Source organism: Maniola jurtina, chromosome 28, assembly GCF_905333055.1.
Source record: "Maniola jurtina chromosome 28, ilManJurt1.1, whole genome shotgun sequence".
Taxonomy (NCBI): Eukaryota; Metazoa; Arthropoda; class Insecta; order Lepidoptera; family Nymphalidae; genus Maniola; species Maniola jurtina.
The window spans coordinates 5,727,651-5,781,731 of NC_060056.1; the positions used below are offsets into that span (position 1 = coordinate 5,727,651).

The window sequence follows — 54,081 nt, forward strand, 5'->3', positions numbered from 1 at the left end:
ATAACTTGGCGATATATTCTGATAATTAATTATTAAAGCACGTGTCAGTATCTTATAGTTATATTTAGCACTAAGTAAGTATAGTATTTGAGCAGGTAAACATGATAGGTTGCAAGTCTCTGGCCTATCAATGGTTTTTATGATTCTTTTTCGATGTGCCAACAGGAATGGTTTTCTTGCTTTCTCTTTCAGTTTTATATAGATAACACTCTATTTTAAACATAGATATTTTCAGGATACTCCCTAAACTTGAGAAGATTTTATAAGCTGGCAGCCTTGTGCTACAACTGCGTCCCCCTGTCAATGTCACTTAAGTGCCAAGAGAGCTTTGTCCTGCTTTGTCGGACTACTTTACTCTTACTCACAGAGTATCTCCATCTTTCTCTTACTCTTTGTTGCTCTATGATACTAATCCTAATCCTATATGTTATTGGTCTGTGTCCTAATCCATAATCTATGGTTAATCATGATAACGTACTGTGATTCGCATTTTTATCGAAAATTAAATGTTTTCTCTGTTAATACAATGGTTTAGAGTGAATATTTAGCAGCAATAAATTCCCGTGCTAGTGAGAAACAATTCGTGTATAATAATTAGATTGTACAGTAATTTATAAATTAAGAAAACGTGTGTGTATTTTAATCTCATCTTAATCAATTGTTTAGAATGGTTCTGCTTGTAAATACCGCTTAGAGATAAGGTATTTTAAAAGGTAAGTCGATTCGTCGCAAATGTTCATATAACTTGTAATTTTACGTATGGATAACTTAAAAAAACCTATGATTTGTATGGCACTGATAAGTCACTAGATTATAATGCGGTTTTGATCACTGTATAAGTGAAACATTTATCATCCTAGACGATTTTAGTTAAATGACGAGGTTAGTCATACATATCTTTGATTTAGCATGCTAATTGAAAATTTAGTTTTAGTAATTGACTTGTATGTCTGCGGCCCAGATGGGAGCGGTTATGATGCCATACTCTCCATGCCGCTTGGCACCTTGTTAGAAAACGTCCGCAAGTCTTCCTTCAAATCCATACTAATATTATAGATGCGAAAGTGTGTCTGTCTGTCTGTCTATCTCTGGTACAGGGATAACTTATATCCCGGGGACGGACATAGGCTACTTTTTATTCCGAAAAATGAAAGAGTTCCTAAAGATTCCTAAAGACCCATCCATTTAACCGATTTGTATGAAAAGTACCGAAGTAGCTGGCGTCCCTGTAATCGAAATAGGCAACTTTTAATCCCGGAAAATCGAACAGTTCCCACGGGATCTATAAAAACCTAAATCCACGCAGATGAACTCGCGGGCATCCTCTAGATTCTTGTAAATATTAAAAGTTTGTTTTTCACGCTGGCCACCTGAACCACAGACTAAGAGGTTATGATTGTAGCAATAGTAATAATAAAGTTTTTTTATTGAACCCAGAATGTTTTACTGTTTATTTTACTGTTAAAGCAAGTGATATTAAATGACTTACTTAAAATACACATAGCTCTGAAAAGTTATTGGCCTGGAATCAAACCCTGAATCATCACTTCTGACATCTTAACTACTGGACTTTCATCTATACTAATAAATAAAATTTGATGTGTCTGTCTGTTAGAACGGGCTAATCTTCGGAATGGCTAAACCAATTTTGACCGGACTTTCACAGACAAGTAGAGGATTAACCAAGGAGTAACATAGGCTACTTTCTTAACTGACTTTGAAAAATGGAGCAGTTGTGTTTTTCTATTTATGTATACTGATATCTCCGAGATTTCTAAACCGATTTGCGTAGTATTTTTTTTAATCGATAAAGGAACTTTGCGACGTTGTTCCATTAAAAATTTGGATTTCAACTCTTCAATCCTGATGCTACAGGGGATCTGACCAAACCATGTGGGCTAAGCTGCGGGCTTTATCTAATTGTTTACTATAACAGTATACTTATTAGCTTTTTGCTAAATACATTTTTGACGTGACAACGTCTTATAATTGGATAGAGCCGGCTGCACGCACGAAAAAACATGACTCATGCGGCGTTACCTCGCTCTGAGGCGTTCCATGTAAGGCTTGAAGTGCAAGCGAGAGCGCGGAACGAGCGACAAAGAAGCACAATCGGCCTTTGTTGTCACGTTCAACTATCGTCAGTAAACCGACTTTACAGACAACCAATTTTTTTGTTGATTTATTTTAGTAATGGAGTCTTCGTGCACACGATTTACTGCAGCGGAGGGTGGAGCCAGACTGGCAGCATGCGCTGGCTCCAAAAATATTCTAGTGACGGAGCACACTGCCTTTATATCCACTAGTGTGCTCATTGAGCATGCTTATAAGATACGGGGGTAAGTGCATATAACATACTTTCATCCCCTATTTCAACCCCTTACCTTACAGCCTTTTTTAACCCCTGATCCAAAATAAGGGGTGTTATAAGTTCGATGTGTGTATCTGTCCGTGGCATCGTAACTCTTAAACTAATGAACCGGTTTTAATTTAGTTTTTTTATGTTTGAAAGGTGGATGGAGAGTGTTCTTAGCTATAATCCAAGAAAATCGGTTCAGCCGTTTGAAAGTTATCAGCTCTTTTCTAGTTACTGTACCCTTCACTTGTCGGGGGTGTTATAAATTTTTAATTTACACTTGTTTCGCTTTAAGAAGTAGCCTATGTCCTTTCTCAGGCTGTAGACTATCTCTGTACAAAACATTTCAATCAGTTCAGTAGCTTAAGCGTGATTATATAACATAAACAGACATTCGCATTTATAATATTAGTAACATTTCCTGTCATTTGTTTTTTTTAAAAAGAATATTAGCCATGTTAAATGACTAATATTCCCCTTATATATAGATTATTCCCCTTATATATATAGATTATTGTACTGTGTGTTGCCATAAAATTAAATTAAATCTTTCCAGCCCCCTATCGTCAGGTAGCCAACGTTCAGTGTACATCACCCGGCCATCCCGCATAGAATGTGTCTCCCATGAATTGACCATACTCACTGATCTGTCGGTGATCAAAGCGCATGGGTTTGACGATGTTGCTGAATGGAGACAGGAGCTGGAAGTCAAAGAGGTATGGTTTCATTAACACCCTTTTAGCATCATCTTTTAGGGTTTTGTACCTCAAAAAGAAAAAGGAACCATCACATCACATCATTTCCATCGAGGATCACATTGTTGTCTGTCTGTATCGTGTCTGTCAATCATAATCAAAACCAATGGGGTACTTCCCTTTGATCTAGTATCATGAAATTTTGCAGGCAGCAAAGTCTTATAGCACAATTAAAGGAAAAATCTCAAAACCATGAAATTGATGGTTATGTAAAAAAAAAAATTAAATGTGTACACAAACAAGTAGTTAGTTTACTAAATTACATCCTAGATGGCGCTGTCCGTAATTGCCTTGCAGTGATGCTCATAAAATTGTTATATTTTGTACAATGGTACTGAACCCTTCATGTGCGAGTCAGACTCACACTTGACTGGTTATTGTGTTAGGCGAATCTAAAAATTCTTTTGGAACCATAATTTTCACAAAAACAAATACACAGCTCTACAAAAGGTTTCTGTATTCTATGCAGACAGACTATGAAAAACTTCACCTTTAAAATGAAGCCACATCATCACTTTCCATCAGGTGTGATTGTGGTCAAGCATGTTCTATATTGAATAATGAAAAACAAGAGTGATTCACTTTTGGAATTTATTTGTACAAAAATGTCTACAATTTCAGGTCCTAGTGTGTACTTCTGAGGTGTTACAGAGAATTCTGAAAGAGCAGATTATAAAAATACCCAATATTAATGTTCTGATCATAGACAGCTCCCATCTCATTTTTAAAGATGAAAATCTACAATATGTAAGTTATACACTTTTCTTTTATTATACAACTGGCTTATGCCCACAATTGGGAAGGCCTATGTCCAGCAGTGGACGCAAATAGGCTGATTGATGCCCACGATTTCTTTCGCGTGGATTTAGGTTTTTAAAAATCCTATGGGGACTGTTTGATTTGGCGTCTCGCACTTAAATCAATAAGAAGAACTGAAGTAACCGACATATCCCAACGGGTTGAAAAACTGACGTTACTAGAGGCGGGGCACATAGTAAGCTATGTGCCCCGCCTCTAGCAACATCAGTTTCTAGGCAACAGCATTGACATTAGCTTTGGGGCAACATAGGGTCCCAAAGTGCTGGGATGACAATAGAATGACTGCAATTCAAAATTTCAAAATTCAAAATTCAAAATATTTTTATTCAATTAGACTTTTACAAGTTCTTTTGAATCGTCAAAAGCATCTACCACTGGTTCGGAATGCCTTTCCTACCGAGAAGAACCAGCAAGAAACTCGGCGGTTGCTCTTTTCAAAGATTTGATATACGATATTATGCCATGTATAAAAGCAATTGAAGTCCCGCGCATTGCTGGAGCGAATTGTAGGTCAAATCCACGCTCTGCGCGCAATGGGAAGTGTACAATTACAAACTAATAAAAATTTAACATTTTATTTATTTCAGATCATGAAACTATATAAGCAATGTGACGGTATTAAACCTAGAATATTGGCCCTTACTTACCCACTATTTACGGCTCCTAAAGACATCAATGAACAGATAGACAAAAATATAGACCATGAAAAAGATACAGATAAAATGAATGAAGAAAATGGTGTAGAAAAAGAGATAAAAGATGAAGTTAGTGAGTTCAATGATTCAAAAGATGACATCGATGAAGGCATAGATGTGAAAGATAACAGTTATGATGAAGATAATGATTCAAAAGATACTGATAGTGAAAAGCAACAGACAAAAGATAGTGCTGATAGAGAAGATTCAAAAGATAAGATAAAGATACAAAAACAACTTATAAAAGATATAAAAGAAACTCTTCCTGAAGATGATAATAAAGCGATAGATAAAATAACTGAAATTCAAGACACAGAAGATAAAAGTTATGTTGAAAAAGATACTGACTGTAAACGAATATCAAAGGATATTGAAAATCCTGCAATGACAAATCAAAATTATGAGGAAATCAATGAAAAAGACAATAAAGACACCGAACCAAAAAATACTGATGAAAAGATAGATGAAAATACTGAAAAAGTGATAGATTCATCAATTGATATTGATGAAAGTATAGATAAAGATGATAATGTTATAGATGACATAAAAATAGAAATAGATAACATGGACGATTTCAATCTATATGAGAAATTGGAATGGAAGATAGAAGAGTTAGAAAAAGAATTGTGTTGTGATATGGATTTGGCTGAAGATATTGATGGTGGGAAGCGGTAAGTGAACCTCTGACCTTATACCTGCGCAGTCGGCGCTTTATTGATCTTCTAGAATAATATAGGTGTTTTGAAGAGCTTGGGGGGGGGGGGGGGGGTTCCTGGTAGGTATGGTAGGTTAATCAAGGGTCAACAATTTTTTAGTCTATTTATTCAGCGTGCATTAATGTCGTCGGTGTCGACTGCTGTTGATTTCTGAAAAACAAAATAATGCTTTCAATATATTTATTAATAGCTGATGCCCGCGACTTCGTCCGCGTAGATGTAGGTTTTTTAAAACTCCCGTGGGAACTCTTTGATTTTCCGGGATAAAAGTAGCCTATGTGCTAATCCAGGGTATAATCTATCTCCATTCTAAATTTCAGCCCAATCCGTCCAGTAGTTTTTGCGTGAAGGAGTAACACACACACACATACAAACTTTCTCCTTTATAATATTTCAATTTCAATTTCAAAGCCTTTATTCACTCCTTATCTTATCTTAATTCTAATTATTTACATATTATTTTTTAAGTTATTTACATTTTATATCTAGTATTAATTTAATGTTAGTAAGTATTTCTCTATTAGTATTTTTGATTGCTATGGTGAGCGTATGAAGTGTGTGTGTGTGTGTGTTTGTATGTGTGTGTGTGTATCTGAATGTATACTTGTGTGTATGTGAATACGAGTGTTTGTTAGTAAGTTAGTAAAACTTAGTATATTTTATTTAATATTATATTCTTCTTTCTTAGATAAGGATCCCTCTTGGGTATAGGCCTCCTCCAGCTGGTGCCATTTTTTTCTGTCTTTGGCACTTTCAAGCCAATTTATTCCTGCTATTTGTACAATATCGTTCGACCAGCGCGCCTTCGGTCTACCAATTTTTCTTTTGCCTGCTGGACCTGGCCAAGTAGAGATTTTTCCTGTCCATCTTTCATCTGTAAATCTCGATACATGACCAGCCCACTTCCATTTCAGTTTTAAGGCATGTTTCAATGCGTCTGTAAGTTTTGTCTTCTTTCGTATGTCTTCACTTCTCACTTTATGTATTTTTCGCAGATTAAGTATGCTCCTTTCCATCGCCCTTTGGCAAGTTACTATTTTTCTTTTGATGCTCTTTGTGTGGACCCATGTTTGGCTGGCGTAGGTGAGGCATGGTAGGATGCATGTATCTATGACTGCTCTTTTAAGATGTACTGGGTAAGCTCCTTTCATTATTTCTTTTTGTGCCCAGTACTTGTTCCAGCTTATGTTAATCCGTCTGTCTACTTCCTCTTCTGCACTTGTAATGCTGAAGGAGACTTGTTTGCCAAGATATAGATAGGAGCGTACGTATTCTAGTTCAATGTTGTTCAAAAGTATTCTATTTTGTGAACTGTTTGTCATTATCTTGGTTTTACTTAAATTCATTTCTAGTCCTACTTTTCTACTTTCTATATCTAAGGTTCTTATCATTTTTTCTAGTTTCCTACTGTGGTCTGCAAAGATCGCGATGTCATCTGCAAACCTTAGGTGACTAAGATATTTGCCGGATATATTGATGCCTTCTTTTCTCCAGTCTAGATTGCTGATTACGTTTTCAAGGACTGCAATAAACAGTTTTGGAGATATTGGATCACCTTGTCTAACACCTCTTGATATATTTATTTCTTCCCCGCAGAATTCTAGTTTCACCTTGCTTTTGCTATTCATGTATATGTTCTTCAATATATTTATATATTGTTTGTTTATTTTACACTTAGTTAGCGCCTTCCAGATGGAAATATGTGATATGCTGTCAAATGCCTTTGTGTAATCTATGAAGGCGATGTAAAGCGGTTTTTGAAATTCTCTGTATTTTTCAATAGTCTGCTCCATTACATGAATATGGTCAATAGTACTGAACCCTGAGCGGAAACCGGCTTGCTCTACAGATTGAAAGCTGTCAATTTGTGGACCGATCCTGCTTGAAAGGATGGATGTGAATAGTTTATAGATGCTTGACAAAAGACTAATCGGTCGGTAGTTTGATATATCGAGAGGGTTACCCTTTTTGTAAAGGAGAATGATTTCAGAAGAGGTCCATTGTGAAGGTACTTGTCCTGTGTTTATTATCATATTGAACAGTAATGTTAAGGGAGAAGTAAGCTGGCGCGCTGCGATTTTTATTAATTCATTTTGTATATTGTCCGGTCCTGCGCTTTTTTCATTCTTAAGAGATTTAATGTGGTCTAATGTTTCAATTTCGTTTATTGGCATCACTTCATCCATTTCTTCTTCTTCTTCGTGAACATCTTCGATTTCATGACTCGTGTAACTTTTGTCTTCTGGTCGTTTCGAGTACAACTCTTTATAAAATTGTGTAGCACAATCCATCAGGTCAGTCCTGGTTTTTACTTCCTTTGAACCTGAGTTCAGAGCTTGGATCCAGTTCTTGTGAGTTTTTAATTCCTTTTGGGCTCTTTTATAACTTCTATATTTAACCAAGTTTTTTTCAATGATGTTTCTCCTGTAAGCCTCATAGTCATTTCTTATTGCTCTGTTTGTACTTTTGAATATATCACTTAATTCTTTTCTCGTATTTTTATCCTTGTGTTTAATAAGTAAAAGGTCTGTGCGTCTTTTTATAAGCGCCTTTGTTTCTTGTTTTAAAATATCTTTTCTCTTTTTGTTTTGTTTTGTTTTGGGATCTAGACTTGTTTTGATTGCTTTTTCTATGGAATCGTAGTAGGACTGTACGTTTATATTTTCCTCTGTATCCTCTGTATCTGTGTGTTGTTGTTGTGTATTGTATTCTATTTCTTTTATAAGAGCTGTTAAATTTCTTAGATAAGTTTCGACTGCAGATTCGCTATTTGGGATCACAAGAGACTCTTTGAAAGTTTTTCTACATTTTTTTGTATTTTTTATTTCAAATGTTGCTCTAACTAACCTGTGATCTGACGGAAATTCAATGTTAGTTAGTACTTCAATATTTCTTACATGCTTTATAAGATTGGTCAGTATGAAATCTATTTCGTTTCTTATCTTTCCATCAGGTGATATCCAGGTCCATCTACGGTTTTCTTTTTTATTAAAATAAGTGTTGACTATGGAGAGTTTATGTTCGAAGGCATATGATATGAGTAGTTCTCCTCTTTTGCTTCTTGACCCGTAGCCGTAGTTACCCATTATTATCTTTTCGTTATGTTTAGGTTGTCCAATTTTGGCATTAAAATCACCTAAAACAATGACATTTTTATCTGCTGCCTCATGTGCTTTATTTAAGGTTTCGTAGAATCCAACAATATCTTCTTCATTAGAGTTTTCTGTTGGGGCATATGCTTGGATGATTGAGACAGGTGTTCTATCGAAACTTAGCCGTAGCATTGCTACTCTGTCCGAGAATCCGGTAAAACTAATGATGTTATCTTTGTGTTTTTTCTTGACTAAAAAACCTACCCCATGGTGCCCTGCTTTTTCACCCTTATAGTAGAATATGTGGTCAAGGTGTTCTTCTATATTACAGCCTTCTCGTCTGACTTCAGCTAGGCCTAAAATGTCGAATTTAATTTTTTGTAATGCTTGTTGTAGTTCTATATATCTTTCTACAGACGCAAGTGACCTTACGTTGTAGGTGCAAATTTTTAAAGATAGTTTTCGTAACGATTTTGTATTTGCTTGGGAGCAGTTTTTATTTATTTTATTATGTATAGCTGGAGGGTTTTGGTCGTACTCCTCCTCGGTGACCAGCCGTGTTGGAGGAGGGAGAGGGTTCCTTTGTCGTAATTGCTATTCATCTTTCTCTATCATTTGAAGGCTTGCACTTGGCTCTGGAGAGAAGAAAGCTTCATCACGCGTAGACTTCGGTGTTTGCTTAGGAGTCCAATATGATGATAGGGTGTTCTTTTTCTGTAAATGTGTTGGATTACCTTCACTCGTTTTTTTAGTATGTTTGTTTTGCTTATCGGGGGGTGTTATAGATAAGTTGCGTTTGTTGCGAGATTTTCCTTGTTCGCGGTTTTCTTTCTGTGGGAGGATAATAAGTTTGTCGTATTTGATATATGCTATGTTTCCTTTTTCTTTTTCTACTTTTACTTTTTCTTGTAATTCCTTTCTTATTTCTAGAACTTTAGGTGGATAATCTTCTTTGATATAATAGTTAGTCTTCTCTAGCAACTTTTTATTTTTTAAAATTTCAATTTTCTTACCGAGTGTGGTTAGTGTTATCATAACTGGTCTAGTTTTACTACTTTTTTTACCCTTTCTGCCCATGAATTCAATTTCTGAAGCTGTGCAATTTACTTTCATGTTCAAATTAAATATTTCCAGTATTATTTTTAAAAGGTCTTGGTAGCTGCGTTCTTTTTCTTCTACGCCAAAAATTATGATATTTCTGGTTCTTATTTGTTTTTCGAGAAAGTCTAGTCGGCGTTCCTGTGTTTGGACTGTTATTTCCAGTGCTTGTAACTGTTCTTGTACGTGATCAAATTTTTCATCTATTTTCTTCAGTAGAGTTGTTTCACTATTTTTAACACTGTCTTTCGTCTCGTTGATATCGTTTTGAATAGCCTTGAGCAAGCGTTTTATGTCTTCCATGACTGGTGAGAATATTTTATTAGGTATACCCTTTATAAGTCAACTAAGTAATTTTTTTTTTTTATTTTTTTTTTATTTTTTTTTTTTATTATTATTATTATAATTTTTTTTTTTTTTTTTTTTTTTTTTTATTTTTTTTACAATATTCTCACCGATCTGATAATTTTGAAAAACTTTTATAAATCACGGACCGGGGATCGAACCAGCGGCGTATGTCGATTTTAGTTGGAGATGATCCGATCGTTCGACCGCTGAGCCACAGTTGTTGGTAGCTTGACGATGAAATTTTAATATGCTATTTGTCCGCTTTGTTTAACTGCGTTGCCCGTTAATGCGTCACTGTTTTTATTTTTGTGCCACCCTCAAAAGAAGATGTTGTATGTTTCTACTAATTTGAATTGATTTGCGAAATGTTTAACACTTTTAAATCCACTTTTATGAACTATTTCTTCCTTAAATCAGTTTATAGTACGTGTAGGGCATTAATTGAGTATTATTTCTTGGTTTATCATCACTTCCACTCAGTTTTTTTGTGTATGTTGAAGTCCTATCGGGTGGCACTAAAACACGGAAACTTTCACACTTCCTGGAACTATATAGTTTTACAAACGTTTCCACTCATGAGTTGCACAAGGATTTACATATGTAACACATTAAGAACAGCTAAATTGCGTTAATTGTATATTTAAAATACTTTTTACGAGGAGCTAACGTTTCACTGTTCACTGCAGCGCCCTCTCTTTTATAATATTAGTGTGATTAAATACCTTGTTATTTTCAGGCTCTCAGCGACTTTGACGAAGCCCAAGGAATTAATAGTTGAGTGTAACCCTAAACTGCCACCAGAAGACTTACCCAAGACTTACACAGAGCTGGAAGATTATATGAGGAGCACTGTTAATGCTGCGTTAGACTTTATTGATGAACACAGGTAAAGTATTTAATTCTAAGACAACAATAATCTATATAAAACGCAAAGCTGACTGACTGACTGACTGATCTAGATCCAGAAAGGATTTTTGAAAATTCAGACCCTAAAGGATTCAAATAGGGGGTTGCGTAATCCATGCGGATGAAGTCACGGGCATAAGCATATAAAACGCTTAGAAAGGATTTTTGAAAATTCAGTCCCTAAAAGGGTAAATCAGGGGCTTGGAATTTGTGTAGACCGCGCGGACGAAGACGCGGGCTAAAGCTAGTCCATACTAATATTATAAATGCGAAAGTGTGTCTGTCTGTCTGTCTGCTACCTTTTCACGGCCCAACAGTTAAACCGATTTTGACGAAATTTGGTACAAGGTTAGCTTATATCCCAAGGATGGACTTTTTATCCCGGAAAATCAAAGAGTTCCCACGGGATTCTTAAATATCCATCCGCTTAACCAATTTGCATAAAATTTGGAACCAAGGCCGCTTGCGTCCCTGCAATTGACATTGGCAACTTTTGATCCGGGAAAATCAAATAGTTCCCACGGGAATTTTATAAAACCTACATCCACGCGGACGAAGTCGCGGGCGTCAGCTAGTAATTAATAAGTAAGGATTGTTCACAGGTATGATCCTACGGAGATATATGGCGACGACATGTACGAGGAGTTTGCCAACATCCCAGACCCTACGGCAGAACCTAAGCATATTTTGAAGGAGTTCCTGTATGTTTTGGATCAGTTGGGTAAGTAACTCAATACTTATTTATTAGAAAAAAAAAAAACCAAAAAACCTAAGGAAAAATCCCACAAGTCAATGAAAACGTAAAGAAGCTAAGAAAAAAAATTGTGAAGTGCAAGTCATACTCGCACAGAAAGGGTTCCGTACCATTGTACAAGGAATAAAACTTTTAAAATTGTATGGCGGCCATTTTGAAATTTCAACATTCCGTTAAAATTTCAACTGTCTACCTATTACAGTTCTCGGGATACAGCCCGCGGACAGACAGACGGACGGACAGTGGAGGCTTTTTTTTAAAAATAATAAAATAGCGAGCAAACGAGCAGGCGGGTCAGGTCACCTGATGTTAAGTGATTACCGCCGCCCATGAACATTTAGTAATAGGGTGCCATTAGCACGGGTACAGAACCCTAGAAAACGCATTCAGATAGATTTTTTAAAGACCCATTATTCTATTTTTAGGTCCATATGCAGCGGATAAGGCAGCCTTTTCACTTCTAATAAAACTAGAAAAACTCAAAATCAAAGTTCCATACGAAAGACATTTTCTGCTACTATGTCTATGTACGACTGTGTTCGTTAAAATAAGATGTTACACTGAAATCCTGTTCTCTAGATATGCCTCAGACTGGGACAAAATAACTGCATTTTCTACGCCCAAAGTTCTAAGACTAGCAGAAATACTAGAACAATTCCAACCACCTGAAAATTTGAAGGAAACTGAAGCGAAAAATTTAGTTGATAGTACGAGAAATAACAATGATAATACTATAAATAGTAATCAGAACATAAAAGTTGTACCAACCGGTGTAAATATTAATGATAATAAACATATACTTGATAATTGTGAAAATGTTGATAAGAAAAATGTAAGTAATCAAACAGTTGATACTGATAAAGAAATGAAAAGATCCAAAACGGATGAACTATTGAGTGCTATAGAAAAATGTGATTTTGTATCACTAGGGAACAAAATCGAGGATCGTGTTAACATATATGAGGCTAACTTGAAAGATTTAGATGATTTTGATAATACAATCCAATCAAATACTGAAATTAAAATAAATGAAGTTGATAATCAAGTTATTGACAGCAAAAGTAATGAAAGTATTGATCATGAGAATATTGATGCTGCAAATGTTTGTAGTAAAGATGAAAACAGTAAAAATACTGTTGCTTGCAGTTTTGATAATGTCATGGATAGTGGCGGTACTAAAATTGATAGGGGAGATAAAAATACTTTTGATCATAGTGCTGGAAATGTGAATCTAATGGATAGTGTTCTAAAAGATAGTGTTATAAATAAGAGTGGAAATAATGTTAATAGTGATAAAAATACATTTGGTAGTCCTTACAGAGACGTTAAATATAATACTGATGGTGTTAACAAAGATATTGATAGTGTTAAAAAAAATTGTGGAAGTGTAAATGATAGTGACAGAAGTATAGTTGATAGCAACAAGTTAGGGGTTGGGAAACGCCCAGGACACCGGAGTAGGGGTAGGGGTCGGCCACAAAGGGGTAATGTGAACAAAATGCAACAGTCACAGCAAAATCCGGATGCTTTGTGCGGGATTATATTTGTGAAGGCGGCGCTTATGGCGAAGATTATGTTCATGATGATTGTGGTGAGTGTTGTTACTCAAAGTCAAAGTCAAAATCATTTATTCAAAGTAGGTACAATTGTACTCTTTTTGATGGTCGAAGTTGTTAAATTTGTACGATATAGTGGTGATAATTAATTACGTAACTTAAAACTAAAGCTATGAGGGTTCCAAACGCGCCCAAGTCTGAGAAGAGCCCACACAAACTCAGCCGGGTATTCTTTTTTTATTATTATCACCACTTTACAAAGACACTTTACTAGATGGCGCTGCATGTTTTTAGATCGCGATTTATTTATTTTACTATAGGTAGAGCGCGAATAGGTTCCTGCGGTAGTGGAGTGGAGCATCAAAATCGGCTCAGTAGTTTAGGCGCTACGGTGGAACGCACATAAATACAAACCTGTAAACATACATACATGAAGGGCTACAATTCCTTGTATAGTATAGTATGGCATATTATTGTAAGTTGGACACTTGAAAAGAGCAACCGCCGAGTTTCTTGCTGGTTCTTCTCGGTAGGAAGGGCATTCCGAACCAGTGGTAGATTATTTTGACGATTCAAAAGCACTTGTAAATGTTTATTTGAATAAAAACATATTCTATTCTATTCATACATACATAATGCATTTGCTAAAATCATAACCCTTCCTTTTGGCTTTGCTTTAGTCGGGTAAAAATTGAAATTATATTGAAATATGCTTTATTGTACACCATCATATAAAAACACAAAAGTAAAATATCACACGACAAAAATAGTAGTACAATTTGGCGACCTTTTCGCTTTGAAGTTAAACAGTTTCTAAAGTTGGATTTCTTTAGGACATGTCTCGATGTCGTCTGTCTCTGTCACACCTATGCGCTCAATACTGCGCGTCAGAGGGAGAGGGGAGGGACTGCCAGAAAGAGGGCAAGAAACAAGAGGAGGTTTTGAAAAAGTAAGTGTTAAATATTTATGATACAAGTAGACGCGCGCCCTGGCTTCGCACGGGTAGCTTATTTAATTTTTCGTAAGGATCTCTAATTCTTTTGAGAGTAAAATATAGCCTATTCACTCAGGAATAATCTAGCTTTCTACTGGTAAAAGAATTTTCAAAATCGGGTCAGTAGTTCCAGAGATTACTTCCTACAAACGAACTCACAATATAATATTTAAATGTACAAGTAGCTCTTTCATATGATACCCTACTTGGTATAGTTATCTAATTTTGAAAATTAAAAATACTAATTATTTGTTCATGACCACAATTTAACTATTTTTTTGTGATGTGACCACAAATTCACGGTTTTCAAATTTTTCCCCTTATGTGTACTGATTCTAGGGCAATGGAAATGGTTTCTTTTCCTGTACATTCTAAAATAGATATGTTTATTTTTATGTGCAATTATAGTTTTTGATTTATCGTGCAAAATGTCGGAAAATATACCTGAGTACGGAACCCTCGCTGTGCGAGTCTTACTCGCACTTGGTCGGGTTTCCTTTTGAGATACGGAACCCTAAAAAGAGTCGTTTTGTTTGTATTATATTTATTGCGCAGGTTTCGTATGCACGAATGCAACCTTTTGCTCGCGACGTCGGTTTTGGAAGAGGGCATCGATTTGCCGAGATGTAATCTCGTTGTGAGATGGGATGTACCACCATCGTAAGTATATTATACATGCTTACGTACTGTTAGGCCTAGCCTAGGCCACATTGAATTTCACACACACTGAATTGCTATTTCTAAATTGACATCCATACTATATCACACTAATATTATAAAGCCGAAAGTTTGTATGTGTGTGTGTGTGTGTGTGTGTGTGTGTGTATGTTTGTTACTCCTTCACGCAAAAACTACCAGACGGATTTGGCTGAAATTTGGAATGGAGATAGATAATATCCTGGATTAGCACATAGGCTACTTTTTATCCCGGAAAATCAAAGAGTTTCCACGGGATTTCGAAAAACCTAAATCCACGCGGGCGAAGCCGCGAGCATCGGCTAGTAACATTATATATGCGAAAATGTGTCTGTCTGTTTGCTAGCTTTTCACGGCCCGACAGTTTATTTTGATGAAATTTGGTACAGAGTTAGCTTACATCCCGGGGAAGCACATAGGGTACTTTTTATCCCGAAAAATCCAACAGTTCCCACAGGATTCTTAAAGGCCCATCAGTTTAACCGATTTATGTGAAATAAGGTACAGAGATAGCTTGTGTCCCAGAAATTAACACAGGCAACTTTTTATCCCGGGAAATCAAAGAGTTCCCACGGGATTTAAAAAAAAACTTAAATCCGCGCAGACATCATCTAGTTACTCTTTGCGACTTGGTACTATCCAACATTAGCTGCTCCTTTCAGCGAAGGTTGCCTAGTAGAGATTACTCTAAGCAATAAGGCCGCCTTTGCACACAATTGTTTTTTCTGTTTTTCTTCTTTCTGTGTTGTGTTCTTTTTGTGTGCAATAAAGACTTTCTATCTATCTATCTATCTAGTTATTATATAAGTTTCATGTAAATTTTTCCAGCTATCGCTCACACGGGCTCTGCAGGAGCCGCGCCAGAGCCCCCCGGGCTTCGGTCGCCTTACTCGCCTCAACGGAGTCCCAGAGCGAAGCCCTATTACACAATCTGGCTGTTTATAAGGAGCTTGACCAGGTTTGACATGTTTAAAGATAATTGTTTTACAAGTTAGGACTGCAATCTCACCTGATGATAAGTGATGCAGTCTTAGATGGTAGCAAGCTAACTTGGAAGAGATGTGGTGATTTTAATTACACTCGTCATAGGTCTCTAGTTTCTAAAAGGCATTGTACTGAAATACTAAATCGCTTGGCCGCACGGCTTTGCCGGTAGGGTGGTAACTAGTCACGGCCGTAGCCTCCCACCAGACCAGACCAGAGACAATTTAAAAATTCTAAATTCCCAAATTCACATCCAATTAAACTAAAGACTATATGCCTCATTGGTGGTTAAAGTTGCGTAATTCTAGCAAAATAAACATTTCGTTATTACGGTTACCGTTAATATTTGACTGGCTATAAAATTTAGATGGGTGATAGGTCAGGGTTTGTTAATTGTAGTTTTTTCTGCTGGTTTTCAATTAGCTAACTTTATTGTTAATTTTAGTTAAAGTTAATTTTTCACTTCACAGATAATAACTAGAAAATGTGGCTGTGGGATTCAATTTGAACCACCCCTGGAGGAAGAGAATCATGCAGACTCCCTAGCGTTTATTGTTAAACCATATACACCAGTAACTTTAACTCAAAATGGTACAACCACAACTCAAAATGGTACTTCTAATAATATTAGTCATGGTAACTCCGAAATGTTTGGTAAAAATGATGAAAATAGTGAAAATATACATGAAAATGTTAAAAAAGTTAGCATAAAAGATCATAGAAATGAAACCGATAGTAATCTACATGGTAAAAAGATAGATATTGGAGTTACCTGTACCAGTTTTGATGAAACAAATAGAGAAATTAATGAAAACTTGAATGAAATAAGTGTAAGTAATCTATCCAATAGAAATACATTTGCTGTAATAACAGATAAGGTTAGTGATAAAAACCAATATGTAGAAACAGTCATTGGGTTGGAAGGTAGCAGCAACTCATATAGAAACGCTAAACCCAATGTTATAGATAGTAATATTTTAGCTAATAATGAAATTTTAAAAACATTAACAAACATACCTCAAAATGAAAACAATGTTGCTAATAGGTTAAGTAAAATTGACGAAGACATTTTAAATGTAACTGAATTGAATAAAGATGAGTTAACTACCAAAGACCGTAACTCTAATCGAAATATTTTTAGTGAACATGGTGTAAATATTGATCCTAGTGTAAATAATGAAAATGTAAATATTGACATTAATGTAAATAGTGGAAATGATTTTCGAAGACATGAAATTGATGAAAATAATGAAATTATTGATGAAAATCATAGAAATAATGACGATTTGAATGCTATGAACCAGAATATGAGCATTTTAAACGAATTTAATGAAAATGTAAACAATGAAAATGAAATTATTGAAAAATGTACAGTAGAAATTAATAGCCCGATAATTGAAAATGAATTTGATGAAATTGATAATAGGGTACGAGATGAAAATGGAACAAATAGCCATGAAAATGAAAACAATGAAATAATTGATGAAAATCAAAGAAATAACGACGGGATTGATGCAATCAAACAGAATATGAATATTTCAAATGAATTTAATGATAATGTAAATAATGACAATGAAAATAATGAAAAATGTATAGCAGAAATCAATAGCCCTATGACAATTGAAAATAGTAACAAGGATAGACAAGAGAAAATCAATAAAAATCATGAAGAAATTAAAGAAATAGTTAATGTGAATAAACTGCATGAAGAAAATTTTGATATAGAAACTAAAAATAGTGAAAAAATAGTTGAAGAAACTAATCTAAGTAACAAAAATCTAGGTCTTACAGAAGATGACAGTTATTCTAGTAAAGAAATTACTTTAGCTGATAAAAATCTAGATTTTAGAGCTCTTGATGTATTAGACATAGATAAAGATTTGAATCATGAAAATCTAGTCTTGACAGAGGATAAAGAGAGAAATTGTATTGAGAGTAATGTGAAATATGAAGGTGTAAAGTTAGAGTATAAATTAAGTGATAGTAAAAAGGAAGAAAGCGTTGCAAGCGTGGATTTGAATTCGGCTATTGCACTAATTAATAGGTGAGCATATTTTTATCAGACTAGAACAAAGCCAATAGGAAGGATTATGATTTTAGCAGTCTATGTATGTATGTTTGTATCCAGATTCTGTGTGTTCCACCGTAGCGCCTAAACTACTGGGCCGATTTTGATGAATGAGGTGTCAATTGATACGTTACAAAACTCCGTTATATTAATTGCTATTAGGGTTCTAAAATCCGGGTGACATAGGCTATTATTAATTGCTATTAGGGTTCCGTACACGAAGAACGCTAGTGTATCCCTATTACTAAGCCTCAACACACAAATCCCAAAACCATTCGATGCAATTTTGAGTAGTGTTTTTTTCTTTTTCTCCATGTTTAGCAGTGGGGGGGGGGGGCGGTACATATCGCATGTTGCATGTTGTACTATACAGATTTGTCTGGTTTAGCGGATTATAGCGAATCAAGCTTGTATATCATGGACTTACGCAAAGTAACGCATGCTTCTATACAACATTTCTGTAAAATTTAAACGTACGAGCATAGTTCTTCATTATATCTACATTTCGAAATACCGGCCAGGTGCGAGTCAGACTCGCGCACCGAGGGTTCCGTACTCAGATATTTTTTACCCGACTGCGGCAAAGCCAAAAGGAAGGGTTATGATTTTAGCAGTCTATTTAGTTATGTTTGTATGTATGTATGTATGTGGGTATGTATGTTTGTATCCAGATTCTGTGTGGTCCACCGTAGCGCCTAAACTACTGGGCCGATTTTGATGAATAAGGTGTCAATCGATTCGTCGTAAAGGTCCGGGTGACATAGGCTACACTTTATACGAAAAAATTGACCTAACGGATGTTACATGAAAAAAAAAGGGGGGTCTCCAAAATTTTTTTTTTGCTATTGTATCGAGTGGGATGTCAAATGAAAGAGGAAAATATTCTGAGTTCATAAATGTAAATGTACTACAACATTAAAATATGCCAAGCGACAGAAAAACAATTTTACTATAATATTTCAACTTTGCTGCGATAGCCTAGTGGTTAGAAAGTCCGCCTCCTAATCGGAGGTCGGAGGTTCGATCCCGGGCACGCACCACTAACTTTTCAGTTATGTGCGTTTTAAGCAATTAAATATCACTTGCTTTAACGGTGAAGGAAAACATCGTGAGGAAACCTGCATGCCTGAGAGTTCTCCATGTTCTCAAAGGTGTGTGAAGTCTGCCAATCCGCATTGGGCCAGCATGGCGGACTATGGCCTAAACCCTTCTCATTCTGAGAGGAGACCCGTACTCAGTAGTGGGGCGGAAATGGGTCGATCATTCATTTCAACTTTATCTTGTCTAACATTTTGCACGATAAATCAAAAACAATAATCTCGGTGGTCTTGTAGGTACTGTGGTAAGCTTCCATCGGATACGTTCACCCGGCTCGCACCGCAATGGTGGATGGAGCAGGTTCGACTCCCGGACAGGGACGGCACGCTGTGCCCGGCCTACGTGTGCACTCTGCGACTGCCGCTCAACTGCCCCGTCAAATACAATATAGTTGTAAGTATTATAATATCAGTAGTACACAATACAGTACAATCTATAGTGGACCCCGTTCCCCGGTAATCCGACAAACGTTTTGCAGGGCAGTCAAATTTTCAAATTCAAATTCAAATTATTTTTATTCAATTAAACTTTTACAAGTGCTTTTGAATCGTCAAAATAATCTACCACTGGTTCGGAATGCTGTTCCTACCGAGAAGAACCAGCAAGAAACTCGGCGGTTGCTCTTGTAGCGGTTGCCACATTCGCAAGAAGATGTCGCTTCTATACTCAATCAATCAACAACGCTCGATACACGACCTACGGCCTAGATGGCAGCACGGGTAGCTTAATCGAAAAACTCAAGGAGAAACACGCAACTTTCAATCGCATTGACAGAGCGTTTACCAAATTGCACTATATATAGAAGTTTCGACGCACAACCGTCGGCCCAGCTGGCGCTACCGAGCACAACACCGCTCGGTTGGGAAATTTCCCTATTGCTACGGTCGAGCTCACAGCCAAATGTACAATTTACAATAATATGCCATACTGTATACAAGCAATTGCAGCGCCGTGTATTGCTGGACCGAATCAAATCCAATCTTTCTTGTCATTTACATAATCTTCGATTGTATAATAAGCTTTTTTCAGGAGCATACTTTTAATAGATTTTTTAAACTTGTGTAAAGGCAAGTCTAAAATTGATTGTGGAATTTTATTATAAAATATTACACTCATTCCCACAAACGACTTTCCCACTTTCCTGAGGCGGAGCGTAGGATATGCGAGCCTATTACGGTTTCTAGTTTGCCGGTCGGGGTCGAACTATCGAAGTTGTCGGAATGTAGAGTACTGTTTAAGACCCCCTTATCATTGGATCTGTAATTTGTCGGATTACGAGTACTTTGTAATCCGACACATTACAGATCCAATGATAAGATTCTATATGTTATACATACTTGGAAGTACATAATATCATACTTCATTATGTAGGTCAAGTTTAGTACATTCAATAATAATAGACTTGTCGGATTACAGGGGTGCCGGATTACTGGGGGTCCATTGTGTATAATGGGGGACATTTCAGCCTCATCGGGTGACAGAAAGGCTGGCTCATTTTTTGCGCAACGGATCAGCCTGGCTGTCCAGCGTGGAAATGCAGCCAGTATTCTTGGCACCATTCCACGCGGACATGATTTGTATAGCAATTAGATAAGGCTAGCTTTAATTTTTATTTTAATACTAGCCGATGCCCGCGACTTCGCCCGCGAGGATTTAGGTTTTAAAGATCCCGTAGGAACTGTTTGATTTTCTGGGATAAAAAGTTGCCTATGTCAATTACAGGGACGCAAGCTACTTCAGTACCAAATTTCATAAAAATCGGTTAAGCGGATTGGTCTTTAGGAATCTCGTGGGAACGCTTTGATTTTCCGGGATAAAAAGTAGCCTATGTCCGTCCCCGGGATATAAGCTGACCATGTACCAAATTTCGTCAGAATCGGTTACACTGTTGGGCCGTGAAAAGGTAGCAGACAGACAGACAGACATACTTTCGCATTTATAATATTACTATGGATTTTCGATAAAAAAAGTGATAACCTCACACATCTTTAGGGTCACCCCATGCCGACGCGCGTGCTAGCTCGCAGAATGGCGGCGCTACAAGCGTGCAGGATTCTGCATAAGTCGGGGGAGCTAGACAACCAGCTGATGCCTATAGGTAAATATGCTACAACTTTTTTTTCTTTTTAAAAAAAAAAGTAGAACCCAACCCCTCCAACTAAGCGTAAAGCTTGTGCTAGGAGTGGGTACGACAATAGTGCAACGGCTGGGGTTTGAACCGCTGACCTTTCGGAATTCAGTCCACTCCTATAACCGTTGAGCTATTGAGATTTTACACTATACAGGGTGTAACTGGACTGGAAGTGCCATGTTCACAACCTAAGCGTAAAGCTTTCGCGATTTGTGTATGCTCTCAGCGTACTGAAAGCAAATACAAATTACGAAACTGCACTTTCCGCCTACTACGCATACGCATATTCGTGGATCCGATATGGTATAATCCTCTGGGGGGAAAGCACCAATGCAGAGGATATCTTCATCCTGCAAAAAAAATGTATCCGCATCCTTGTCAACATAAAACCACGCGATAGCTGTAGACCGCACTTTCTAAACAAAAAAATCCTGACAGTACCTTCAATCTATATAATGGAGGCGGCTTTATTTGTTAGGAAGCATTACAATTTATACAAAACTGTGGAGAACACAAAGAAACACGAAAGAAGTACACGTTTGCAAAACAAACTAGCATACCCTACTTACAAGCTTAAAATCTCCTGCCGCGGCCCACTATACAGAACTACTAACATTTATAATAAAATCCCAAAATACATAACAGATGAAAATAACGATACGACCTTTAGGCGAAAACTCAAACAATAGCTCACACTAAATTGTTTTTATGACATAAATGAACTTTCCTCGTAACTAACTGCACCTACTTTTACGCATATGACCTCAATTCCACGATAAATTATGTACTCCAATGAATATTGTTACGATAGATGTATTCTGAGCAATGGATAAGAACATTTATTTATACGTGACATTGTATTTTTTAATTAATTACCTACCATTAAATTAACTCAAAATTGTTATTTACATTTCATAATTTTCATAATTGTTAACAATAGAATTGTAATTGTTTTAATCACCAATGTTATACTTTGCAGCGCCCTGACGGGGCTTCATGTTGTAATAATATTTTTTATGATGAAGACATGAATGCAAATAAAGAAAGAATAAAGAATAAAGAATAACCAGAACGCTAGCAAAAACTTTGCGTTATTTGACCGTGACCTATTTACGTAACGTTTGTTGACCTCTAGCGTCAGTCACATGTTTTATTTGAAATATATTGTGATTAAAAAAAATACAGGTTTTTTAAATGTATTTTTTTGGCGCTTTTTTTTTTATCTTATCAGTAATATCAGTACTGTCACCTGTCTTCGTTTTGGCTAGCGTTCTAGTTGCACCCTGTATTTAGGTGTTTTATTATGTATTCAGGTAAAGAAAACTTCAAGGCGGCGGAACTAGAAAACAACGTGGCTTGCAATGAGCCGCCCGATACTAGCGACTGCGCCAGACCTGGCACCACCAAACGAAGGCAGTACTACTTTAAACGGGTACGTTACGGGTACGGGTACGGGTACGGGTACGTTAGGGGATAGACAGCTATTATGACGTAGACATTTTGACATAGACAGATAGGAATTTTGAAAATTCAACCCCTAAGGGTAAGTAAAATAAACATTTGAAGTAGTTTACACAGATGATGTCGCGGGCATTAGCTAATATGCGATTGCAATATGATTATAAAATAAATAGGCTGGTTTTTGTGTTCTGCTGGTGTTTATTGGTGGTGGAACTGACTGGGAAGCGCTCTAAAGGGGCGCCGCGTGTATGTCGGCGGGCGCCGGCACAGACGAAACATATAGTTTCCATAACTTGTAAATAACTACAAACTTGACATTGGCTAATCAGTGTAAAGCCAGACGAGAGAGAGAAAAAAACTTTTTACAAACAAACTTACATTATGAACTTTACCTCTTTATAGTATTAGTATAGATATAGTAATACTATGAAAGCAATATGAAATAAGAAAAATAATGTCTTTTTCACAGACAGCCTGGGCATTTACGGACTGCCAAGCGATTATAGACGCTACCGACTCGGAAATAGAGGACAATCCTACGCTCGAAAACCCAATCACCGAAGAGACGGCCAAAGGTACGAAAATAATCTTTAAACATTTATTTTTTTTACTTTATGGACTAGCGCTTGTCTGAAATCAGACCTGCTGGCAAGTGGTGATGTAGACTGATATGGAGCGCGCTTGCCTAGAAGATGCCTATTCACTCTTGACTTGAAGGTACCCATATTAAAAGGTAGAGGGGAAAACTTATGCTGGAAGGGCGTTCCATATCCTAGCATGTCGAATAATTATAATCGAGTTGAATTAACATATGAAATAGTAGTTTCCTCTAATTTGCGAGGAAATAAACTAATTCAGATCAAAACCTTTTTCCACGCACATGCAAACTGTGGAATAAACTCCCTTCGTCAGTGTTCCCATTAGATTACAACATGGGGTTATTCAAGGGGCGGACCAACAAATTCCTGAAAGGCCGGCAGCGTATTGGCGGTTCCTCTGGTGCTGCAAATGTTCATGGGCGGCAGTAATCACTTAACATATGACCCTACACGTTTGTTCACTATTTTTATTAAAAAAAAAACAGCAATATTATAAGTTACATGTCCATGTACTGAGCCAACGATGGGCTGATGATGAGTCTTTGTTTTGTAGGTGGCAGCAACATTCTATACGCAATAGTGTCGCGTCTGTGGTGTGCGTTACCGGAGCGATACAACACGCGGGGCAGAAGACTGCACGCACCGCAAAACGCGCCACAAGCAATAGGCGTGCTCATGGCTAGGAGGGAACCCACACAGTGAGTGATTATAGGGTAGTGAATTAAGGACCCCTTCTCTCTTTGGCGACCTAAGGTACCGTTCCGTAGTGACAGAACAGGAAATAGCGCGCTTTAAAGTACTAGTGGTGCCATCTAGTTTACGGCAGATAAATTTATTTGCGAATGTCTAGAGCGATATAACAGTCAACTCGCGACAGAAAACTGCACGCACCGCAACACGCGCCGCAAGCTATAGGCGCGTTCATGGCTAGGAGGGAACCCACGCAGTGAATGATTTCACGCCTCTAACTGCTATTTTCCTTACGACCTTAAAAAGAAGGGGTCACGACCCTCAGTAATGAGGAATACGACGATAAAGAAGAAAAAAAGTGGCGCCATCTAGTTTATGACGAATATAAGCTGAAGAGAACATAATAGCGTTATATAGGCTCCAAGTGGTGCCATCTAGCTTGCGACAAATGAACTAATTTCCCTTTGACATTTCAATTTTTATCATCCAGGCTACAAATCCCGGCGTTCCCCGTGTACACGCGGTCGGGCGAGGTGCGCGTGTCGGTGGAGCCGGCGTTGCAGGCGGACGTGCGTCTGAGCCCGCGCAGAGCCAGGCTCATACGCAGGTATGTCCGTATCAAACTCAAAAGATTCACAAGAGAAAGTTAAATAGCACTCAACCCGACTACTACCCGCGAACCGCCGATAGCGATAAATATATTAAAATGGATTTTCTGTCACTCGGTGTACCGTGTATGTATTTTTAACCCCCGACCCAAAAAGAGGTGTGTTATAAGTTTGACGTGTGTATCTGTGTATCTGTCTGTGGCATCGTCGCTCCTAAACTAATGAAGCAATTTTAATTTAGTTTTTTTTTGTTTGAATGGTGGCTTGATCGAGAGTGTTCTTAGCTATAATCCAAGAAAATCGGTTCAGCCGTTTGAAAGTTATCAGCTCTTTTCTATTTTTCTTAGAGGTTTTTGTGTCGGGGGTTTTTTAAATTTTGAGTTGTTACGTATGAACTCAAAATTATTACACACACAGAGCACAGAATCTGACGTAGCGTCTAAACGACTGGGCAGATTTTGATGAATGAGGTGTCAATTGTTTTGTTGTAAAGGTCTGGGCGACATATGCTATATTTTATACAAACAAAATTGACCTAACGGATGTTACATCAAAAGGGGGGGGGGGGGGGGGGGGGGGTCTCCAAATTTTTTTTTTGCTATTGCATCGATTGGGATATCAAATGAAAGAGGAAAAATTCTGAGTTCATGAATATAAATGTACAACAACGTTAAAATGTACCAAGCGACAGTAAAACAACTTTAAATATTTCAGCGTTTATTAAAACGATCACAGTCGGGTTTTACTTTTTTTTTTCTCGTCTGGCTTTACAAAGATTAGCCAATGTCAAGTTTGTAGTTATTTACAAGTTAGGTAAACTATACAAGTATATGGACTTCGTCTGTGCCGTCACCCGCCGATACACGTGCGGCACCCCCTTAGAGCGCTTCCTAGTCAGTTCCACCAAAAAACACCAGTAAAATACAAAACCCGGCCACTTTTAACAAAAAACAAACACTCCAAAAAGGCAGAGCACGCGTGCCAGCAAACGCCAACACAAACAAAGTCAGGTTTTAAATTTCAACCTTATCTTGTTCGTTTCATCAAGTTTCAACAGAACTAAAAAAATTGGTTGTCTGTAAAGTCGGTTTACTGACGATAGTTGAACGTGACAACAAAGGCCGATTGTGCTTCTTTGTCGCTCGTTCCGCGCTCTCGCTTGCACTTCAAGCCTTACATGGAACACCTCAGAGCGAGGTAACGCCGCATGAGTCATGTTTTTTCGTGCGTGCAGCCGGCTCTATCGAATTATAAGACGTTCTCACGTCAAAAGTTTTCACTTGATAATCTATTTGGTTACAGATTCATGCGTTTTGTGTTCTCGGACGTCCTGCGCGTGCGCCGCCGTGGGATGAAGCTACAGACTGAAGGGACCACGCACAACAACTATTATATAGTGCCTACTGTTAAAAGTAAGTATATATTCTGTTACTGTATTTTGTCCACGGAGAGAAGTTAGTATAGGGCTCTCTCTGTTACGCAATCCCATACAAATGACAAGAACAACCAAGTTGAAAGCTAAAATGCAACTGCGATCGTCTTAAACGCTGAAATATTATAGTAAAATTGTTTTTGTGTTGCTTGGTATATTTTAATGTTGTAGTACTATTTTCATGAATTCAGAATTTTCTGCTCTTTCATTTGATATTCCACTCGATACAATAGCATAAAAAATTTTTTGGAGACCCCATCTTTTTTTGATGTAACATCTGTTAGGTCAAATTTTTTTCAAAATGTAGCTTATTTCACCCAGGTGTCAATTGATAGTCAGATTTCGTAGGTGTCAATTGATTCATTGTAAAGGTCCGCCTTTACAATGAATCAATTGACACCTCGTTCATCAAAATCGGTCCAGTAGTTTCGGCGTTACGGTGGAACACACAGAATCAGGATACAAACATACATACATAGACTGCTAAAATCATAACCCTTCCTTTTGGCTTTGCCGTAGTCGGGTAAATACTCAGTGGGCCTTAACTATTTTGAATGACCAACTAATCAAAAATGATGCTATTATGGTTACTATATACATGTGGATGGCGCTGTCCGTTATTAACTTGCAGTGTTGCACATGAAAGCGTTAAAATATCTTGTATGAGTGTACGAAACCCTTCATTTGCGAATCCGACTCGCACTTGGCCGTTTTTTATTATTACTATTTCAACGTCTTCTAGAATCTCGATGGGACGGTACATCCTGGATCGATGTGGATTGGCCGTTTTTGGAACTGATATACAAACACACAGAAGACAAGAAGATGTTGGATATAGAGAAACCTATGCTTTGGGAGCAGGATGACAAGAAACGAGAGAAAGAGAAGGTAAGAGCGGTCACGCACTTATCTGATCCGAGTCTGTGACAAAAAAAAAACCAAAAAAAAAACCGACTTCCTTACCCACAAACGCTAAGAAGTTAAATAGCCTCATCGGGTGACAGAAGGGGTGGCTCATTTTTGCGCAACGGATCAGCCTGGCTGTCCAGCGTGGAAATGCAGCCAGCTTCTTGGCACAATTCTATGCGGGTATGATTTGTATAGTAATTAGATAAGGTTTTTAAGTTTAATAACAAAAAAATAGAAGTTAAAAATAATTTAATTTACCAAAGAATATATTATGTATACAAGAGGTAACGTAGTTTTATAATAACATATTTTGGAGCCGGTGCCAATTAGCCGCAGGGACCGTCTACTCTTAATTTTGTTTTTGACTCCACATTTGGCTCCACACTAACATTTTGGATCGTTACATTGTTATTCCCTTCCGAAAAAAGAGCCCAAAAATCAAAAGGTTAATTAGAAAATCGTGTTTTTCATCTGAACATCTGTTCTGTTTGGCGGCTGTTACGTCAACACTTGCGTCTGAGATATTTGACTTGCTGTTTTATTTCAAAAGCTCTTAAAAATATTTTCTTTCCAGGATGGCAAAGTGAGGAAGATGGAGAATCCTTTGTTGAAGCCTGGAGAAGTTTTCTCGTTCGATGCGGAGAAGTATAAGGAAGCGGTGGTCACTCCATGGTATAGGAACCAGGACCAACCACAAGTTAGTAGTTTGTTTTTTTTTATAAATATCATATCTGTTATATTTTCCGACATTTTGCACGATAAATCAAAAACTATCTTAAACAAAAATAAATAAAAATCTGTTTCAGAATGAACAGGTATGGCCCTTTCATATGATACCTCACTTGGTATAGTTATCTTACTTTGAAAATTGAAAATACAAATTATTATTACTTGTTCATGAACACATTTTAAATTTATTTTGTGATGTAACCACAATTTCTCGGTTATCGACTTTTTCCCTTTACTTGTGCTATAAGACCTACCTATCTGCCAAATTTCATGATTCTAGGTCAATGGGAAGTACCCTCCAGGTTTTCTTGACAGACAGACAGACAGACAACAAAGTGATCCTATAAGGGTTCCATTCTTCCTTTCAAACTCAAACTCATTTATTCAAAGTAGGTACTATTATACACCTTTTGATGGCTAATTGTTAGATTTGTAAGATTATATAGTGGTGATAATGAATTACGTAAACTTAAAACTAAAGCTACAAGGGTTCCAAACGCGCCGCAGTATAAGAAGAGCCCACAACAAATTAAGCGTGGTATTCTTATAGATCTGGGTTAAAAAAATGAAAACCTTTAAGGTACGGAACCCTAAATAACCATGAAATAAGCCTTAGTTGTTATATTTCCCGCAGTTTTTCCTGGTAGCGGAGATTTGTTGGAAGCTGTCTCCGGATTCCGCGTTCCCTTCCGCGCAGCACGACAGCTTCCGCTCCTACTACCGCGCCAAGGTAACATCACCTCAAGAGCTGGGACACACCAAACGCGTATGCAGCACGTACACGTGACCACGCGCGTAGTGACGTGCGTGAATCCATAGACATCACAGCACGCATTACGTCTACGCGAACGTTCACGTCACGCAAGCGGTATGCCATGTCTCATACAGTTCCATACATTACAACGTCATGGTACGCGCTACGTCTACGCTTACGTGCTGCATACGCGTTTGGTGTGTCCCGGCTTTAATGGTACACTTCAAAGTCAAAGTCAAAGTCAAAATCATTTATTCAAAGTAGGTACAATTGTACTCCTTTTGATGGTCGAAATTGTTATATTTGTACGATATAGTGGTGATAATTAATTACGTAACTTAAAACTTTTTACGCGCTTCTCAAACATACAGTCTCCATACAAGACCAAACCCCTAAAAAAAAGAGAATAAAAAAAAATTCTCCATACAAACGTATCTCGCCTATTATTCTATTCTTTGCCATATATCGATTTATTTCTCCATTATCTATGCCCTTAAATAAATAAGAAGTAAAATTGTATTTATTTCTATTATAATTTCTGTTTTTTTCAATATAATTGCTTTTTTTAATAAAAAACTTACATCTCAATAAAAACTAAAATTAAATTAAAAACTAAATTAAATCTAAAACCTCATTGAGGCCACCGCAGCGAGGCATTCTACCCAAGATGCTGGCAGCATTACCCCTTTGGATGGCCAAACAAATTCTTTGCCCAAGGTAGCTGCCAGCTCTTATGACATGCCACTCTTATCTTATGCTCTCTTTCAATTATGAACCCCCGACCCAAAAAGAGGGGTGTTATAAGTTTGACGTGTGTATCTGTCTGTGGCATCGTAGCTCCTAAACTAATGAACCGATTTTAATTTAGTTTTTTTTTTGTTTGAAAGGTGGCTTGATCGAAAGTATTCTTAGTTGTAGTCCAAGAAAATCGGTTGAGCCGTTTGAAAGTTATCAGCTCTTTTCTAGTTACTGTAACCCTCACTTGTCGGGGGTGTTATAAATTTTTTAATTTACCCTTGTCTTTGTAGTATGGCGCGGAGTTGACACAAAGTTGTCAGCCATTGCTCGACGTAGACCATACCAGCGCGAGATTGAACCTCCTGACTCCCCGGTAAGTTTGCTTTTGTCATCCATACTATCCATACTAATATTAAAATTTTCAAAAGAAAAACGGAAACCGACTTCAAAAACCACAAACACTAAAAAGTTAAAAATATTTTTTGTTTAGCTACACGTGTAATGTACCTAACATTCACGTGTTTATTTAAAAATCTTTACTTGATAAGGTCCTGTTTAAGGAATTAGCTATAGTATCGACTAATTTGTGAGTTACAGACGATATTAGAGCTAATTTCATAAACTGGCCCCTTTCAAGTAAAGATTTTTATATAAATAGGTGGGGATGATACTGTTACTGTCGCAAATAGAATGCCATAAGCCTACGTTGTCGTATTAGTTTACAAATTGCGAAAAAACAAATAAAATTTGAATTTCGTGGGCAGACCCGTCGCATCCACCTTAAGATAGCGCCGCTTTCAGGCTTATTGGCTCAGCGGCCAGTATAATGTAATACACATTTTAATATTTTTTTTCACAGATACGTAAACCGCAAAGGCGTAGCTTTACCGGTATCCTCAGAAAGAACGAGACGCGCCAAAAGGGATAGATTAGACCAGAAACAAATCTTAGTGCCAGAACTATGTCGAGTACATCCCTTTGCTGCACCACTCTGGTTCGCTACCGTCGCTTTACCCTGTGTATTATATAGGTAAGTCATTTTTTCTGGCATTTCATCTGATCTGAATCTGAGGTAAGCAGTATCTCTCTGTCTCTATGAAGATCGCGGATATGATGTTTAGGGTAAGCAGTTGAAGGTAACAGATACTTCTATGAGGTGAGCCGCCGAGTTTCTTGCTGGTTGTTATTGAAAGTTGCAGTTTCGAAACAAGATTATGATAAGATTCGAAGAAACAAGAATACATGAAGCAGTTGTAAAAGTTTATTTAAATAAAAAAATTCTACATATTTCTTCTGTTCGGGCTTCCCCGATTTTGATTAAACTTGAAAATTTTCTAATCGTTTATTGATTTTGTAAAGAGTGATAGTAATCAAACAAAAAGAAGAAAATTAAAATCGGTTCATTCGTTTAGGCGCTACGATGCCACAGACAGATACACAGATACACAGATACACAGATACCCAGACACACAGATACACAGATACACACGTCAAACTTATAACACCCCTCTTTTTGGGTCGGGGGTTAAAAAGAATATCCGGCTGAGTTGAACCGATTTTAATTTAGTTTTTTTTGTTTGAAAAGTGGCTTGATCGAGAGGTTCTTAGCTATAATCCAAGAAAATCAGTTCAACCGTTTGAAAGTTATCAGCTCTTTTCTAGTTACTGTAACCTTCACTTGTCGGGGGTGTTATAAATTTTTAATTTACACTTGTAAATAATCAAGACAAACGTCAGTGTGTCCGCCAAGTTAAAATTATTATTAATGATAGCTTTGATAGTTCTAACGAGTAAAGTGATTTTGTGAAGTGGTGATAGTAAAAAGAATACCCGGCTGAGTTTGTTGTGGACTCTTCTTAGACTTGGGCGCGTTTGAGACCCTCGTAGCTTTAGTTTTAAGCTTACTTAATTAATTATCACCACTATATCATCTTACAAATCTAACAATTCTGACCATCAAAAGGAGCAAGTACCTGCAAAAAAAAAAATTCAAATTTTTTTTATTCAATTAAACTTTTACAAGTGCTTTTGAATCGTCAAAATAATCTACCACTGGTTCGGAATGCCGTTCCTACCGAGAAGAACCAGCAAGAAACTCGGCGGTTGCTCTTTTCAAGTATTCAATTTACAATAATATGCCATACTGTATACAAGCAATTGCAGGGCCGTGTATTGCTGGAGCGAGTCAAATCCAAGCTTTGAATATATTATTTTGACTAGCTGTGCCCGCGACTTCGTTCGCGTGGAATAGTGACTTTTCGGGCAGCATATACTCTGTACGTTAAAAATGTTCGCCGTGAATCTTTAAATTGACATAACTTTTTTATTTATGAACCGATTGATATGAAATAAGCACTAAATGTTAAGTGAAGCTTACTACAATATATTAGTGAAAATACGTATCTAAATCGAATAAGCCGTTTCTGATATTAGCGTGCACAAACACACAGACAAACAGACAAACAGACAAAAAAAAATTAATTACAATTTCGGGTTCGGCATCGATATAATAACAACCCCTGCTACTTTTTTTTATATATTTCCATTGTACAGACACTACTTTTCTACAATTTTATTATATGTATAGATTTTTATTTTGATCTCTTGTCACAGGATAAACGCTCTGCTAATAGCAGATGAGATTAGACGGGCAGTTGCAATAGATGTTGGGCTGGGCATTCCCAGGATAGACGAGCAGACTTGCCCCGGCTTCCAGTGGCCTCCATTAGACTTTGGCTGGAGTCTTGCTGAGGTAAGTGTAACACTACACTACATACATACACACAAACACTTCACACATACATACACAAAGTAGGTAGATGACAGGTCACAAACAAAATGTCATAGCTCACGTGGCTACGTTTGCACACACATACATGTGTTTTTAGGGTTCTGTACCTCAAAAAAAAAATACGGAACCCTTATAGGATCACTTTGTTGTCTGTCTGTCCGTCTGTCTGTTGTGTCCGTCAAGAAAACCTAGAGCCGAGCTGATTACAAATCTGAAGTCCGTTTGTCATGTCTGTCTGTCTGTCTGTCTGTCCGTCCGTCCGTCTCCGTGTCTGTCAAGAAACCTATAGAGTACTTCCCGTTGACCTAGAATCCTGAAATTTAGCAGGTTGGTAGGGTTTGTCTGGCAATGCATGGCGTGATTTCTAATAGTACTGCGAAGAAAATACAAAAAAAAATTATACTTTGACGTAAGATGTTTTACATCTTTACTACCTGTTGTCTTCCAAAGCCACCATGATCCAAACTTCGTAGTCGCTGATAGTTCCTCTCTGTGTTGGGGACAATACGCAGAGAACCTTCAGCTTTTATAAAATAACGAAGGTCTGGCGCGCGCAGGCTCTTAGTCCAAATCATGATTCTAGGTCAACGGGAAGTACCCTATAGGTTTTGATTCCCACGAGACGGACGGACGAACGGACAGACAGACGGACAAAGACAACGAAGTGATCCTATAAGGGTTCCTTTTTCTCTCTAGAGACACGGATCCCTAAAAGCCTTATTGTTTTAGGTACTAAGCGCTGATTCGGAGAAGATTGAGAAGAAAAAAGACGAAGATGAATCGAAACAAGACGAAAATGGTGAAGAGTTAATAGAAAAAGAGAAACAGGAAGAGTTAGAAGAAGAAAAGGGAGAAGTGAAAGAGAAAACGATAAACGACATACTGCAAGAGAAGTTGGATGCTGAAAACGTGAGTAAATTGTTTGTTGTAGCTTGAATGGAATTTCAACAATCCACGTTTTTAACACCCGACCCAAAAAGAGGGGTGTTATAAGTTTGACGTGTGTATCTGTCTGTGGCATCGTAACTCCTAAACTAATGACCGATTTTAATTTAGTTTTTTTTTGGTTGAAAGGTGGCTTAATCGAGAGTGTTCTTAGCTATAATCCAAGAAAATCGGTTCAGCCGTTTGAAAGTTATCAGCTCTTTTCTAGTTACTGTAACCTTCACTTGTCGGGGGTGTTATAAATTTTTAATTTACACTTGTTTATCTATTTACCTTTTGTATTGGAAGAAAATTAAATTTTACTCATAAAAAGTTCTAACGTAAATTTCATATTATACATATATTTAAATTTTGTACTTTGAACGAGGTTTTAAAAATCCCGTGGGAACTCTTTGATTTTTCGGGATAAAACATGCCTATGTAAAGGACAATGCTCAAAATGTATGGGAAAAAACTCAGGCCCGGCGCATATGAAATGTTACTTATATTGATGGTATAAATAAGGAATAAATCTATTAATGTTTCTTTTATTAGTACATTGAATACTGACCCCAGTCAGAATTCTAATAGCAATATCACTCATTTAGCCATCGATTTTGATGATGCCCTCTATGCAGTATTTACTTATTAATTTATACCTTTAATATAAGTAAGTGGATGGATAACCGAGGACTGGATTTTTTTGAGCATTCTCCTTTCATCAAAATCAGCTAAACTAGGCTATGAAAAGCCAGCAGACGGACAGACAGACACACTTTCGCATTTTAATAACTAGAGGATGCCCGCGATTTCGTCCGCGTGGATTTACGTTTTTAAAGATCCCGTAGGAACTCTTTGATTTTCCGGGATAAAAAATAGCCTATGTCCGTCCCTGGGACATAAGCTAACCCTGTACCAAATTTCGACAGAATCGGTTAAACTGTTGGGCCGTGAAAAGGTAGCAGACAGACAGACAGACAAACTTTCGCATTTATAATATTAGTATGGATATGGATTAAATTATCCACATGGATTGAGGTTTTTCGGCAATCCTGTGAGAACTTGTAATTTGAATTATAGAGAACTGAAACAATATGTCGGTAAGTGATTCCTATTATTTCTTATCACATATCGTCGTCTTAGAGTGAAACCCTCGGGAATGAATTTTTGCTTAAATTTATTTTATTGCGTTTCTAGGAAGAAAACCTCGCAACGCACATCCTGCTCTGACTAATTTGTTCATTCGATACTCGTAACGCCATCTATGACATTAAATGAGAAACTCGTAAATACTCGCTTCTGTTAGTTACAGCACGCAGTTTTTTCTTCCTCCTGAAAAGTTACTTCTTTTACACTTACGAGGTTTTCACTCTAAGCCGTCGATACTCAGTATATGTAATCTCTTATAGGGTTTCGAGATTGGTACTTGGAGCAATGACATGGCATCTTCAATACCTCAGGCGGAGTACGATGAGTTTTTGGAGCCTTTACCTTCCAACCTCACCTTCTGTACTTCTTCATCAGGTAAACATCTATATACTATCTATATACTAATAAATAAAATTGAAGTAAGGTCGCCGGCTTATCGGTGTTTTATAGGATATATTTCGGAGAGTGTGCACAGGAACTTTTCGATCTTGTCCCCCCTTCACCATTTTACCACCGAACCGCAAGACGTCGGGCGAGTTTCCATCCTTATGTCGTTGACATTCCATCTACACACACGAAACGTTTTGCGTCTTCATTCCTCATACGCATGGCTAAGGTTTGGAATACTCTCCCGCGATCTGTGTTTCCTACCAATTACAATCCGGGTATCTTTAAAACAAGAGTGAATAGGCACCTTCTAGGTAAACGCGTCCCATCTTAGACCACATCATCACTTTCCATCAGGTGTGTTTGTGGTCAAGCGCTAACCTATAGTGAATAAAGAAATAAAAAAAATAAAAAAAGTGTCTGTCTGTTTGAACGGGCTAATCTTCGGAATGGCCGAACCTATTTTGACGGGACTTTCACAGACAAGCAGAGAATTAACTAAGGAGTAACAAAGGCTACTTTTTTAACCGACTTAAAAATGGAGGAGTTGTTTTTCTACCTATACACTGATATCTCCGCGATTTCTGAACCTTAATTTTTTTTTTATCTATAGAGCTTTGCGACTTTGTTCCATAAAAAATTTGGATTCCAACTCCTCAATTCTGATGCTGCAGGGGATCTGACCAATCCACGCGGGCGAAGATGCGGGCGTCATTAGTTTTTTATAAGTATAGAATGTAACGGCTTTACTCACCTATTTAGTCGGTGTAAGCCCGACTTGAACAGCCGATTTGAACCGGCTGAGTGCAAAAAAAAATTATACTATGTTTATCGCTATCTATCGGCAGTTCGCGGGTAGTAGTCGGGTTTCAGTGCTGTTTAACTTCATCTTGTTTATTTCTAATACTAGAGGATGCCCGCGACTTCGTCCGCGTGGATTTAGTTTTTTAAAGATCCCGTGGGAACTGTTTGATTTTCCGCGATAAAAAGTTGCCTGTGTCAATTACAGGAACGCAAGCTACCTCTGTACCAAATTTCATACAAATCGGTTAAACGGATGGGTTTTTGGGAATCCCGTGGGAACTCTTTGATTTTCCGGGATAGAAAGTAGCCTATGTCCGTCCCCGGGATATAAGCTAACCCTGTACCAAATTTCGAAAGAGTTGGTTACGGGCCGTAAAAAGGTAGCAGACAGACAGACGGACAGACAGACAGACAGACAGACAGACAGACACACTTTCACATTTATAATATTAAGTATGGATTTATTACTATGTATCGGCAGTTCGCGGGTAGTAGTCGGGTTTCAGTACTGTTTAACTTCATCTTATTCAAATAATTTACTTCATCTAAATAATTTATTTTTCCTAGGAGGTGCAAATTGGTCGGACCCTATTGAGAAGCCAAAAGGACAATTTAACCCATCCCGGGCGTATTCAGTGGCGGACAGCGATTGTTCCTATGTATCCAGGTATGATAACTATAACTGTACTTTACCCACGGAAAGAAGTTAGTATAGCGCTTTCTCTGTTACATACAAATGACATGAGCAATCAAGTTGAACAAAAGGAAAAACGGAACCCTTATAGGATCACATCGTTGTCTGTCTGTCTGTCCGTCTGTCCGTCGTGTCTGTTAAGAAACCTATAGAGTACTTCCCGTTGACCTAGAATCATGATTTGGTAGGTAGGTCTTATAGCACCAGTACAGGAATAAATCTGAAAACCGCGAATTTGTGGTTACATCATTTAAAAAAAAATTAAAATGCGTTTCAATTTTCAAAGTAAGATAACTATGCCAAGTGGGGTATCACATGAAAGGGCTTTACCTGTACATTCTAAACAGATTTTTATTTGTTTTTATCATACTAATATTATAAATGCGAAAGTTTGTGTGTATGTGTGTGTGTGTGTGTGTTTGTCTCCTTAATGCAAAAACTAGTGGCCGGATTTGGCTGGGAGATAGATAATATCCTGGATTAGCACATCGGCTACTTTTTATCCCGGAAAATCAAAGAGTTCCCACGGGATTTCGAAAAACCTAAATCCACGCGGGCGAAGTCGCGGGCATCGGCTAGTGCATAATAGTTTTTGATTTAACGATCAAAAATGTCGGAAAGAATACCGGAGTACGGAACCCTCGGTGCGCGAGTCTGACTCGCACTTGGCCGGTTTTTTTTGTTTTGCGTCACTAGTCTTCACTTCATGAGATTGTTTTAATCACATCATGTTCCAGTGATTTCGATACCGACGACTCCGATATGTCGGACTGCAGTGACGACGACACGGATACGACTGGCTTTTGCAGCAGTCGAAACTCCAATGGTAAGTCTTTTCAACTTTATCTTGATTTATTGTTTACTAGCAGCTACCACCAGCCACCAGGTGAGATTGCAGTCAAGGGCTAACTTTTTTTTTCTCTCTCGTCTGGCTGTACAAAGATTAGCCAATGTCAAGTTTGTAGTTATTTGTAACAAGTTAGGGAAACTATACAAGTATGGACCCCGTCTGTGCCGGCGCTCGCCGACACACGCATGGCACCCCTTTAGAACGCTTTCCAGTCAGTTTCAACAAAAAAACACTCCAAAAAGGCAGAGCACGCCCGCCAGCTAACACCAACACAGACGAAGTTCACGGCTAACTTGTACTTGAATAAAAACCGGTCAAGTGCGAATCAGACTCGTGCACCGAGGGTTCCGTAATACAGTCGTCCTATAAGACCTACCTCCCTGTCTTTCATGATTCTAAGTCAACGGGGAGTACCCTATAGGTTTGCTTGACAGACAGACGGACATACAGACAGACAGCAAAGATATTTCTTTTTTCCTTTTGAGGTACAGAACCTTAAAAATTGATTATTTATATTTAAATTTGGTTTTTGTACACCCAATGTGAATATCTCTAGAGCTTAAAGGTTTAATTTGATTAAAAAAAGTCGCTGTTCAACTTTTATTTAATAATAAATTAACGAGCAAACGGACGTTTTATAAACGCATATTTAGGCAGGTCACCTTGATGTTAAGTGATTACCGCCGCCCATGAACATTTGCAACACCAGAGGTACCACCGATGCGTTGTCGGCCTTTCAGAAATAATGTTGGTCCGCCCCTTGAATAACCCCATGTTGTAACTTTACACGTTGTAAACTTTTCTCATTTGCAGCGGCAATGGGGGTCCGAATCGAATACAAGACCGCTCACGAAGCGGAAGCCGTGGACCTTGAGCGGCGGCAACCCATCGCCCCCGCGCCGCAACCAGACAAGCTTGACGACGAGCGAGATCTGACGGAGTATACACGCGTCTTGAGAGCAGGGGTCCCACCGATGGAGGTATGTCTTTACTTATCTTTAACTTTTCCCTCTCCTTCCTCTATTACACCGCTCACGAAGCGGAAGCCGTGGACCTGGATAGGCAGCAACCCATCGCCCCCGCACCGCAACCAGACAAGCTTGACGACGAGCGAGATCTGACGGAGTATACACGCGTCTTGAGAGCAGGGGTCCCACCGATGGAGGTATGTCTTTACTTATCTTTAACTTTTCCCTCTCCTTCCTCTATTACACCGCTCACGAAGCGGAAGCCGTGGACCTGGATAGGCGGCAACCCATCGCCCCCGCACCGCAACCAGACAAGCTTGACGACGAGCGAGATCTGACGGAGTATACACGCGTCTTGAGAGCAGGGGTCCCACCGATGGAGGTATGTCTTTACTTATCTTTAACTTTTCCCTCTCCTTCCTCTATTACACCGCTCACGAAGCGGAAGCCGTGGACCTGGATAGGCGGCAACCCATCGCCCCCGCACCGCAACCAGACAAGCTTGACGACGAGCGAGATCTGACCGAGTATACACGCGTCTTGAGAGCAGGGGTCCCACTGATGGACTTCCCATTATCTCGTAACTTTCCCCTCCTTCCCCTACAAATTTTTCCGTCTCCGTTTCGTCTAAGATTCTACCCTCCTAAAACTTTGATTCTACACACCTAAACCATTGGATTGTACTTTCCCCTTCTTAATCATTCAGTCCAAACCCTTATACCGTTGATTCTACCCTCCCCTAAACTGTTGATTCTACCCCACCTGGTCTGCTACCTTTACCATTTATTCCACCCTTTTTATCATTTATTGCGCCCCTAAACTATTAAAAATTCAATACTCTTATTTGTTTCAGTATGTATATAATTTCCGAAAATCAGTCGCAAAACATAAAAAAGAAATCAAAGAAAACGGTAATTTAATAACCAAAGACAGACCCATCGTAGACCTACTACCAGAACCTGCCAAAGAAGTAGAAAAAAATTCAAATACATCTATCAAAGACAAACTAGTTAATCACAACAAAGCTAACGAAAATCTAATACATGATGATATAAATGATAAAGAAAATGCAATTATAAGTCCAGAAGAAGAAAAGAAAATAGATATACTTGTAAATGAATTCGAAATAAGTAAAGAACTAAATGAATCAAATTATAAAATGAATCCTGTACATGAAGTTGGATTAAAATGTGATACTATTGTATCGGAAAATGTAAATACGGGTACGCAAAGTGATATAAAAGACAGCTTGGATAACATCTGTGATAACATCTGTGATAATAGAACAACTATGAAAAGTTTAACTACGAAAAACCAGGTTGATGAAAAATTAAGACGAGAAAATTGCAAAGATCATGATGTCAAAGAAAATCTAGATATTGTAAATAAAGAGACATTGAAATGTAACGCAAGCGATGAAAAAATAAAAAGTACTTTTCTTTCTAATCATAATAGAAAAGAACTTAATGTAAATACTGAGGAATGTTCTCTTATTAAAGATACAGAAATCTTTGAAAGCAAAAGAAAAGATGATCCAAAAATAAATGAGTTCCATAGAAAAATAGATAAGACGAAGATTATAGATAACAAAACAAAAATAGATAATAAAGAGTGTTTAACTAAAAACATAGACAAAACAAAAATAGCAGATGATTTAAAAACCAAAATACAAGAAATGTTTCCATACAACAATGTAATAGACTTAACAAATGAAGAAATAACTTTGGAAACTATTGAGAAAAACAAAAGATATTTACTGGCTGAACTGAAAAAGTCTTTGCCAGATGAAGAAATTAAAAAATTAAACTGCTTCTCAATGAAAGACGTTGACATAGATTCTCCAGAATTTGTCAATGAAAAGGTAGTCAATATAGGATTTGATTCGAAGGAAAAGTATCAAGAAATAGTCAATAGTTGGTCAGACGTGAACGAATATAAGCCTTATTATATGGACGGTAAGGGTCAAAATGGAGAGGAATTCGATTTTGATTATCAGCCAGATTTGAAGGGGCATCCTGGGCCGAGTCCTAGTGTAATTTTACAGGTGAGTTTTTTTTTAAATCGTTGAGCTGTCAAAAGTTGTCAAAAAACCGGCTAAGTGGGTTCCGTACTACAGAAGAAGTAAAATGGTAATATTATACTTTTGTTTAAGAACCGCAAAACTAACTTTGTTTGTAGATGTTTACTATTGGCCATTATAATTCCAGATTTTTAGACACTGTCCATCTGTCGTGTCTGTCAAGAAAACCTATAGGGTACTTCCCGTTGACCTAGAATAATGAAATTCGGCAGGTAGGTAGGTCTTATAGCACAAGTAAAGGAAAAAATCCGAAAACCGTGAATTTGTGGTTACATCACAAAAAAAAATCAAAATGTGTTAAATAATAATTAGTATTTTCAATTTTCAAAGTAAGATAACTATACCAAGTGGGGTATCATGAAAAGGCTTCACATTCTAAAACAGATTTTCATTTATTTTTATGCATAATAGTTTTTGATTTATCGTGAAAAATGTCGGAAAAAAATACCCGAGTGCGGAACCCTCAGTGCGCGAGTCTGACCCGCTCTTGGCCGGTTCTTCTTTCTTTCAATAAATGATTTTTCTTTATATTTCAGGCATTAACAATGTCAAACGCAAATGACGGCATAAACCTAGAACGTCTGGAGACCATAGGCGACAGTTTCCTGAAGTTTGCCATCACTGCATACTTGTACTGCGCACACCCCGCTGTGCATGAAGGCAAACTGTCGCATATGCGCAGCAAACAGGTATGCATGCATAATAACTGACCTACAAGCTGTTTTATACAGGGTGTTGTTAGAAAGCAAGGAAAAACTAGCACTATTATTATACTACCTAAACACAATCCAATAGCAATAACCATTTGCCTTATACTTGTAGTTTTAGTATTTTTCAAACTCGCTATGTATAGCGTGCGAAACTCGGGGTTAATGTGTGGGACATTGAAGAGGCATACGACTACTACGACGAGGCATTGAACCCGCGTGTCGTGACACTTACATATCTAATTAACGTTCGTTGACGTCTGGCGTCAGTCAGATGTTTTATTTGCAATACATTGTGAGCTTTTAAAAATACAGGATTTTTCGTTATCAGTAATCATCAGTACTATCACTTGTCTTCGTTTTTGCTAGCGTTCTGATGACAGCCTGTATAATAAGTGACACAAGCATAAAATAAATCACAGAGCACAAGAAAGTACTTAAAACAAGTGTAAATTAAAAATTTATAACACCCCCGACAAGTGAAGGTTACAGTAACTAGAAAAGACCTGATAACTTTCAAACGGCTGAACCGATTTTCTTGGACTATTCCGCGCCTACGATCCAAAGTATTTGAGTTTTCCAAAACATCATTTTCAAATAAATAATTATGTATCAAGGCAACGTCCATCTTGACAGCTTGACATTTGTCAATTGACATAATATTATGAACCTAACGGTTATCTAACCTTCTTTTCTACAAGAAAACTAGAAAAGAGCTGATAACTCTTAAACGGCTGAACCAATGTTTTTGGATTATAGCTAAGAACACTCTCAATCAAGCCACCTTTCAAACAAAAAAAGTAAATTAAAATCGGTTCATTCGTTTAGGCGCTACGATGCCACAGACAGATACACAGATACACACGTCAAACTTATAACACCCCTCTTTTTGGGTCGAGGTTAATAAATTTATTCATTCATTCAAATGGCTAAATTTGTTGAATTTTTCCAGGTTTCAAATCTGAACCTATACAGGTTGGGTCGCAACAAGCGACTGGGGGCAAGAATGATCGCATCCAAGTTTGAACCCCATGACAACTGGTTACCACCCTGCCACAAACCCCCGCCTACACTACAACCTAGCCTTACTGTGAGTATCATCATTTTAACCCGTCGCCGGCGCACTACTGAGCACGGGTCTCCTCTCAGAATCCGGTGCTTTAAAACAAACCGGTCAAATGCTAGTCGGATTCGCACACTAAGGGCCCGGGCCGGCGCACATATGGCGGAGCGCAGCGCAGAGCATTTTTCAGTCAGATTATTATCGACTAGTGACCCGCCCCGGCTTCGCACGGGTGGACATTTATTTTTTCTATTTTCCGGGATAAAATATAGCCTATACGAATTCGGAAGAATCCCTCTAAGTAATGGTAAAAGAAATTTTGAAATCGGTCCAGTAGTTTTTGAGCCTATTCAATACAAACATACAAAAATACAAAGGTTTCCTCTTTATAATATTAGTATAGATATTGTCCTCATTGAAATAATATTTAAAATCAATTGTGCATCCGTGCGGATACTCGCGCATCCGCGCGCAGTCCCGCGCGTGCTCGCGCGTTCTCTGATACAAATTCGCGTAATGTTTCACGCGATTAGAAAACTTGGCGGGCATGTTCTGCGCTGCGCTCCGCCATATGCGCGCCGGCCCTAAGGGTTCCATACTATCATCGTACAGGATATTCCTAACCACCTCTATGTAGAATTTGCAATTTAATAACTGTCTATATGTGGTTAAGTGAATTGAATTATTCGTGAACACGATTTAAATTTTTTTTTGTATGATATAACCATAAATTCTCGGTTTTCGGATTTTTTCTTTACTTGTGCTATAAGATAAGACCTACCTACCTGCCAAATTTCAGGATTCTAGGACGTACCTTAACCCTAGGTTTTATTCACAGCCACGACAAATGGACAGATAGACAGACAGACAGTGTCTATCTGTCTGTCTGTCTGTCCATCTGAGAAGAGATCCTAAAATGGTTCTTTTGTCCGTTTTAGGTGCGGAACCCAAAAAAACATTTATGCAATATTTTTTGAAAATTTTGTGTGTATACACAGGGTGACACGAAAGAGCCGATGCAGAATCCAGACGCGCCGGTCGACAGTACAGGGTGTTTCATACCTTACAACCTGATCACACAACATAGTATACCAGGTAATTAAAGCAAACCGCGACTTCGTCTGCGTGAATTTAGATTTTAAAAATTCCGTGGGAGCAATCAAAGAAGATTCCGGGATAAAAACCAGCCAAATACGAGTCAGACTCAGTTCCATACTTGGGTATTATTCCGACATTTTGCATGATAAATCAAAAACTATTATGCATAAAAAAAAATCTGTTTTAGAATGTACAGGTAGCCCTTTCAAATGATACTCCAATTGGTATAGTTATCTTTGAAAGTTGAAAATACTTATCCATACTTAATATTATAAACGCGAAAGTGTGTCTGGCTGTCTTCTCCTTTTCACGGCCCAACGGTTAGTTTATATCCCAGGGACGGGACGGACATAGGCTACTTTTTATCCCGGAAAATCAAACAATTCCCACGGGATCTTTAAAAACTTATTCCACGCGGATGAAGTCGCGGGCATCCTCTAGTTTCATTATTTTTACATGAAACCACAAATTCACGGTTTCCGGATTTTTCCCCTTACGTGTGCTATAAGACCTACTGACCTGCCAGTTTTCATGATTCAATAGCACTTAAAAGTTTAATTGAATTGAATTGAACGGGAGTTACTAAATCTATAGAGATTTTTTGACAGATACGATAGACAGACGCACAGACAGATAAAGAAGTGATCCTATAAGGGTTCCTTCTTTCCTTTTAAATAAATAAATAAACTTTTATTTCAGGCCATTAGACCCATAATTGGTTTTTACCCACAATTTACATTTGAGGTACGAAACACAAAAAAAAAAACTATTTTTCTTTTTTCTCACAGATAAATCAATAGCAGATTGCGTGGAAGCACTAATAGGTGCCTATCTATTAGAGTGCGGTCCCAGGGGTGCTCTGCTGTTCATGTCTTGGCTGGGCATCAGAGTGCTGCCCAGCCACACCCTGCCTCTGCCCGATAACCATCCCTATGTGATCCGCGCGCAAACTGAAAAAGTGGAGGAAAGCAAGATCGTACAGGTATTGTGTTATACCAATTCTCTTGATGATAGGCTTCCTTTTATCCCACTTCTTTTTTTTTCTCTCTCGTCTGGGTTTACAAAGATTAGCCAATTCAAGTTTGTAGTTATTTGTAACAAGTTAGTTAAACTATACAAGTATGAACCCCGTCTGTGCCGGCGCTCGTCGACATACGCACGGCACCCTCTTAGAGCGCTTTCCAATTAGATTTAACAAAAAAAAAAACACTCTAAAAAGGCAGAGCACGCCCGCCAGCTAACACCAACACAGACGAAGCCCATCCCACTTCTGATGTTAAACATTTCATTCCATTTCTATACTCTATCTGTGGAAAGAAGAAAGAAGTATAGTGCTTTCTCTGTTACAATCCCTTACAAATGATAAAGACAAAAATTTCATTGGACGTTAACCAATTTGAGACATTAACCATTCAGAAACATGTTTTCACAAAGCATTCGAAATTCAATTAGAAAACTTAGTTTCGCCCACGAAGTTTTTTTTCTTTATCATTTGTATGGGATTACGTAACAGAGAGAGAGAGAGCTATATTAATTTCTCTTCGCGGATTATAATGTTAAACATTTCATCCCATTCTTGATGTTAAATGTTTTATCCCACTTTTGGTGTTAAATATTTCATTCCATTTCTGAATTTATTTATCCCTTAAATGACCTAGAGCAAAGCTATTATTGTCGCAAATAGAATGTCATAAGCCTACTTTGTCGTATTACAAATTGCGAAAATCAAATAAAATTTGAATTTCGCGGGCAGACCCGTCGCATCCATCTAAATACTTTTATTTTCGTCATCCCTAGAATGTTCTTTTGCCCTCAGAAACCGGTAACGTCCAAACCCGTGGAGCCAATATCATCAGACTCGTGCTGTTCTGATGATGAGGAGACTGACCCTGAGTTAAGTGCCCCAGAACCGGATTGGGGCTGGCCTGGCAGACCTGTGGGGGCTTTGAGGCCTTACCGGGACAAAGAGGGGAGGTGGATGCAGGTATGTGCCTCAAAAGCATGTTTGATCCATAGTCCATCCATACTAATATTATAAATGTGTGTCCTGTCTGTCTGTCTGTTTGCTAGCTTTTCAATGCCCAATAGTTTAACCGATTTTGATGTTTGGCACAGAGTTAGCTTACATCCCGGGGACGGATATAGGCTGCCTTTTCATCCCGGAAAATCAAAGAGTTCCCACAGGATTCTCAAAGACACCTCCGTTTAACCGACTTCCCGTTGATCTAGAATAATGAGATTCGGCAGGTAGGTAGGTCTTATAGCACAAGTAAAGGAAAAAATCTCCTAAAACCGCGAATTTGTGGTTACATCACAGAAAAAAAATTAAAATGTGTTTCAATTTTTAAAATAAGATAACTATACGAAGTGGGGTATCTTATGAAAGGGCTTTACCTGTATATTCTAAAACAGATTTTTATTTATTTTTATGCGTAATAGTTTTTGATTTATCGAGCAAATGTCGGAAAAATACCCAAGTACGGAACCCTGGGTGCGCGAGACTGACTCGCACTTGGCCGGTTTTTACTCGTTAATAATTTACAGCTAATGTTGATGAAGGAGGAACAAGGTTGTGAAGTTCCTACACACGTTAAGTAGTTTTGTTTTTTCAGCCCATCTTCGGTGAGCTGAAGGCGCCCCCGTCACCACTTTTGCGATACATTGACGACCCTGAAGGGGAATTGGAACAAATGTTATCTGGTAAGCATCAATGGTTCAGGAACTATGTTGGTTACTCTGGTTCTCCTACAGGTAGGAGCACCAGAGTAACCTACTTATTTTCAATGCAAAACTCAAACTCAAACTCAAACTCAAAATCAAAGCCCATCTTTGGTGAGCTGAAGGCGCCCCCGTCTCCACTTTTGCGATACATTGAAGACCCTGAAGGGGAATTGGAACAAATGTTATCTGGTAAGCATCAATGGTTCAGGAACTATGTTGGTTCCTCTGGTTCTCCTACAGGTAAGAGCACCAGAGTAACCTACTTATTTTCAATGCAAAACTCAAACTCAAACTCAAACTCAAAATCAAAGCCCATCTTTGGTGAGCTGAAGGCGCCCCCGTCTCCACTTTTGCGATACATTGAAGACCCTGAAGGGGAATTGGAACAAATGTTATCTGGTAAGTATCAATGGTTCAGGAACTATGTTGGTTCCTCTGGTTCTCCTACAGGTAGGAGCACCAGAGTAACCTACTTATTTTCAATGCAAAATTCAAACTCAAACTCAAAATCGAAGCCCATCTTTGGTGAGCTGAAGGCGCCCCCGTCTCCACTTTTGCGATACATTGAAGACCCTGAAGGGGAATTGGAACAAATGTTATCTGGTAAGCATCAATGGTTTAGGAACTATGTTGGTTACTCTGGTTCTCCTACAGGTGGGAGCACCAGAGTAACCGACAAAGCTCAACGGGTTGCGAAACTGATGTGGCAATGCGGCTAACGCCGAATTTCTTGCTGGTTCTTCTCGGTAGGAACGGCATTCCGAACCAGTGGTAAATTATTTGACGATTTAAAAGCACTTGTAAAAGTTTATTGGAAAAAAAATCTATTCTAATCTAATGGGCAGGGCACATATTTTCAATGCAAAATTCAAACTCAAAATCATTTATTCGAAGTAGACACTAAAACGCCTTCTGATAGTCAGAATTGTTAGATCTGAAAGATGATATAGTGGTGATAATTAATTATGCAAACTTAAAACTAAAGCTACGAGGGTTCCAAACGCGCACAGGTCTGAGAAGAGCCCACAACATACTCAGCTGGGTATTCTATTATTTTATTATCACCACTTCACAAAATCACTTAATTTATTAGAACTATCAAAGCTGTTAAGCAACTCATTCCCAAGCTTTCTTAGAATTTAAATAATCTTTTACATTGTAATAGGATTTTTCAATCAGTTTACGTTTTATGAAAACTTTGAACTTATTTAGGTCACTAAAGATCCCGTGTGAACTGTTTGATTTTCCGGGATAAAAAGTTGCCTATGTCAATTACGGGGACGCATGCTACCTCGGTACCTTTCATACAAATCGGTTAAGCAGATGGGTCTTTGGGAATCCCGTGGGAACTCTTTGATTATCCGGGATAAAAGTAGCATACGCCCGTTCCGTATAAGCTAACTCTGTACCCGTCAGAATCGGTTAAACAGTTGGGCCGTGAAAAGGTAGCAGACAGACAAACAGACAGACAGATAACTTTCGAATTTATAATATTAAGTATGGATTTATTTACTTTATTTAGGTTACGACGCGTTGGAGAAAACCCTTCAATATCGGTTCAGGGACCGTTCTCTGCTGCTACAAGCGCTAACTCACGCTTCGCATCAGAAAAACCGGCTTACAGACTGCTATCAGAGACTGGAGTTCCTTGGAGACGCTATATTGGGTAAGTAGAAGCATCCATAGGGCGATTATGCACTGCATCCGATCCGAATCCGTGAAAATACGTTCCGAAGTAGTTATAGAACTATTTGTATGGTAGCTTACGCACTAGCTCCGACTTCCGTCATCCGATTTCTCTCCGACATCCGTGAGAATATCTCGGATTCAAATCGGACGTATGACGTAGATATGTCAAAGATGTCCACTGAATAGCTTGGATTTGGATCATTCTTAGTTAAACTGTTTATCTGTCGCCCTTGCCAATAACCATTTGCCTTATCTTGTAGTTTTAGTGATTTGGTATTTTTCAAACCCGCTTTGTATACCATGCAAAACTCGGGCCAATGCCCATCCTACGACGTAGCGTGGAATTCCGAGCGACCTATTTACGAAACTTTCGTTGATCTCTAGCGTCAGTCAAATGTTTTATTTGCAACTAGATGATGCCCGCAGCTTCGCCCGCGTGGATTGCTCAGATCTCCTGCTGCATCAGGATTGAGGAGTTGGAATCCAAATTTTTTATGGAACAATGTTGCAAAGTTCCTTTATCGATTTAAAAAAAATTACTTACTCAAATCAGTTCAGAAATCTCGGAGATATCTGTGTACATAGGTAGAAAAACACAACTCCTCCATTTTTCAAAGTCAGTTAAAAAAGTAGCCTATACAATATACATATATTACTCCTTGGTTAATCTCTACTTGTCTGTGAAAGTCCCGCCAAAATAGGTTTAGCCATTCCGAAGATTAGCCCGTTCAAACAGATAGACACTTCAATTTTGTTTATTAAAGTATAGATATAGTGTGAACTTTAAAAAAAAATAGGATTAAAAAAAATCGTAGTTCTTTTGATGGTATCTTACCAGTAATTATCAGTACCTGTAGACTTCGTCTGTGTTGGTGTTTGCTGGCGCGCGTCCTCTGCCTTTTTGGACTGTTTTACTGGTGTTTTTGGTGGTGGAACTGACTGGGAAGCGCTCTAAAGGGGCGCCGCGTGTATGTCGGCGGGCGCCGGCTCAGACGAAGTCCATACTTATACATATAGTTTCCCTAACTTGTAAATAACTACAAACTTGACATTGGCTAATCTTTGTAAAGCCAGACGAGAGAGAAAAAAATTGGTTGTCTGTAAAATCGGTTTACTGACGATAGTTGAACGTGACAACAAAGGCCGATTGTGCTTCTTTGTCGCTCGTTCCGCGCTCTCGCTTGCACTTCAAGCCTTACATGGAACGCCTCAGAGCGAGGTAACGCCGCGTGAGTCATGTTTTTTCGTGCGTGCAGCCGGCTCTATCGAATTATAAGACGTTGTCACGTCAAAAAAAACTATTGTTCCAGATTACCTCATAACTCGTCACCTATACGAGGACCCGCGGCGTCACTCGCCCGGCGCGCTCACGGATCTGCGCTCAGCATTAGTCAATAACACCATCTTTGCCACACTCGCTGCAAGACATGGATTCCACAAGTTAGTTCTCTTCTTTCTTTTTCAGGGTTCCGTATCTCCACAGAAAATACGCGGGGCAGCAATTGCTTGTATAGTATGGCATATTATTGTAAATTGAACACTTGAAAAGAGCAACCGCCGGGAAGTACCCTATAGCTTTTGATTGCATTAATGGGTCTTGCCAGACATGACAGACAGACAAGACAGACAGACAACGAAGTGATCCTATAAGGGTTCCTGTTTTTTTTACAATAGAATATAATAGGATATATTTTTATTCAAGTGCTTTTGAATCGTCAAAATCATCTACTACTGGTTCGGAATGCCGTTCCTACCGAGAAGAACCAGCAAGAAACTCGGCGGTTGTTACAATGTGCTAGATTAACATATTACAGTTTATTAGATCCGTTCACACACGACAGTTACGATATTAATGTGAACGCGCGTTAAATCTATTTAATTATTTTCAGGTACTTCAGACACATGTCGCCAGGTCTAAACGAAGTTTTGACCAAATATGTCAAGATTCAAGAGGAGAATGGCCACTCTATTAGTGAAGAGGTAAGAGCTCTATGTTCAGGATGTCTGGTAGGAGGCTTCGGCCGTGGCTAGTTACCACCCTACTGGTAAAGCCGTGCCGCCAAGCGATTTATCATACCGGTACGATGCCGTGTAGAAACCAAAGAAGGGAAAGGAATGGGTTTAATGAAAACTGACATACCCTTTCCAGGTTAACTCGCTTCCATCTTAAACTGCATCTGAATAAAAAAAAAGGTTTCTTTGTATTTTTAGGGGTCTGTATCTTCTCTTCGGGGTCTGGATCGAAAAAAGGATCCCTTATCGTTGTCTGTCTGTCTAGCGTATCTGGCACGACTCTTCACGGGAAGCAAAATACATAGTATACTTCCCGTCGACCTAGAATCGTGAAATTTGGCAAATAGGTAGGTAGGTCTTATAGCACAAGTAAAGGGAAAAATCCGAAAACCGTGAATGGTAACGTTACAAAAAATAGTGTTTCTTGTAAGATGGTACGGAACCCTCTGTGTACGAGTCCTACTCGCACTTGACCGGTTTTTTCTCGTTTTGCGTGCAATATAGAGTTTCTGAGGACTTCTCTGTGTTGGCGATTGGCGCGCGTGCTGTGCCTTTTTGGAGTGTTTTTTTTTTTGTTAAAAGTGGCCGGGTTTTGTGTTTCACTGGTGTTTTTTGGTGGTGGAACTGACTGGGAAGCGCTCTAAAGGGGCGCCACGCGTGTGTCGGCGAGCGCCGGCGCAGACGAAGTCCATACTCATATAGTTTCCCTAACTTTTTTTTTTCTCTCGTCTGACTTTACAAAGATTAGCCAATGTCAAGTTTGTAGTTATTTGTAACAAGTTAGTTAAACTATACAAGTATGCACCCTGTCTGTGCCGGCGCTCGCCGACACACGCACGGCACCCCCTTAGAGCGCTTTCCAGTCAGTTTTAACAAAAAAAACACTCCAAAAAGTCACAACACGCGCGCCAGCAAACGCCACCACAGACGAAGTCCTTCCCTAACTTGTAAATAACTACAAACTTGACATTGGCTAATCTGTGAAAAAAAATCTGTGTAATCTGTGTAAAATCCAGACGAGAGAGGAAAAAAAAGAATTTCTATCTGTCTCTTTGACCTGTACCGGAGATAAGGAAAAAGAAATAAAGATATATTTAAAAGACATTCAGATGAATCTTTGAAGATTAAAGAAAAAAAAAATTATTATAAGAAACGACTGAACAGGCTTTGCCTTATATTTAAAAACATAAGAATAACAATCATTTACGACTTACCAGGCTGCATGGTCTACGACCTTTGCCTTTCCTGAAAGGGATAAAATCAAAATCATCATCATCTATCTGTCTCTTTCTTTGAATAGCACTACCTGATCCAAGAGGATGAAATGGAGCAAGCTGAAGATGTGGAAGTGCCAAAAGCTCTCGGGGATTTGTTCGAGTCGGTTGCTGGTGCTATCTTTTTGGATTCAGGTATCAATTTTTTTTATTTTTAACCCCCAACGCAAAAAGAGGGGTGTTATAAGTTTGACGTGTGTATCTGTCTGTGGCATCGTAGCTCCTAAAGTAATGAACCGATTTTAATTTAGTTTTTTTTTTTGTTTGAAAGGTGGCTTGATCGAGAGTGTTCTTAGCTATAATCCAAGAAAATCGATTCAGCCGTTTGAAAGTTATCAGCACTTTTCTAGTTACTGTAACCTTCACTTGTCAGGGCTGTTATAAATTTTTAATTTACACTTGTTATGGTTTAGGTTACATTAGTCATGATTGTCAAGGTGCATGACACAGTTCTGCTCGCGAAATACAAATTTAATTTGGTTTTTCGCAATTTGTAAACTAATACGACAAAGTAGGCTTATAGCACTTTAATTGCGCCAATAGCAATCATCCTCATAGGTTTGTATAAAAATCTTTACTTGAAAGGGTCCAGTTTAAGAAATTAGTTATAGTATCGACTAATTTGTGAGTAACTCATGTCAATCTTGTTATTATGTTCATCAAATTCAAAATTACCATATGTCCAGGAATGTCCCTGGGTGCAGTTTGGAGGTCGGTGGGTGGATTACTGGGTGCAGAGTTGGATGCGTTCAGCGCGGCCGCACCCAAGTCACCCGTCAGAGAACTATTGGAGGCCGAACCTGACACCGCTAAGTTTGGGTGAGTATTTCTAAAGTAAAACTTCTTTAGGCGCGACTTAGCGCTTGACTGTGATCTCACCTGGTGGTAAGTGGAGATGCAGTCTTAGACGGTAGCGGGCTAACTTGTAAGTTGTGGGGCAGTTTTGAACCGAGCAAAGCGAGCTGTCTGAGTCTGTCTACTTGAGTGAAATTACACTTGTCCGTTCCGTCTCACAGCTTTAAAACTTCTGAATTACTGAACCTAATATATACAGTAATATTAAAAAACCGGCCAAGTGAGAGTCTGACTCGCGCACCGAGGGTTCCGTACTCGAGTATTTTTTTCGACATTTTGCACGATAAATCAAAAACTTATTCATAAAAATAAACAAAAATCTGTTTTAGAATGTACAGATAAAGCCCTTTCATATGATACCCCACTTGATTACCTTAAAAACGTGTAATTTTTGTTTATTTACAGTAAACCGGAGCGCTTAGCGGACGGCCGTCGCGTCCGCGTGTGTGTCGAGGTGTTCGGCCGCGGCGCGTTTAAAGGCATCGGCCGAAACTACCGCATCGCGAAGGGCACTGCCGCGCGCTGCGCTCTGAGGCATCTCCGGACCCACAAGCCCAGGTAGCGGACACCGAACCTGGGACCAACGGAGGTTGACTGTTAAAACAAGTAGTCATCATCATCATCAGCCCGTGGACGTCCACTGTTGGACATAGGCCTTCCCCAAAGAGCGCCACCACACCCGGTCCTCAGCCTTCCTCATCCAGCCACATCCCGCCAGCCGCTTTATATCGTCGGTCCATCGTGCTGGAGGGCGTCCCACACTACGCGGTCTCCACTCGAGGACTTTCCAGCTCCAACGGCCATCGCCTCTACGCCAGGCATGGCCTGCCCTGCACTGCCACTTCAGCTTGCTAATAGTTTGGGCTATGTCAGTGACCTTGGTTCTCCTCATTACGGATCTTATCCCTCATATATAAAACTAGTAATACAGTGTAAAAAATCGGCCAAGTGCGAGTCAGACTCGCGAGTTCCGTACTACAGTCGCATTTTTAGGGTTCTGTACGGAAAAACGGAACCCATATAGGATCACTTTGTTTTCTGTCTGTTTGTCTGTCAGTCCGTCTCTCGTGTCTATCAAGAAAACCTATAGGGTACTTCCCGTTGACTTAGAGTATGAAATTTGCCAGGTATCCGAAAACTGTTAATTTATGGTCATATCACAAAAATCCCCGGCCAAGCGCGAGTCAGACTTCGAGGGTTCCGAGGCTACAGACGTAATTTTTCGTCATTTTGAGATCCACCTGTAAATCCAGATAGAAGTGTTTGGTAACCAATATTTATCTAGAGTCCGATGGGGTTTTAATAGATAGAAATCCCACATAATCCGATTTCTCCCGAAAGAGATCGATTCTCATACTGCAGTTTTGTGGTTCGCAATATTTTCGCTAATTAATTTAAGTAAACTTGACTTTTGTGCAATAAAATCTGTGAGATGACATAATAACTCAACACTCGACAGAAGTGAAAATGTACCCTCGCGCTTACACCATAGTATAGATCGTTTCAACGAATAGTACCTATGGCGTTATGTTGGCTCCCCTGTCTGTTGGGTGATCATTGGCACCATATTGGCATGAGAAGACGCAGATTTTGTTTATTTTCATTTGATTTTCATTTCATTCATTCAGGAAAATCAAATGAAAATAAACAAAATCTGCGTCTTCTTATGCAAATATGGTGCCAATGACTTGGACAGACAGGGGAGCCAACATAACGCCATAGGTACTATTCGATGAAACGATCTATAGCGTATTAAGTTCTAAACTAAGTAATATGTTTTGTATATTTTTGTAATGAAATTGTTAATCGAATTAAACCTTTATTCAATCTTCAAACTAATGTACTTATATTTAATGTTTTTTTTTTATAATACTGACTAAATAATTATAATAATGGCAGCATCACAGATTTTTATTTTTTTAATTTGTGCTTTTACTCATAATGTGAATTTCTACTGAAAAGATCATCAGTAATTATCAAATAAGATTTTAGTTTTAACATTTAATTTTTTTTGGTTTACTTTTAAAAGGAAATCAATAAAAATAATTATTTTTAAAGATTTGAATGTAAATTCTTGAAACCTGTGACTTTGAAATGGAATATTTTAACAGCAATCTGGAAAATAACAGACAGATTATAAATACTACAAGTAGTTCCTAAAACGTATAGCTACGAAATTGTATATTTAATTTTTTTAAGTGAATAATAATAATTTTAGCAGCATCACAGATTTTATGTTTTAATTTGAGCTTTTACTCCTAATGTTAATTTCAACTGAAAAGATCAATATTAATTATATCAAAATAAGATTTCAGTATTGTTTATATTTTATTGTTTTAATTTTAAAAGAGAATCAACAAAAACAACTAGTTTTAAAGATTTGAATGGAAATTCTTGGAATCCTATTAACTTTGAAACTGAATATTTTAATGGAAATCTGGAATATTACAGACAGACTTAAAAAAATCTCAAAGCAAGTTTAACATCGCTTTTCATTTTTAGTGGTGATCTTCTTAGTTGGAACGTATAGTAAGTATACTAGTACCCGCGACAACGTCCGCGTGGACTTGAGACTTAAAATCCACTGATTTTTCACGATAAAAGTTGTCTTTGTCACTCTTTGGGTCAAAGTCAATATTATAATTTATTCAAAGTAGGTACAATTGTATTACTTTTGATGGATGGTTTTAAATTATACCCATGCATAAAACCACGTCGATCCGTTGCGGCGTGTTTGAAGGCACTTTCGCATCACTATACCCATGTTATAAATGCGATAATGTTTGTTAACCGACTTCCAAAGGAGGAGGTTCTCAATTCGTCGGGATCTTTTTTTTATTTTTTTTATTTTTTATGTATGTTCCCCGATTACTCAAAGACCCCTGGACCGATTTGGAAAATTTTTTTTTTTTGTTTGAAAGGGTATACTGTGCAGGTGGTCCCATATAAATTTAGTGAAGATCTGATGAATATCTTCGGAGATGGAGAACAGAACTCCTCAATGGATAAGAGCAAATTGCTCGCGATC

General features: G+C 38.2%; 2 protein-coding genes across 2 annotated transcripts; one reads left to right on the forward strand and one right to left on the reverse strand.

The window, feature by feature from the left end:
* The first annotated feature begins 464 nt into the window (after positions 1-464).
* On the forward strand, positions 465-51,783 carry LOC123879648 (endoribonuclease Dcr-1). The gene is made up of 44 exons (XM_045927474.1): positions 465-585; positions 697-701; positions 2,192-2,339; positions 2,913-3,072; positions 3,733-3,858; positions 4,518-5,296; positions 10,616-10,765; positions 11,388-11,506; positions 11,965-13,130; positions 13,929-14,044; positions 14,645-14,749; positions 15,614-15,743; positions 16,240-17,813; positions 19,172-19,328; positions 20,928-21,033; positions 22,380-22,498; positions 22,997-23,102; positions 23,680-23,824; positions 24,307-24,423; positions 25,727-25,836; positions 26,599-26,744; positions 27,340-27,462; positions 28,129-28,224; positions 29,277-29,359; positions 29,846-30,016; positions 31,600-31,738; positions 32,507-32,686; positions 34,111-34,225; positions 35,609-35,708; positions 36,473-36,561; positions 37,399-37,565; positions 38,407-39,597; positions 40,170-40,322; positions 41,293-41,430; positions 42,402-42,498; positions 43,290-43,483; positions 44,318-44,485; positions 45,114-45,201; positions 46,745-46,888; positions 48,222-48,351; positions 48,801-48,891; positions 50,225-50,333; positions 50,885-51,017; positions 51,459-51,783. Exons 3-44 carry the CDS (start codon positions 2,194-2,196, stop codon positions 51,613-51,615), a joined length of 9,633 nt encoding a protein of 3,210 aa, XP_045783430.1. The 5' UTR covers positions 465-585; positions 697-701; positions 2,192-2,193; the 3' UTR covers positions 51,616-51,783.
* On the reverse strand, positions 8,639-10,569 carry LOC123879653. The gene has a single exon (XM_045927479.1). It carries the CDS (start codon positions 9,832-9,834, stop codon positions 9,028-9,030), a length of 807 nt encoding a protein of 268 aa, XP_045783435.1. The 5' UTR covers positions 9,835-10,569; the 3' UTR covers positions 8,639-9,027.
* Positions 51,784-54,081: the final 2,298 nt, after the last annotated feature.

Bases quoted from the DNA above. Each gene is read 5' to 3' on its own strand.
- LOC123879648 (XM_045927474.1), top strand. From the start codon at position 2,194: ATGGAGTCTTCGTGCACACGATTTACTGCAGCGGAGGGTGGAGCCAGA. The intron at 29,360-29,845 runs GTAAGTTTGCTT...TTTTTTTCACAG, and splicing joins TTGAACCTCCTGACTCCCCG to ATACGTAAACCGCAAAGGCG. The intron at 44,486-45,113 runs GTATGTGCCTCA...TTGTTTTTTCAG, and splicing joins AAGAGGGGAGGTGGATGCAG to CCCATCTTCGGTGAGCTGAA.
- LOC123879653 (XM_045927479.1), bottom strand. From the start codon at position 9,834: ATGGAAGACATAAAACGCTTGCTCAAGGCTATTCAAAACGATATCAAC.